Source organism: Hermetia illucens, chromosome 1 (assembly GCF_905115235.1).
Source record: "Hermetia illucens chromosome 1, iHerIll2.2.curated.20191125, whole genome shotgun sequence".
Taxonomy (NCBI): Eukaryota; Metazoa; Arthropoda; class Insecta; order Diptera; family Stratiomyidae; genus Hermetia; species Hermetia illucens.
This window is the reverse complement of record NC_051849.1, coordinates 34,757,115-34,824,654: the sequence shown is the minus strand read 5'-3', so window position 1 is coordinate 34,824,654 and position 67,540 is coordinate 34,757,115. Positions and strand designations below refer to the sequence as shown.

The following is a 67,540-nucleotide window of genomic DNA, read 5'->3' as shown; positions in this document are numbered from 1 at the left end:
TGGACTATCAGTGTGTCCCGAGGTGTACCAGACACTCACGCTTTGCTCTTCATCGGAAATTTTTCTGAAGCCTACAACCATGTATACTGCCAGCTAGGACATCAGAGCTTTTTACTGGTACACCACAGGGGTACTGCTCCTCATATCGTGTGCCACCCGGAGACCGCAGACGACTCCTGAGGAGGCCTGCATTAATATACTAGAAATAGCTTCCGCTTGTGTAATTAAGCAGAAGTCTCTGAAAATGGCTTCAGGAATATTTGCTGAAAGCGACTTTTTGTCCGTGTTTCACACTATTGAAGTATTATGGGCAAAAGCTTCGAAATGGTAGGTACTAGAATCAGTGTATGTCAAATTTTCAGTTTCGGAACGCTTCATTGCGAAAATTTGCGGAGTTACAATGGAAGACGCAGTTGCAACATCCCACCGATCAAGTGCATCCAAGACTGGAACGCCCTGGTATCTGTAGCTGGGTTCTAGGATCCGACGCTTTGGATATGGACACCCTGCAACCGCAGCAGAAGATTGGGTATCGACAATTTGAGAGACCAAATTATATCTGAAAACTGGATCTCCAGACTAAAGACTTCCTGAAATGCATTGCAGGTTCATCTGACGGATATGAATTGATTACAAAAACCTTAAAAATGGGAGCGCCTGGAGAGGATTTGTCCTAGCCTGCCTGATCACTGCACCCCCCTGATTCATCATTATTGTTACTAACGAATCTTATTTTCATTATTGACTTTATTCGTAGATAAGCTCCTTTGACTTCAGAAAATGAAGTAGAGCAGAAGTATTCTAATATTTGCGAACGAAAAGTGTAATATCTTTCAAGATATCGGACATGCCATTGAGTAGAGTAACTTGATAACCCACCCCAAAGGCGTTTTCACAGCTGGACTCGAAGAAGAACACAAAGAAGGATTTGGAAAGAAATGCTGTTCAGAGAAGAGGACATAGCGTCAGGAAGATCACGTTAGGAAAGTTAAAGCAATCTAGTAAACTATAGTTCGCCTTAAGAAAAAACCAAAAAAACACAATTGCTATAATGCAAGAATTGGCAACGGTTGGGCTATGTGGCCACCAACTGTTATTTGAACTATCGTTCTCCCTCGACGATTATCTACCTTGTCGTGGTGAAGGAACTCAGTAAGATCCTCCAGGAAACAAGTGACACCTGAAGCCAAGCAGTAATCAAAACCCCAAGCCAAGTTGTGACGTGCCGAGGGCTGAATGGTCACAGGGTTTAAGATGTGGCTGTAAACGGTGAACCCTGGGTACCAGGCGACCCCCAGTTTCAATCAGCCTTGTCTCGGTGAAAAGGGGCTTAGTCGAGATCGGCTTACTTTCCCGATAAAACTGAGGCCATGGCAGCCAATTATGAGAAAACAATAAAACAAAAACAAAAAACTACAATTAAATCTCGATCGTCACGACCCAATCGATGGAGAACCTGAGTCTAGACTCTGTCCTTAACGGATTAGCCGGAACAGTCCCCTTTTGGCAGCACTCCTGACCGCAGGCTCCAATCGGTGCCACCTACCGAGGATAAAGTCGTGCCCATGGGTGAGCACCTGTTCACGCACAGCAAACGGCCTTCGGGGAAACCGTTTTCGGGGATACCACCTGCTGGCAAGACGTCTTCACCCAATCCCCGTCAGGCAAATCACAACCCATGGGCTGTGCCAAGGTTGAGGGGAAAGGATCGTTCAGGGCACCTGCGGCTAAGGGGAAACCGAAGCAGCAGCGGTCCTCGGACGACCTCAACTCTTCGATACAAAAGGAAGCAAAGGGGGCTCAGCCGGCAACGGCTAGGCCTTCATTTGCAACCAAGGCTGTCGAAGCCGATGGAAAGGTCTTGTATGACGACTTGGCAGTACTGCTTCTCCTTCAATGATGTGTTAGAGGGTCCGCGACTAACCCTGAAAATGGTCTCTGAGCTCCCATCATTCAAAAAGTACTTCTTCTGGCTTCCAGAAGAAGAGCGGAATAGTGCTGGGGTTCTGGAACAACTTGGTGTGCAGAATAACCTCAACGCCTTCACCTGGATGCTGCTAGGCAGCAAAACAGGAGAGAGAGCCGATAGGCCGGGAACTTTTCTCACTATCGGCGTTCCGTTCAGTTCCCGAACCCAATGTTAAGAAGGTTCGGGAACAATCGGATTGCCGGCTCTACTACGGGCTGGGGATCGTCACGTTACAAGTGTCAGCTCCTAAAATTATTGAAGGGAACGTGCAGCTCTCGGCATCTTCATTTGAAGCGTAGATGAGGTGCCACATTTCCCAAATAAATTTGTAGTATTTTAAAGCGGGGACTGCACTTATCAGTCGTAGGAGACCGTGGGTTTTTGGTGTAGTAGTCAGGGGCCTAAGCTTCCAACATGCTGACCTGTTGTATGCTAATGGAAGTGATTGACCCTGCTCCTACATGGTAGTATCAAAAGACTTCCAGGCTAATTTCCTTAACGACCTATGTTATGGCGACACTACAGCGGCTAAACTAAGCACAAAAAGTCAACAGGGAGATAAAGAGATACTATGGTGCTCTTCATATTTCCCCACATGACACAAAAGAAGTTCCCAGTGGAACATTCATCACACTCACTGTCGTCGAAGTGGACGTAGCGCGTATCAGCCAGAGTTATCCAACCCCGAAACCGACGACGGTAAGCGCTGACAAGAACGTCAGTTACCGGCAACCTGCGAAGAACTGAAGTGCACAGAAGTACTGTTCAAGAAGCAGTACCAGAAGGCCATACATATTCTGAGCGAGATTGCGAATAATGAGGAAACCGGCTCTGTCGACGAGCGGGATGAAAATGCCTTCATCCGTAATCGACCTCAAAATGTGGTCGAACAGCAAAATAAAAGGAACAAAGTTAGCAAGCTTCTGCAAACAGGGGAGTGCCAATGCGAAACTGCGCCAAAGGGAAAAGCACTACGCATTTCATCGGGGCCGCCGGGCTGGGACTATGTGCAGAATATCGAGACCATAGAAGTCAAAATTTCATTGAGCAAGTTTTTTTGAAATTGGGAAATCCCTTCAGTGCAAGAAAGTGATTGATAATACTTGCATCATTTGAACGGAAACCATCGTGTTCCCTCTCTTCCGATGTCAATATCAACACTCCACATTCAGAAGACAACCCCTAAATGTACTGTTGATCGCAAATAGTTTAATTAATATCAGAGTCTACTTTGGTAATCAGACCATTCATTACCGTCAAAACATCATCTTTAGGAAGCCGCTCGCGACTGCATTCAACTGCTCATAGAAAGCTTCATTGGAAGTCTCCGTTGATGTGTAACATGTTTCTCGTTTTGGATCGGAATTTCGAAAATGTTATTCTGTCTTTACTTTGCAGATGCAGGAAGCATTAATGGAACATGGGATCCACACACACTTGTCAGAATATAACAGCAAGCACTGAGGAAGCTATCACTGCTGCTGCTGTAGTGGACAGAATGGCCTCGAAACCGAGAATCGTTAGGAAGTTCGACGTCTAGGCGCCACGATGACTAAGAACATTGCTTCGCCTGTTGCAGCTGTTTCACCAAACGAATGAAGTGAACTGATGAAATGATCCTCTTTATCATCCGCTACTACTGCAAAATAACGGCGATTACAGGTACAACTCCTTACCACCCCTTGTTGCACCAGAGATTTTTTGAGCGTTTCTGGCACCCTGCGCACGTTTGTGTGCAGCAGTCGCAGAGAAGTATCGCTTTATTACTCGCAGCGGCACAATGCCGGCCATCATCAGGGAGCGTGTTCGGCTTGAAGTCATCGCGGAAAATGATGATGACCAAGTGTGGACTTGCTTACCAACCTTCTACAATTCCGTAACATCCATTATTAGTGAAAGGATCAATACACACATCGAGACCAACAACATTTCGTTCGAGGAGCAGAAGGGGTGCTGACTCTGGTCAAGGGGTTGCAACAAGCAACTAATTATCGACTTGTTCGAGAGCGTCCCGCATACTTGGCTAATCAATGTCCTACATCTGTATCGCATTGACCCCAAACTAATAAAGAGTTAGGCGACAGTCATGTAAGGGCGGCATACCACTTGATCAGTGCATTCATCCGAGGGTGCCAATAACTCAGACCGTATCCATATAGGGACAGGTGCCTTTCAGGGGGATTCTTTGAGTCCCCTTTGACTTTGAATGGCATTGGACCCCCTTTCATGACTACTGAATGATGCTAGAAGGCATGGTTTTGTAATAAAATATGGCGAACGTGTTAAGTGTGATTTGACACACTTGACGTATTTAGATGACGTCAAGCATTCTGGTACTGACGACCACCTTAGAAATCTGTTGCGAATAGTAGACGCGTTCAGCCGTATTATTTGGATGGAACTTGGATTAGACAACTGTCGAATCCAAGCCATCCACAAAGGACATAACATTGGCGACAGACAGACTTCTACAAATGGCTAGGAATTCTGCACGGAACTCATGCTCGAGTTGATGATCTGAAGGATGATTTGCTATCCGAATTCCTGGGATGTCGAAAGCTGCTGCTGAAATCGCATCTCTTCGGGAAGAATAAAATAAGCGCATTGAATGTAGTCGCCATTCCTTCACTGGCTTACGCATTCGGAACATTGCCGCGGAGGAAGGTCGATTTAGAAAACGATGGATAGGAACAACTATGTCCAAATTCCGAATGCATCATCCCAACTCTGCCGTGGAGCGGGTGAACCTGCTTCGTGACATTGAAGGGGGGGGGGAGGGGGGAGTGGTTGACGTGGCACCACAACCTCACCGCCAAGTCGATTCATCACGCGCGACGAGTCCGTTGTATGCAACTGTTTGGAAGGCAGATTGCGGGCTGACTCCACTTAACTTGAAGGATCGATCTTTTAATCCTCTGAGTGGGGAAAGTCAGACCAAAAGCGGATCGATGAATGGTAGTCGAAGGCAATGCACGGTAAAGACGTGAATTGTCTTTGACAACCATTTGTCGATTTGAATTGTGCTGGGGAACCCTTTGCTGAGACGGAGGGATTTATGTGTGCCATTCAAGATGGCGAGTTCGTCACTCATCATGAAAGAACAGATAGAAAGAACGGGTGGAGAACGATGAGCGGTTCGGCGTTAGAGACGCTGGACTGTTTGATTTCTGGCTCCGCTATTATACCACCAGTGCACTACATCACCAGACTTAATGTAATGTATGTAAGGTGATCCATAAAAACCTTGAATACAAGCATAGGTTGATCACGAGAACATGTCCGGTTTACCGATATGAGCCGCAAGTACTACTTGATAGTTCTTCTTACAGCATGTGTTGGGACCGGAAAGTTCTGACTGATCGCCATACTTTACATAACAGGCCTGACGTACTGTCAGTTGACAAGACGGGCCGCTCCGCGTATATTATTGATGTTGCTATCCCCTATAACCGCAACATTGAATGAAAATACGTGGAGAAGAAGGTAAACTATGAGCCACTGGCTCGGAAAGTCAAAGAAATTTGGCATCTCGAGCGGGTGTTTGTAGTTCCCATTATATTGTCAGCTACAGGTATTGTACCTAAATCCCTCACGGCTTCCCTCGATGTCCTGGGACTTTCACACAGTCTGGTTCAAACCATGCAGAAATTGACCATTCTGCATACGTGCTCGATGTTGCGGGGAATTCTCAACGGATTTTCCCATTGCCCTACCACCGGCCACCACCACTAGCGCCCCTTTAGTTTTTAAGTAGGCACCATTACCATTTACTATTTAGCACCTGCGCTATTGAGACATGTCTCCTTCTTGACGTTTGATATATTTATCTCAGACGTGCATTTGCTAGTCCCTGCCTTTTGAACAGTGGTTATTGGTTATTGCCCACCCAGTATACCAATGTTGACCTTGGATCCACTGCTTGACGTTCCAACTTCTCCCTTCTTGGGTGTAATCACTTGGCTCTCAGTATTTCGGAGATGTGCTTCCGCCTGATTAACCAGTTTGTGTGCGGTACGGGGTCCCGCTTTATTGGCTGTAGTTCTTTTATTTTTATTACTGGTACTCATTTGATTCCCACGAGTACGGAGGTTAGGAGCTCCGTCGTGTCATAGCCCCCGTAGCATGGTAAGGTCTAATTTACTCACTGAGGCGACCAGGTATAAGTGAGGCTCCGTTCGAATACAGTCAGTCAGTCGACTGAAAACTATCCAATGGGCACGAGTCGCATGACAGCCTGAATTGAGGGAGGTGTTTTTCGATTCACCAGTCTAGATCCGTAGCTTTTGGTTAATAGTTGAGTCACCTCGTACAGGGTGTGGCTAACACCACTCTTTAACGGTCTTGGTAGACGAGAGGCTTGGCCTCTGAAAAGAGGAGAGAGAGCTCACCCTCAGAAAAAGAGAGGTTGGCCTCAGAGAGCTGTATTCTGCGTCAGTCTATCCTGCAGTACACTGCTTGACCCCAAAAACGTGACATAACCTATTACTAGAATAATATCATCGTCAGTTCTATACTGAGTTGTGATGCGGTGGTGTGATATTAAGTGATGTTATAACGTTAAATAATGTTGTGATTTTGTATCGGATCGCACACAGTGCTAGTAATGTAATATTACACTTTAAGGTGGAATTAATTCTGTGATACCGCATGCATTACCAACTCATTTCTAATGGTGTTCTAAGTTGAGCTTAAGGGAGGGGCAGAATATAGTCAAATGAGTTATCAAATGAAAGGTCGCGATTGGTACCATCGAAGCAGTTGTTTTGAGATGGTTTTCAAAGTAGAGCATCGGAGACGTTAGATATGGATGACCTAAATTAGGGAGCCATGTTCAAAAACAGGAAAGCAGACAAATATATCTTTATTTTTTCTAGTTATCCGAACGTCGCACTCTATCCCTAAATACACTATATATTGTTGCTTCTATATGTCCTTCCCTGCTTATTAAAATTGCCACCTTTAGAAAGGGTTTAATTGCATTGTTATCTTTTTGTCATAAACATTTGTGCAATTAAGCTTTCTTTGTGCCGATTGTTTTAATTGTTCCAGGACATTCCAAAGTGCATTAATTTCATTTTTAGATAGGATAGAATCATAGCAAGGAATGTTTCCTAAAACTTCTCCAAAACTCAAGTACAAATATCTGCAGAAAATCACAACCGCCCTTCTCATCGTCACCGTTGGCGTTGTCATAAAAACCCTCATTTAAGGGCCGTCAAGCCATCGACAAAGTCGCGTGCTAGATAGCAATCTAAACTAACTAACCCCCAACTTATGAGTCCTGGGAGCAACCGAAAAACTTACCCTCAAGGTGCATGTAACTTTTTCTTGGAGACCAGTTGAAAGTCGCGCGCCCTAGCAAACAGTCGGAAGCCGTTCCCACGTCCGGGAAATTGGAGGAAGGCGAATTTCGCCACAGAGCCCTAATATGCAAAGTGTACTCTATTCCAGAAAGTGAACCACCCCTCGGAGCGATTATTGAAAATTGCATCGAAATTCGTATGAGTTATAAAAGTTTAAGTGGAGCTGAAGGTGTCCTGGTTACAGTGTGGTAGCTTCGAGTGCTGTGGCGTGAAAACGGATCAAATCAGAAACATGTGTTTCCTGAAAATATTCGTGATTTTTGTAACGCTTCCTCTCGTTGACGTGGTTAGTGGACGTGACGCGCCTCCAATTGTGATTCCTGACCAGGGGACCGTTATGGGAATGTATATGAGGATGTTTCGCACACAAAGCATCTTGGCCTACTTGGGGATTCCTTTCGCACAGCCACCCATTAATGAGCGGCGTTTCTTTCCCCCGGTTGTGGACGTTTTACCTGCTTGGGATGGTGTTAGGAATGCAACCATTTTTCAGGCGGATTGCTGGCAGAATCCGCTGAAACCGTTGAAAAAACATGACGAACTGTTCAATAAACTTCTGAAGAACATAAGGAACATGAACAACGATTCCAGGAGATATGACGAGGACTGTTTGTACCTGAACATATTTATTCCGGATGGTAGGTTTCGTAGTGATTTGTTCAAGGATATTATTTAAGGACGATATTGGATTACAGTGTTTTATATCATTTTGAGTGAAATTGGTTTAAATTCTATTTTAAAATCTTCATCCTCCTTGCGATACAAAGGACTTCATTTGCCCAATTGGAGGTCTGTAGGGTACCCGTTCGATTTTCGGGTGAATGATCCCCAAACATTGGAGTTTTCTTCAAAATGCGCTCGCAATTCAGCCTGACATTTTCGGCAACAAATCCTCTCTGATTAGAATCCTTTTTCAGCTAAAATTCCCCCACACATGAAGTTTTACAACTTGCCATAGTCGAACCGACTTTTATTAACAAACTTTTCCCGAATCTATCATTCACGCGGGTACTCTTCCCTCTATGCAGGTTGCAAAATGGAAGTGTTCGTAGTAAACAACAACAAATGTCTGAAAACTTTTGTTACTTTTATTTATGGTCTTAAGGACTCGCTGGGAATTTTCAGTGTTTTGTCGAAAATCGAATAGACAGGTGGAAAACTTTTAGCACATTATCAATTGTACGCTCGGAATTTCGGAAGTTGGAGTAAATAACATTTGCATGTCTGTCGGTTTGTTGGTTTTTTTTAACCATTTTCCCGTGAGAGAGGAAATGCACAAATTGCAGGCATACTTTTACTGAAGTTTTCCGTGCCTTCATTATTCTGGAATGCGGAAAGTTGATTGTCGCTTAAAATGGGAATGTCTAGACTGTGGAAGCATGAAATGAAATCATAGTTTAAGTTTTCGATATGTTGAGGTAATGTAATGGCGAAAATTGGCTCAAACTCTATTTTTAGAATGCATTTAGAACTTACCGTTCCCATCAGGAGGCAGAAAGCGGTCAATATTTCTGGATAGCAACTTGAAATTATAGAGGTATCACGTTGCTGAGTACCATCTATAAGATATTCTCCGCTATCTTGCCAGGCCGGATAGCCTCATACGCCCAGAATATCACTGGCTCATACCAAAGAGGTTTCACTCCAGGCAAATCAGCAACAGATCAGACTTTCTCTCTGCGGCAAACGATGGAAAAACTGTTGGAATATGGACAACAGTGGCACCATATATTCATCGACTTTAAAGCCGCCTATGATAGCATGGCCAGGGTAAAACTGTACACGGCCATGAGAGAATTCGATATCCCGACGAAACTTATAAGACTTACTAGGCTGACCCTGACCAATGTGCGAGGTCAGATAAAAACAGCAGGATCACTCTCAAGACCATTGGACATCAATAAAGGTCTACGACAAGGGGATGCGCTATCATGCGTCCTCTTTAACATGGCCCTCGGAGGTACGATCCTCTTTAAGTCCACCCAACTACTGGCCTATGCTGATGATATCGACATCATGGGAAGAACCACCCGAGACGGACAAACTGCCTTCATCCGGATCGAACATGCGGCGCGAGATCTTGGGCTGCACATCAATGAAGGCAAGACAAAATATATGGTGGCAACGTCAGCACCGAAAACCAACCAATCAACAACATCGAACCGCACTGGTCAAACGGGAAGAATAAAGATAGGAGAATACAACTTTGAGACCATTGATAATTTCTCCTATTTAGGGTCGAAAATCACAACCGATGACAGCTATGATGATGAAATCCGCGCAACAGAGCCTATTTCAGCTTACAAAAACTGTTCCGCTCGAAACGTCTCACCGTAGGGTCAAAGCTTTTACTATACAAGACTATGATCTTGCCAGTCCTCATGTATTCCTCGGAGACTTGGGTTCTTAGCATGAAAAATTGCGAACTCTTGGCCGCGTTCGAGAGAAGAATCTTCCGAAGAATTTTTGGCCCTCTACATGAGGATGGACGATTCCATAGCCTACACAATGATAAAATCTATGAGCGATACCATGACCGTCCGGTTGTGGATAAAATCCGGTTCAATAGGGTGGGGGGGGGGTCACTTAATCCGTATGGATGAGGATGATCCCACCCACAAAGTCTGTAAGGGCAATATCTATGGCGGAAAAAGAGGACGAGGCAGACTCTGCCTAAGATGGAGCGATGGCGTAGGTCAGGACGCCAAACAGCTTTTAGGGATAACGAATTGGTGGACCTCGGTGCAAAACCAGGATGTCTGGAGTTCCTTATTAATGCAGGCCTAGACCGGTTACCGGTTGTTGCGCCGTTGATGATGATGATGAACTTGAAATTGATGAGATTGTCTGGAATGGAATCGGTCCTGGAAAAATGCCTCAATGTGGTTCTGAATATCCTTAAACCCTTTTTACGGGTACATAGAACAGGAACGAGGAGATGTAGGCTTCAGGCTCAACCGAAGAAATGTCACTATATCCCAAAGTATTCTTCTCGCCTCCTCTGATGCTTTAAAGCTTCACTTTGGCAAGCCGTTCAGAAGGTTATACGGAATTTGCGCAGAATTGGTCTCAACAAGGTTCACGTTATTTTCCTAGCGTTAACTCCGAATAAAATTCTGACCTAGAGGATGTGGTATGATCTGCTCTGATTGAAGCTTTCCATATAATCGTTTGTAAGGTCGATCGCAAGCGCACTCTACTTAGCTTCAAGAATCGATCTTTCAATCCTCTAAATGAAGTGAATTCGGACCAATGCGTGGAAATTAAATCTTTCTGGGATCTCTTTCTAGAGACGGGGTCATTTATCCAGGCGGCATTTATTATGAAAGACCGGGTGGAGGACGATTAGTGGAGAATCAAAGTTTCGTCTAGGGCAGAGACAACTCATCAGATGCTATTTCATCTCTGCCCTGGACATCATGATCGGAAGCATTTTCAGGTGCAAATTGACTACCGGTGCGGACGAAAGACTAGATTTCCTGGGACTCTTGCACAGTCTGGTTCAAACTAGGCAAAAAAGTGCGCCACTCTGGTAACGTGCTTGATATTGCGGACCACAACATACAAAGCCTCCTCTTTGGTTAAATAGCCTGGCCTGGAACTTAGCCTTAGTCTTCGGCACCACTCTGAAGAACTATTGTGTCCCCTAGATGACAATAGTATGCCAGATATTGCTATAGTATATCGGGCGGCCTTATAATTGGCAAAAATTCTAGAATTTTTCCTATTTTTAGGTATTTTAAGCGTGTAAAATTTTTAGAAATATGTGTTCGCTTCAGCGTTAGCTGCGTGATTGGTGGAAACAGAGTGGGCGTGTCAGGGATTCGTACCGCACGGAACCGCCATTCAGGCAGAGTTGGTTTGCATTTAGGCGCCTGTGTTTCTACTTCTCTCAGCTTACCTCGTTCTTATCTCGTTAACCAGCTCGTCCTGTATTTGTACAATTGCGGAGGAAACCTCCGACCTTAGCATTTCACTTTACTTTCCGGACTCACCTTTGTTCTCAGGTACTTCCCCTCTATCGTGAAATTTGGGCAGTGAAATATTAGACGCGAACATTGGATAGGCGGGCAACTGGATATAAGACAATCTGGTAAATCTTCCAGCCCAAAGCGATGCGGATACTACCTGCAGCAACCACGTGCCCTGAAAGGAATTGTGTAATGTGTTAGTTGGTGTTTCGGGCCAAGCTATTCTCTAATGTTGGGAATAAGCCCGTGCGTCCACCAATCGTTGGAAGGCTTGACCCATCTGCGTTGCAAGAAGTCATGCGACACGTTTTTGCGCTCTGTGTGCGTCTTCTTGCATATTACGTAGTGTAGCACACTTATTTCATTCACCAGAATGTTGAATGGGATTATACCCACAACCGATACTGCCTCATATGAAGTGGTTCTCCGTTACGTAATCTTTCTCATCCTTTTGGGTATTTTGCAGGAACAACTATAGCTTATCGACCAGGTTCCAAATATACAGGAACGCCTATGTTAGCCTGGCACAGCCACCAGAATTCATCGCGTTTTTTATCATCATCCTTATCGTTCTTATTGTATCCACCGTACAATCGACCCGCCGAAACCAATACTCCAACAGGCCATTGGGTAATAGTCTTTTGTAGATGACCCTCTCCATAATTTTTTAAATTGTATCCAACAGACATTCATGAACGACTATGTAGTGCTGGATCGTTGAGTGGCTTATTTGGCTTGGCAAGGAACACCAACTTTAGTTTTTCGCTGGACAGAAAATATTTTTACTTTTAGGTATGCCTCGAAGGTGTCAGCAAAAGGATTGGGCTTGTTTTCATTGCCAGCTTCAAACCTCCGTTAGGAATACCATCTAAACCTGGGGCTTTCTCGTCACCAATTCTACCACAGACTTATCGCAGCTCCTGGTCGGTAACTGGAGGTATGACGCATTAGTTAGTCTGGACAACGGTTTGCTTTTCGCTACTTTGGTGGACAGGGAATAGAGTATTTGGCGAGAAAGCTGAGTGGTGTGGTCTTCGCAGCGTTTTCATTACTACCTTGTAAGCCCCACACCAAGGCTTTATATTTGAATTTTCGCACAACAATTAGAAGCAGTTTCTTTTGGTTTTACGAATCGCTTCCTTTAAGCAGCAATCACATTATCATCATCAACGGCGCAACAACCGATATCCGGTTTAGGCCTGCCTTAATAAGGAACTCCAGACACCCCGGTTTTGCGCCGAGGTCCACCACATATTCCTAAAAGCTGTTTGGCGTCCTAACCTCGTCTTCTTTTTCCACCATAGATATTGTTCCTATAGATTTTCCGGGCTGGATCATCCTCATCCATACGGATTAAGTGACCCGCCCACGGCAAGCTGTTGAGCCGGATATTATCTACAACCAGGCGGTCATAGTATCGCTTATAGATTTCGTCGTTATGTAGGCTACGGAATCGTCCATCCTCATGTAGGGGGCCAAAAATCGTTGGAAGGATTCTTCTCTCGAACACGGCCCAGAGTTCGCAGTTTCTTCTCCTAAGAACCCGAGGAATACATGAGGACTGGCAAGATCACTGTCTTGTATAGTAAGAGCTTTGACCCTATTATGAGACGGCGGAATAGTTTTTATAAGCTGAAATAGGCTCTGTTGGCAGCTAACAACGTGCGCGGATTTCATTGTCATAGCTGTTATCGGTTGTAATTTTGGACCCCAGATAGGAGAAATTTTCAGCTTTCTCAAAGTTGTAGTCTCCTATTTTCATTGTTCCTTTGGTTTTGTGGCTGACGTTGACACCATGTACTTCGTCTTGCCTTCATTAATGTGCAGCCCAAGATCTCGTGCCAACCAGCGCCTGTTCAATCTGGATGATGGCAGTTTGTACATCTCGGGTCATTCATCCCATGATGTCGATATCGTCAGCGTAGGCTAGCAGTTGAGTGGACTTGAAGAGGATGGTGCTTCTCGCATTTACATCGGCATCGTGGATCACCTTCTCCAGGGTCAGGTTAAAGAGGACGCATGATAGGGCATCCCCTTGTCTTAGACCGTTGTTGATGTTGGATGATATTGGGAGTGATCCTGCTGCTTTTATCTGGCCTCGCAAATTGGTCAGGATCAGTCTAGTCAGTCTTATCAATTTCGTTGGGATATCGAATTTTCTCATGGCCGGGTAGAGTTTTATCCTGGCTATGCTGCCTGGAGTGGTATGGGCGACAAGAATAACTCCGTTCGCAAGCGTTCCTTAGCACCTCTCTGACTACATTCTCTGGAGAGCGTTCCTCGGTATCTGCATAAAGCTGTTGACGACTCCCATCCCACCTTCCACAAGGTGAAAAGAAAGAGAGAGAAAGGTATCATCGCCGTCGTCTACCACTCCATTGCAACACACAGGTAGGACGGAGAGTAAACCCCAGGAAGGAGACAAACAGGAATTATTCTTGCGATTAAAATAGCAGCCTATTCAGACATGTCAATCTCTGCACTTGGGCTAAGCGCTTACAATACCTCCATGCTGTTCGTCTTTGACCGACTTATCGGCGAAATTCTTGCTGAAGCCTTGTCCACTGAAGCTTTGATTTACTCGAAGAAATTAATTTTCGAATGAAGGATTAACCTAAGGCATTTAACCGTTAGTTTTGACTACACTTGCCTTGGGGATAGTACCCAGCAGTACGTATCGCTCCGCGAATTTACTTCAGATGAGCACTTTCCCGGTCGTGTCGAGCATATACAGTGGTCGGTATGCAAACGGCAGCTCAGCTGGAAGCTCTGCTTCTTCTTTACTGGTCAATCCAAGCCCGCTTAACTTGCAGCCGGAAGGAAAAATGCCCTCCTTCAGTTAAGGGTTGAATGCGCCGAGTACAGGGTTTGACCTATTTTGGAATACCAGTTTATATACTTCTGCCGGGATACCATCAGGACGTGGCGTCTTCTTGTTTTTCATAGTGAGAACTGTCTCTTCAAGATCTTTTTTTGGTGAAAAGTGGGTAGTTCTCAGCACCCTCCGTGCTGTTGTCATCGACCTGTGTGGGATATTTAAGGAGTAATGTCTCTGCATTGTGGTCCACGTGTTTGACATTAAGTAAGCAGGGTCTCCGTAGAACTCTGATTTCCTGGTTGACAATTTTATAACCAAGTCCCAATGAATCCCCATTAAATTCGTCGATACGCAGCAACGAATTTTGCTTTTATTTATCGCGCTGCAGAGTCTGCCCCGGGCGTTAAATGGCGGAGTGTATGACACTTCTTCCGTAAGTCAGGAATCTCTGCCTTCCACTAATACATAGAAGGCTTGTCAAGGCTGGCTGTGTTCCGGGGCACTGAAACTCTGCAGGAAGAATTTTTCGGTGATCGACTTCGCAACGTTCCACGCGTAGGGAGAGTACCGGACCGATGCACGCCGGCAAAAAACGTCAACCACTCCGAACACGATTAATTGGTAGTCACTTGCCGAGAAGTCTTTCAGGAACCGCTACCTGTTCTGCGATAATGTCATTGATTCGGACGCAAAGATTACATCCCGAAAATTTTCTCCGCAGCCTGGGTGCCGAAACATAGGGCTGAATCCGGTGTTTAAAACTACAAGCCCGTTTTTGTTACCATTTTAAACGAGTCATGTTCCATTCTAGCGGAGCGGAAACAAATCTCCTACTCCAGGTCCCTGAGGCCGACCTACGGGTAATTGATCCCGGAACTCACGAAGAGATTAACGCTCGGGGCAATGCGGTAGAATAATACTGGCTCCTGGGCCGATTCCCGAAGGGTCGGGTTCTGAATTCATGTCACCTTCGCAGAGCTAGCTTTACACCATCCCACGACGTTGGCTTTTTGGACGCTCAGCGTGCCCCGAGGTATACCGGATACTCATGGTACGCTTTTCAGTTTTTTTGTATTCATACCCTACATACTACCTAACCAATTATGATGCGTATTTCTCGGCAGCTTCTACCACATCGAGTTTTTGGCCTTGACAATTCACAGAGGTGATATCTATGCGGGTATTGATTTCTTCTGGACATTGACACTCGAAGGCCTCCTTAATTTTTTCTGTGAGGCAGTCAAAATCCAGAGAGTACATAGGCTCTACACTAGAAAATTGAGTGAGGACTCCGCTACCATTGTTTTTCCGAATGAAAGACACTTCTGCGCCACTATCGTCGAGCTCGATCTTATAGCGGGTCTCTCTGAGCACTTCCGCAAATGTTTTGCCCTCCATTGGATTAATAAGCAGAACCGACGATGTAGTCTTCAATCGTTTCCTCGTCTTTTCCTTTGGTGATCGACAATTCATATTTGCTTTCACTTTGGGCAGACGGTTTTCTTCTTTGTCGAACAGAGGAAAACTCTGTTCGCTTTGCAATGAACTATTTGCGATCTCAACAAGAATTGCGGTTCTTTCTGCTCTTCGTGCGTCTTGCGCTGCTGTCTATGTCCGCCAGCAGAAGAAAATGCAGTCCAGGAGTTCTTCTGATTCCATTAACCTCTTTTCCACGCCTTTGCTAATATTTATGTGGACAAGTGTTGCAGACTGCGTGTCCAATTTCCTGATTAGGTGTTCAACTCTGCTTCAACTCTGCTTATGTTGGGCAGTGTCAGCTATTTTTTCTTGGATACCAGTCAAAATGAGTATTTGGGTCAAATCAAGACAAAGATCACGAGGGGGCGCATTGTCTCTTAGAGTGTACGTCCAGCACTGTACCGTTATGCCTTAGTCACTTCAAGGCCCAGTGGATTGTCACGCCAAGGATTATTATTTTTTTTTTCGGTGAAGGAGGTCTGCAGGGTACTGAAGTTGCCGATCCCGCCCCGGCAGCCATATCGCTTTCAGCGACTTCCTTTTTATTTGGATGTACTGATTCCAGTGTCTCGTCGGGTTTTTAGCTCTGGCTGCCTTCTTCGCTGGGCACTGTGCTCTTCACGGAAGAAAAACTTTCTTAAGGTTACAACTTTAGACGCAGGTAACTGCCAGCTAAGGCATCAGAGCTACTTGTTAAGAAATCTCGAGAATACTATTCCCCCGTTAAAGATCGAAGACCACCGTTGGTCTGCATTAATATTCCAGAAACAACTTTCGCTTATGTAGCTAAGTGGAAGTCTCTGGAAAGGGTGAGTTTTTATGAACATTTGCTGAAAGCGATTTTTTGTCCGCGCTTCACCCTGTCTCAGTTTTATGATCAAAATATTGGAAATGACAAGTACTGGTGACAGTCTATCTCAAATTTGTAGTTACAAAGCGTCTCACCGTGGTAGTTTGCGTTACAATACCCAGTCAATCAAGTTTGCGAAAGACTGGACAGTCCTGATATCTGGAGTTGAATATTGGGTGCTTATGTGTGTTGCATACCCCGCAACTTCAGCAGAAGATTGGGTTCTCGCCCAAATTATTCTTGTAGGAATAATCTATCTATCGTCAATTCCAAAGACAAACTCATATCTGAAAACCTTAAAAATGGGAGAGCCTGAAGAGGATTTGTCCAAGAGCCTGATTACTGCACCCCCTGATTCATCATTATTGTTGCTAACGAATCTTGTTTTCGTTATTGACCTTATCCGTAGATACGCTCCTTTGACTTCAGAAAATGAAATCCTGAAGTGTCCTGAAGTATTCTTATATTTGCGAACGGAAAGTGCAATATCTTTCAGGAAGTCGGACATACCATTGAGTAGAGTAACTTGATAACCCACCCCAAAGGCGTTTTCCCAGCTGGACTTGAAGAAGAACACAAATAGGGATCTGGAAAGAAATGCTATTCAGGGAAGAGGGCATAGTGTAAAACAATACCGTTCCTCTAGTAAAATCCATCCAACTGATTCGACCAAATATTGATTTCTTAACAATCATTCCTCTAAATTCCGCAAATACCAATACTATAACCCTTTCGGCAGCTCCCCTTACAAGGAACATATTGCATTGCACTCACTTACCCTCGTTTTCAAGTCACCGATCCAATCGTAAATGCAGAATCCTTGTCAGTAAACAAACATAAAAAGTTCAATAGTCTGTCCCCAAGGCCTCGAAATTCGATAGAAGAAAGGACGAAAGGGCGTTCTGTCGTCGGCCTCAAGCCAACATATACAAAATTAAATGGAATTCATGCTAAACTCCATGCCACGCGGGACGAATTTCATTGTCAAGAAGTCTTCAGGACTCTCTCGGTAACGTGCATACAATGTAAGGCGAGTAGAAAGTGGAATTGAGCATATTCTTGTCGTGTCAACTGAATTGACGTGACGACTCCGGTTGATCCTTTTTTAACCGTTTCTCTATTATTTTCTGTGTGTGATTGTGTAGCTGGGTTGGAAGGAAGTGCATATACCTTACCATTGGATGCTATGTGGTTATATTCATTTTTGCATGCATTATCGATAATTTGAAGGAAAACTTAGTTAAATTTTTGGGTTATTGTGAAAGGACTCAAATCCCAGAGGCACATTCATTAAGGAAATACGGGTATTGGAATGAATTACTGAATGTTTTTGCATGAGACAGAAGCTTCGAAAATTGAGGCATTTTGAATTAATTTCAAACTTGTTTATCCAAATTGTTAGGACACATTACAGGTCTGAATAATATGCCAGAAAATAACAAAGAGCGCGCCTGTGTGGGGTTGAAAAATCAGGCGCATCCTTGATGCGGATAAGGGAATGCTCGGTCGAGGCGTTATAGACATGCACATGCACTCATCAGGAGCTATGAGTGCATGGACATGCTTATGCGCAGACCGGGTAGGTGGGAAGTAAAAGCTAATCCGTGGATAAAAATTGCCTTTGGGAAGGACACCCAGAAATCAAACCAAATATGGTGGACAAGAAAGGCATTTTTTTTACGGTGCAGGGCTTCGGAAACCCAGTACCGGCGGCTTTTGGGCGTGAACAAGCGGGCTCCCGGCCGTCGATATCCAGCAGCCGAAGTGCCACAGTAGTGGGGAACTTGGCTACTTTGGCATCTAATGTTACAAGTGATCTTAGTGGAGTGGAAATGAGATCACCGGATCCTTTTCGTAAAACCTCGAAACTTGGGAGGTCGCTACTGAGGGCAACATTACTCCTTGGCAGTCGAGAGTCGTGGGATTCCGAACGGAATTTGGAAAGTCCTCGGATTGACGTAATTAGCGGTGCTGTAAAAGACGATCGTGGAAGGCAGCAAACTGTAACAGCGTTTATTTCACTGGGGGAACGCATTAATGAACTCTGTTAGTTCATTAAAGAGAGGTTGAATATCCACCAAAATATCCCCAAACGTCATGTGACAAAATCACGTGGGAGACCCAGGTGACGCCTTCTCAGGAGAAGGCAGGTGGAAACACGAGCAAACGGAGTAGGGTTGGAATAAGTGAATCTCCTAGTGTTCAACAAGCTGTCAAGAAGAAGAAAAAGCCCTCTTGCCCGAAGAAAGCGGCGCCGGAGGAAGTTTCGGGTTGTTCGTCGATTACGGCCCCAACTGAAAAAAGGGTTAGAGCCTACACCTCGTAGACCCGAAGAATAGACAAAGATGAGTGGCAAAAAGTGGCAAAAGGAGAAACAGAAAATTCGTCTGGAAATAAGCATTATTTCCAAGAAGGCGATATGTCCTACGCTTATATCCTTTCGAAAGTTAAAGCCGATCCAGAATGGACAGACTTGGGCGGTACCGTGAGTCCGGGGGATCTGATGCTGGAGCTAAACAAATCTAGCAAAAAAAGAGTGGATAGTTTTCGCCGTCAGGTGGAAAAGTTCGAATGCAACACGAATGTCACATTATAAGAGGATATCTGTGCTGTGCTAAGGGAACAATTCAACCTTAGCGAAATAGAAGAAAGTGCCATCTAATGATAAAGAAGGAATACACACAGACCGCTATTATTAGCTTCCCGATGGAATCAGGGATTAATCTGATTACTGCGGGGAAGATAAGGATAGGTTGGGTCGTGTGCCGACTTAGGGTGCCAGTATCTATCAAGAGATGCTTCAGATGCCTCGATTTCGATCACTTTGCGGCAGCATGTACTAGTGAGCATGATAGGTCGAAAAGGTGCAGGAAGTGTGGAGAAGAAGGCCAAGGAATGTATGTTGTGCAAAGGGAAAAGGAGAGCGGACGACTGGCATAAAGGAGGGAGCCGAATCGTAAGGCTAAATCAGGTTGATACAAATCAACCTCAACCATTGCGAGACAGCTCAAGGCTTGCTCTCGCAAACCATTCGAGAGTCGAATGTGGACGTGGCGGTAATATATGAACCTTATCGAAGTTAGGTTGGTGTTACGTGGGTGTAACACTCATCGGGAAACGCGGCAATATGCGCATGTAGACGGCAAGCCATTCAAGAAACAACGGCATTTCCAGGAGCCGGCTTCGTAAGGGTAAAAGTCAACGCCGTCCATATTTACAGCTGTTATGCTCCTCCAAGTGCTACATTAGCTAGGGACGCTAGGGACCACAGGCCCAAAATTATTGCCGGGGAGTTCAACGTGTGTACATTTTGCTAGGGAAGTCGAGCAATGAACTCCAGTGGTCAAATCTTACTTGAAACCTTCGCGGAGCTAGACATCCTACTAACCAACGTTGGATGAGTGTCCACTTTTTGTGGCAGAGGGCTAGGCTCAATCGTCGATCTGATCTATTTGATAACGAGGTACTGGTTGGCGAGAGGGATGTTCTGGTGGATGAGTAAACACTACACCCCCAGTGGCCATCTTCCTCGACATCAGGAATGTGTGGGGGAGGGGGAGGACGACAGTCGAGTGAGTAACAGAAGCGGAAAAACCATAAGAGTTGGGTGGTCCATTGGAACTTTCGAGGAAGAGACTTTCCTGGCGGCTTTAGAAGGAGGTTACCACCCACCATCGGATAACTAAGGTATGCGACTCTACAATGCCGCGACGGAAGTTTCACCACAATAAGAAACCAAAATACAGGTGGAACCAAGAAATCGTGCTGTTAAGAGGATCGTGTCTGTGAGCGAGGAGGCTTTGCCAAAAAACCAGAGGGAAGCCAGAACATCGTCAGTCGGAGAAGGAATACTGTGATTTTCGAAGTCGCCTTAAGACGGTTGTACGGGAAAGTAAGCGGAATTGCTAGAAGCAGTTGTGCTTTGAGGCAAATACGAATCCATGCAGCGTTGCTTACAAACTTGTAAAGAATAAGATTCTTGGACAAAAATCACCCCAGGTGACGTGCCCGCAACTCTTGTTCAAAATCATCGCAATTCTTTTCCCACAATAAGAAGAAAGTGGACTTCAACCAACGATGCAACAGTACGTTCTCACAATCCCAGAGGTTACCGAAGAAGAACTACGGGAGATCCATGGACGATAATAAAGCTTCCGGATTGGAAGGAATTCCAAGCAAAGCCCTCAAGTTGGCAGCTCATAAGTGCATCTGAATCGTGCATGGTGGAAGAAATGTTTCCCACGCAGTGGAAAAGGCGGAGGTTAGTTCTGCTACTCCAAAAATTACACGGCGCATCCTCTTAATATCGCCCAATCTGTCTTTTAGATACTATGGGGAAGATGTTGGAAAGGGTAGTGTACAACAGGCTGCTTCCGCTCGTTGAGCTAACGGGTGGTCTATCGGGTTTCACAGAGCGCGGTCCACAGTTGATGGCATTGCAACAATCATAGACCTGGCTGGGGAGGTATGCACCGCTAGTAAGTGCTGCGCGGATGCCAAGAATGCCTTTAACTCAGCCAAATGGAGTTGGATTAAGGGCACCCTAGCTCAGCTGGGTGTTCTTGGTTACTTATCTCGGATAATCGAAAGTTACCTTTCGGAGAGACTTCTTTGGTAAGGAGGACGAGTCGAAAGAATATGTTGTGTCCCTCAAGGCTTCGTACCGGGGCCCCTGTCGTGGGACATAATGTACAACAGAGTGCCCGGCCTTCGCGTGTCAAAGGAGGGCAACATTGATAGATTTTGCACACGACCTGGTAGTGGTAGCAGTTGCGAAACACCACCTGGACGTGCAATTTTATGTATGCGAAATCATTCATGTCATCAAAGCCCGGCTCCAAATGGTGAAATTGGATCAGGCGGAAGAAAAGACGGAGGCGATCGTTATTACCAATCGCAGGAAAAACAACGCTGTCAAAATCCGCGTTGGTAATCTCGCGGCCGTTTCAAAATCGATTATTAGATACCTGGTGGTAATGATCGATGCCAAGTTGAGGCAAGCTCATCCCTAGCAAGGATGAGGGGTCAAAATCTAGTCGGTGGCCGCTTATCGCAGAGGAGAAGGAGGGCAAATCCGATTGAAGTGATTGGGGGCTTCCGAAAGGCCACTATGAAGAAGCTGTACAGGAGATGGCAGCAGTGGTAGGATAATTCCAAGAAAGGCCGCTGGATCCCTGCTCTTATCCCGTGTATTGAGAAATGGGCCGAGCGCAAACATGAATTACCACCTGTTCCGGATGCGCCACTACTCTTGAGGACCCAGAGCATGTTATGTTCCACTGTCTGAGACTCGTGGGTGAAAGAGGGAGGTTAAACGACGCCCTCAACGCAGTTATCGGACCACATAATTAAATTCGTCGAGAAGATGCTGAGGTCCGTAGCAAATTAATAATAATAATAATCGTTGGCGCAACAATCCATGTTGGATCAGGGCCTTGAAGTGTGTTAGAGCACTTCATTCAAGACCGTAACGGTACACTAGGAGGCAATGTGGTCAGCATTGCGCTCGACCGAGATTATTACCCTGATTTTGACTCAGGTACTCATTCACAGCTGAGTCGACTGGTATCCGACGTCAAATCACGATACAAATCCCACTGCCACCAGTGAGATTTGAACCGCGACCTTCCGTACGACAGCCTTGCGCTCTAACCACTCAGCTATCCGGACAACTAGCAAATTGGAGTGCGATAAATGCAACAGTAACTGCGGTACAGGAAAAGCTGCAGGAACTGAAACGAGCTCAGATGGGGGGTGGGGGGAGGTGGTTTTAGTGGGTGACAATCCCACACACTACTGCAACCTGGCGCAGCAGAGTCCTTTCAAGATTTCCACCTCCACCCAAAAAAAAACTGCGATTCTTCCTAGCACACTTATTCCCAGTATCTCGATAAGATTTCCCAGTAAGTCGATAGATTTCAGTGGCTATCACGGAATTTGCATACCAAGATACTTATGTACAATCAAATGCCGTATCAACCCTTACACGGAATTGTATTGGATTGTGGGGAAAGTCAAGAGAAAAGCCCAAGGAATCAGAAGCCAGGAGGAAATGCGTTTCATGCACAATGCAAATGCAATTGCCGGCCGCGACCGGTGATGAGATTATTTATAGTCGAGTTTAATAAGAAGGAGTTTCTCGTAATTGCCGGTCAGTTGTAAGCTGCACGTTTCCTGATGATTATCACCAACCCACACGCATAAAGCCTTCTCAGTTCACCTTACTGTTAGGCAAAAAAGATTTAGATGCATCGCGATTTAATCAGTGATAAGCATTTTTGAACGTGGCTAAGCTCGTATGAATAATGTGACATGGTTGAAGCCGATTTTTCTCCTGCATTTATTGTTATTGCTAATTGGAAATGCATATCTAATCTTTGGCGCGAGCGAGTTAGTAATGAGATGGATATTGATGAAGGATGAATAGTTCTTTTGAAATTCTAATAAAATAAAAAACTGAATGGCCCTGAGATGAAGGGTTATGTAATATTTGCAAAACGTCCACCGAAATTAGGAAATAATGGAGCCAAGTTTACAAGTCAGTCACTAGACGTTTATGTAACAAACGAAGGGCGAAATAATAACTCACTTTTATGCATTCATGAATAAAAACGAGGGAAGTCGAGTAGAAGTCACGCAAAGAGCTATATAGCTTAAGGAATTCTTGCCTTATTTTTCCTTTCAACAATTTTTCGGAAAATATTTCATGGTAACAGAAAGTTACGAAAGATATTTGGATTTTATCAATATTATCACCGTCAGCCACGTTAGGAGTCCCAGTATGTTATGGTGATACCATCAGTACAGGTTGAGGGAAGGTGCTGAGCGATATACAACATTTTGAGTATCTTGATAACTGATTGAAATGGTCTAAAAATTGAACTTAAACACTGACCCTTCAGTAAACTGGGGACTATGGTTAAAATTTGCCTATACTGACCATCTCTGGTAGGAGAACTTTTCTTTCTCGATATGTAACCTATCCAGTGCAAGTTTCGCCTTATCATCAACTTGCTCAAGAGTATCTATAATAGCTTGTAGCCCGATTAAGCCCTTTATTAAATATTGTCTCAGGCCAAGGGACAGTATATTTAATAGGCAGTACCCACACTAAATGGACCGGACTTGCGAATGTATCGAGGAAGGTTATCCGTACACATAAGAGGTCCTTAACATCTGCCAGTATCTACATGTGGTTTGGTACTTATGATGTATTTCAAGTAGCCGTTTTCTTATTCTCCTGTATCTTTTGTTCCGTATGGTAGCAGTCTAGATAAAATTCGCCTCTTTCTTTAAGACAATAGTTTTTGAAGAGGAACTTATTGTTGAAGACGCCTGGTATGAACGTCAGATTTGATAAAGAGTACCAGCTGAGCTCTTAGACCGTGGTGGCCCATTGTACTCGACTCCTCTGTCTAACGGAATATGCAGTTGGAGCACATCGCCACCAAAAATCGGATGTCTGATGCCCCCCTAGGCATTTACATAGAAAATGCTCCGTGGATTCCGCTTCCTCATTACAGGAGGGAAGCCTATCATCATGAATAATTCCTATTCTGAACATATGTCCAGCTAATGAATAACCTACCAGGATGCCTACAATATTCCTGCAAGTCTTCCTGCTTTTGGTCAGGATAAACTTTGCGGTATGTATGTTTGGTTGCGGTGTATTTAGCAGCATTTAGGCTCAGTCATTATGGGAAGCTTGTTCTCAGTTTTTGATGGCAACATTAGCCAATACCACTGACACCTCAATTGCTGGTTCATTTACTTCCTCACAAAAGAAGGAATAAAAAAAAGACAAATTTTATTTTTTAATGCCGAATAATGAATTTTTTATTCCTCACATACCGGTATTTCGAGAACCAGTTGCACTCTTCCTCAAAAACAAAAACTCACTGAGGAAGAGGAAAATTGGTCCTCGAAATACCGGTATATGAGGAATGAAAAACTCGTTATTCGGCGTTAGAAAAAAAAAATTGTCTTTTTTTTCATTATACCATCGGGCAAGGGGAGAAATATGTACGGTAACATAGTTGTAAAGGAAAGAGAAGGAGAAAAAGATGGCTTCGGCTCGAAAGGAGTACTCAGGACGCCTCCACCAATTACCCTACCTAAAGCTGCGCAGTGTATGACATAAAGTAGCCTTCAAGGAGCTCAGAGTTCAAAATGTTATCATACGGCTAGGTTTCAGAAATGCAGAGGATGTGGCACTGGAAATCCGGAGCAACCTTAACTTGATGTTTGTGTTGACAGAGCTATAGATTGTGAATAAAATAACGAAGTCAAATTTGATTTACTCTTCGACGTTACCTAGATATACAAATTTGACGCCTTCGATGTTTACCTATTAATATAAGTTGAAAGAGTGCGATAGTTCGGCTGAGTAGGAAGCCATTTGACAGTGAAGCAGGGACAAGAAGTTATGAGCCTAGTCGAAATATTTGAGGAGAGATTCTCCGAACAATGCGGCGTGAAAGATGCCTCCGATGGTGAGCAGACAAAACATCAACGAGAGATTATTACCTAGGCAGATTTTGCTTTGGGCTTCAGATTCCTCTGAGATTTCCAGGTGTACTTCTAATTAATTTTCGGTTTTTTTCGATACCTGTCATTTTGTTTAGTTGTTGTCGCGTGTCTAAACTGCGTTGACGTTTCCCTAAAAAGTTCCTCCAGCAAGTTTTTATTACGCGTCAAATATGTCGGGGCACGTACCGAATTTCGAGCAGATGCGCCATGCATTGGTTTTCATATTCAATCAAGGAAAAAAAAGTGCCCGAGAGCCACTGTGCACTTGTGGAAGGTTATGGCGACCGTACATTAACACTTCGAACATGTGAAACGTGGTTTCGACAATTCAAAAATGGAGATTTCGACCTGAACGATGTCACACGTTGGGAGTTCAACAGCAAGCAATTTCGAAACGTCTGCGAGCCATGGGAAAAATTCAGAAGTGTGGAAAGTGGGTGCCGCATAAACTGACCGAGAGACAAATGGAAAACCGAAAGGTGACGTGTGAAATGCTGCTTCAACGGTACAAAACAAAGTCTTTTCTCCATCGTATTTCTGCGACGAAAAGTGGATTGTCTTGGAGAACCCTAAACGGAACAAATCGTGGGTGAGTCCAGGTGAAGCATCGACATCGACGGCACGACCAAATCGTTACGGTCGGAAGGTCATGCTGTGTTTGTGGTGGGACCGGACCAGACCGGTGTGATCTACTTTGAACTGCTTAAACCTAGTAAAATTGTGAACGCCGTTCGGTACAAACAACAAATGAAAGATTTAAGCCGAGCGATTGCGGAGAACTAGAAAAGAACAGGGAGCAACCGCACCAGGCGCGGAAATTTTACCAACAAGTCAGCAGGATAAAGCCTTATACACCACAATGCTCATCCTGCCGAGACACAGAGGCAAATCTGATTTCCGACAGAATGGGCATACTAGAGCGATGGGTTGACTACTTTGATGAGCTACTGAACAACCAGAACATCGGCGAGTTGGAGGTCCCGCCAACTGAGGACGACGGACAAATACTGCCACCACCAAGTTTAGGAGAAACAGTCCGTGCAATTCATCGGCTAAAAAATCATAAGTCGCCAGGAGCCGATGGAATTACAGCTGAATTGGTTAAATATGGAGGCGACCAGTTACACTAAGTAGTTCATCAACTTGTCCTCAAGGTATGGGACAGCGAATCAATGCCTGACGATTGGCAACGAGGCATTATCTGTCTCATACATAAAAAGGGAGATATCACACAGTGCAGCAATTATAGAGGTATCACGTTGCTGAGTACCATCTATAAGATATTCTACACTATCTTGCTAGGCCGGATAGCCCCATACGCCCAGAATATCATTGGCCCATACCAAAGAGGCTTCACTCCAGGCAAATCAGCAACAGATCAGATTTTCTCTCTGCAGCAAGCGATAGAAAAACTGTTGGAATATGGACACCAGTTGCACCACCTATTCATCGACTTTAAAGCCGCCTATGATAGAATAGCCAGGGTAAAACTGTACACGGCCATGAGAGAATTCGGTATCCCGACGAAATTAATAAGACTGACTAGGCTGACCCTGACCAATGTGCGAGGCCAGATAAAAGCAGCAGGATCACTCTCAAGACCATTCAACATCAACAACGGTCTACGACAAGGGGATGCGCTATCATGCGTCCTCTTTAACCTGGCCCTGGAGAAAGTGATCCGTGATGCTGAGGTAAATGCAAGATGTACGATCCTCTTTAAGTCCACCCAACTACTGGCCTATGCTGACGATATCGACGTCATGGGAAGAACGACCCGAGACGTACAAACTGCCTTCATCAAGATCGAGCAGGCGGCTCGAGATCTTGGGCTGCATATCAATGAAGGCAAGACAAAATATATGGTGGCAACGTCAGCACCGAAGACGAATCAACCAACAACACCAAACCGCACTGGTCAAACAGGAAGAAGAATAAGGATAGGAGAATACAACTTTGAGACCGTTGACCGACGCCTATTTCAGCTTACAAAGGCTGTTCCGCTGGAAACGTCTCACCATAGGATCAAAGCTCTTACTGTACAAGACTATGATCTTGCCAGTCCTCATGTATTCATCGGAAACTTGGGTTCTTAGCAAGAAAAATTGCGAACTCTTGGCCGCGTTCGAGAGGAGAATCCTCCTAAGAATTTTTGGCCCCCTACATGAGGATGGACGATTCCGTAGCCTACACAATGACGAAATCTATGAGCGATACCATGACCGTCCGGTTGTGGATAAAATCCGGCTCAATAGGTTACGGTGGGCGGGTCACTTAATCCGTATGGATGAGGATGATCCCACCCGGAGAGTCTATAAGGGCAATATCTATGGTAGAAAAAGAAGGCGAGGCAGACCCTGCCTAAGATGGAGCGATGGCGTAGGTCAGGACGCCAGACAGCTTTCAGGGATATCGAATTGGTGGACCTCGGCGCAAAACCGGGATGTCTGGAGTTCCTTATTAAGGCAGGCCTAGACCGGATACCGGTTGTTGCGCCGTTGATGATGATGATGATGATTGCGGAGAACCGACCAGAATATCGAGAAAGACAGAAGAAGGTGATTTTGCTCCACGACAATGCACATCGCAAATGTCGAAAGTCTTTTGCGACAGGCTGGAAAAACTTAAGTGGGAGGTGCCTAGCCATGTGGATTACTCACCAGACCTGGCCCCATCGGAATACCACCTCTTTGCCTCATTGGGCCACGCACTTTCTGAGAAGCGCTTCGACTCCTACGAAAATTTGCGGAAATGGCTCACTGAGTGGTTCACCTCCAAAGATAAGTCAATTCTACTGGCGTGGTATTCACAAATTACTATCCAACTTTTGCATGCACGGGTTGTGATGGGGAGATTTACAGGTCAGGTAGCTCCACAAATTACATGACATGATTTGCCGTTCAGGATATGTTCCCTCAAGAGAACAGAAGGGGTTACTATATACATCTTTAGATGTGGCTGTTATATCTCCAGTAACGAAGGAAGAAGTACTGAAGATTTGCGGTAGGCTGGCAGACAACAAAGCGCCCGGTCTCGACTTCATACCAAACAAAGCCTACCTACATATCCGTAGAGTTGTTTGAAGCATGCTTGGTGGATGAGATCTTTCCCGTCCTGTGGAAAAAACAAAGGTTGGTGTTGTTGCCTAAAACTGGTAAGCCTCCCATTGAACCATCTTCATACAAGTCTATATGTCTATTGAATGATCTACAACAGATTGCTCCCGGCTGTAGAAAGTCTGTGATGCTTCTGAGGCCGACAATGCGGCTTCCGTACGGCCAGATCACTGGTCGATGCGATACACCGAACTTGGTGTAACTAGTTAGTTAGCTGCGCTAGTCGACAGCTACTTAATATATAGATGGCTCTGGTACGGAACAAACAACGGAACCAAAGTATACATTGTCTCCGCGGGTGTACCACAGGGCTCAGTGCTGGGACCGCTATTGTGGAACATCATGTATAATGATGTCCTCAATGCCCCAGTTGCTAGCGAGGTAACAATAGTGGGTTCCGCCGGTGACATAGCAGTGATTGCTGTTGCAAAAGATCTGGGGGATGTGGAATTGTATTCATCCGAAGCAATCATTGCTATAAGAAGTGGCTGAAATATGTAGGTCTTGCACTCGCGGAGAAAAAAACAGATGCATATCATCACTTCAATTAAATACCTTGGAGTGATAATAGATGCGAGGCTGAATTTCAAGCAGCACTTACAAAATGTTTGCATCAAGACGTCCAATGTTAGCATGGTCCTGGCAAGGATGATGCAAAATTTTGGAGGACTGCGATGCACTCGTAGACTGCTTATAGGTAGAGTGGTGAGTTCAATACTGTTTTACGCAACCTAAGTTTGTTCAACTGCATTACATGCCGCATGCGCGGTATATAGAAAAACCGCCCTAAGAGTGTGCTGTGGTTATAGAACTATCTCGGACGAAGAGGCCTATGCAGTAGCCGGCATGATGCTGATCGACATTTTGGCCGATGAGATGGCACGTATCTATGATGGACCCGATTCTTCCTTTGATCGGCAAATGAAAAACGCCGAAAGGGAAGAAGAATCTTTAAAAAGGGTCGATGTATCCACAGAATGATTCTCAGCATCAAGGTGTGGACGCAGAGAAGGCATGGTAAAACAAACTATAATCTCACGTAGTTTATCACGGGACATGGCAGTTACCGTTAATACCTCTACAGGTTTAAACTGGACAGCTCACAGAACTGTCCCAGCTGCGACGGTATACCGGAGGACACGGAGCATGTTTTCTTCCATTTTCCTAGATTCATTGAGGAAAGGCAGAGTCTAGAGGAGACATTGGAAGGAACATTAGCACCGGAAATTATAATTGGAAAAACGACATGATAGGGCGGCTTCAGTGCAGATTAAGAGAGGCAGAGAAGGCGAGAAAGGCGCGGTTGCTAATGCAATCGATGGGCGAAGGGAGAGGCTAGAGCCATGTAAACTCCGCGACGAAATACTTTGAGTGGTTTGGCGGGGAAGAGGACGATTTAGAGGGTGGTTTTACTGGGTAAAAATCCCACACGCTGGAATATGTGTACCAGTGTCTTTGGAAGATTTCCACCTCCGAAAAAAAGATAGAAAGACAGACAGACAGTAAAACGATTTTACACAAAACTTTAAAAACAAACATCAAATGAAAGTGGAGGGCATCAGACGAAATTAGTTGTCAAAGAATACCTACTTTACCGTAAAGTGGAGTCAACTAGCGCTTTTAGTGATTCAACTGAACACCAGAAAATAATTAACAACTTGTTCGCAACTAATGGATATCTAGGCGATTTGAGTGCACAATAATCGGTAACCTCTTGGGTCCTGCAAAAGGATTAAATCAAAGTTGCATATTTGTTCACTGGATTTGAGGGAATTCGGGAAAACAACACGACACTCTTTTTTGCCCGTTTTTTTTTTAAAGGGCCTTCATGTTTCGGTTCAAATCTTTTTTTCATTAGCTTCTTCTATGTTGGTATTACTCTACCAGTCATCGTCAAGCTTGTCGCCATGTCGTCGACCTGGTTATTTCTCGGAACTTCGTGGGAATTATTTTCAAAGGCTTTTCAGCAATTCATTTCTTCTAGAAGGACGAAGGCGCGGCTTACCATATCGCACTCCCCAATAATCTAAAAAAATTAAATTTACGTGCTCAGTTGCGAGTTGACCATCTACTTTGTATGTAGGTCATAGTAACTAACCTGATTTTCTTTCCCCAAAAATCTTCCTTGGAAATTTTTTATCACAATTATGCGCGGCTTTAGTACTAAATAGAAAGTAGCACGCAAGTAAGCAATTTGTATGCAGTACTTCATAGCGAAATTCTGACCAAAAAAAATAATCCCCAAACTTATCATCACTTCCACGGAGCTCGTATTACTTCAAGTGTGGAAATTTCCAAGTAAACAGTTTCGCTTACTTGAAACAACAAAAATTACTGGATTACGGCGAGTCCATATTTCATTTTGGATTGCAAATGGGTCCCCGACGCGCATTTATGACCCTCCACCCGTTTGCGTGACCTCCAGACCGAGCAAATTACTGCCGGCCTCATATCCTGGCTGCTTCCTGTTCGTATAGTCTCCAGGTGGTTCAACTTGCTTTTAATGGCGAAGTCAATGGCCAATGTGATGGCCGCTCGATTCATCACTGTTTACTCCGTCGTTTATCCTTAGTTCTCTTAGGACTGGGCTGTGTTGAAGGACATACATACGTGGATTTCAGCCGAATGATTAGTGGGTCCATTATTTTGCCGCGACTATTGGGTCATTCCCAAAGTATTCGTAACGCTTTCCAGTCGATTTGGAATTGGTGAAAACAGAATCATTGTTAGATCTAAATTATTATAAAAAAATTCAAGCATAAAACGGATAAAATACGCTCATATTCGTGACTATTTCCAGGCAATTCATCAAAAATATTTGAGAATTCACCGTCGAAAAGTGAGAAGTCGTAAGGCTCTGCGGAAACGCCAACTATTTGCCTTGACCTTTTGCTTTTATTCATTTTAATAAAAAAACAGGTTCTATTCAATTTTGGTAATGGACATCGTTATGCAGTTAGAAAACAACTTCAGTTCATGCTACAATTCTGAAGAAAGTCCTTTTCTTAGTGTTTTATCGTACAATAAAATTTATGTAGGTCTACCGCCCGGAAATTATCTACTTTCCAGTGGCCCAGTGAAAGGAGCCTATTGCGGGTGACCAAATGTCCTTACTTAATCCCTGTTCCTGCAGATAATGCGAATTGTATCGATTGACGTGAAAGACTAGGACTAGACTAGCGCACCCGTTCAAATGACTCTTTTTCGAGCAAGTGAAACATTTCATTATCCTAGGAATACCCAGGATTAGAATGCGAGAATCCGGAAAAAAGAATGGGGTTATTGCATAGTTGAGTGTTGGGATTGGATTGAACCCTGAGTTCTTATGGTGTTTGGCTCTGTAGTAGCAGGATCAATGGCAAAAATTGAAAACAGTCAATTTTTGGGCCCAAATTGTAAAGCTTGTCTTCTGCGATTAGTAGTATTTTCTTATCTATGTCAGTAGGGGACCGGTGCATATTTGCCTTTTTAGGCTGAGCTGCTGAATGCTATCAGCCAATGGAGAACTGCGTAATGAAATTGCTTCACGCGTTAATGCAACCTGGATGAAGTGGCTTTCCACAACTGGTGTTCTTTGTGAATGACGTATCAGCGAACGTCTCAAATCTAAAATTTACCGCAATGTCGTCCGTCCTGTGGTTCTCTATGGTTCTGAGTGTTGCCCGAATATAAAAGACAATGAACGGCGTCGTGCGGTAAGGGACACGTTTTGATCACATCTGAAATGAGGATATCTGCGATCGATATGGGGTTGAACCGATTATGAAAAAACCTGCAAGAGAGGCGATGGTAAGCGATCGTAACAACGGTGGGTTGATATGTTAGATGGGGATTAAAAGGCCTCGTGATTACATCCAGATCAGACATCTGATAAAATAAAATGGCGAAACCGATCACGACGAGCCGACCCCACTTGTGCACGGGACAAAAACTAAGGAAAAAGAAGAAGATGTGTGGAGCGATGAGTGCCTGACAATTCCGTGTCACATAGTTAAAAATTCTGTTGGCCTCTATTTTTTAGAAAGCGATTTAAATAAATTATTTGATGGAAAGCACTGCATTGATAATAGTCAACCTCGCACGGTTCACAACTTAACTTACAACAGATACAAACAAGTCGGGAAACGGGGGACGCTTCAGGAATGAAAGGTTTTGTGTATTTCTTATATAATGACATCTGAGTGTGCATTTGCCCCACATAATATGTGCATATATTATGTGATTTATAATCTTGAATTTGCAAGGAAACGACAACTTTGACCTGTAATAACTTTGTTAGTAATAGTGCGATTTTCATCAAACTTAGTTGAATCGTGCTCTATGTTATAGCCTACATTGCTGTAATCGTGGTAATAGGATACACTTAAGGAGGGCTTTGCAGCTAATTACAAAAAGTTATAGTAATATACTATTATTAATTATATTTGAAAGGATATCGGTACGGAAGGTATTTCGTAGCTTAGGTACCATATAGTTGCAGCCTCTTGATTTTTTTCAGATTTTTCGGTTGGGTAGTTTCTGAGAATCAGTCCGTTAAAAAGTTGGTTACTTTCGACCCTCCGAAACTCTCCACCTTTCCAACAAATGACAAAACTAAGGCCGGCTTCTGAAAGTACTAATTGAGACCTTTTATTTGATTCCCCACCTGACTATATTTGATGAAAACAATGTTACACCCCCTTTTACATGGATAGGGACCCCCCTAAAATTCAACCTAAAAGGATGTAACTCCCTGTATGCGTGAGCGTTCACAGTTCCCACCTTTCTACCAAATTTGGAGTCAATCGCTAGGACCGCCTCTGAGAAAAATGCGCGTGACGGACAGACAGACAGACAATAGACAGATTTTAATAAGGTTTTGTTTTACACAAAACCTTAAAAAGAAACGAAGCGGAGCCGGGAGACTAACTCGGAAACGAAATCGCCAAGAAACTCTGGTGATAACAGCAAAAGAGGGCATGTCCTACGCATACATTCTTCTAGGGAAAAAGCAGATCCTGCACTTAAGGAGCAAAGCGACAATGTGACGCGAATTAGGCAAACACAGAAAGGAAGACTGCTTTTCAAATTATCGAAGAAGAAGGATAACGACGACCTACACACAAACATCGAGGCTTTAATCGGCGAACAAGCCACCGTCCGCATTAGTCGGTCGATGGTTGGAGGACGAAATTTGCGAAGCCCTCAGAGACCAATTGAAACTAGAAGCCAGATAGCCCGATTGGCTAGTCAACATCCTACAGACCTATCTGTCTTTTGAATACAATAGGGAAGGTTCTCGAGCAAATAATATATAATCGGCTATACCAAATAATTGATAGCGGCGGTTATTTATCAGACAGGCAGTCTGGCTTCCAGAAGGCTCGACCACGGTTGATGCCGCCAAAGTGGTTTTTGAACTGGCCAGGAAAGCCTTTAACGAAGAAAAAAGGACAAACCTCGAGAACGACCTGGGCTCCTCGTTAATGGTAGAAAATCTCGTTTCGTCAGAACGCCGGTCCTGCGGGGAGAGTGTGGACAAAATATGGGAGGTTTTAGTCGGTAAAAGTATGTCATGCGCGTCCTTGATTCTAGATGCGTATCCATGATTGATTTCCCCCAGCCAAAACAAAACAAGTCGGAATACCGGAAGCTCGCGCTTCGGGTATAAAGGTTTTGTGTTCGTCTTATCTAAGAAATTTCAACGCACATCCGTATATAGTTACAAATCCAACATACTCCTTCATATTTTTCCAAATTACGGGACATACGTCCATATTACAGCCGTAGATATTACGCTCACCCTAAACAAACAAACTGCCTATTTCCGAATACTGTACACATATATGCACGTATATAAATTGATCGTACCCATCTTTCCGATTTACTTCTTATATCTATTTGAATTAGGCAATACCCGCAAAGTTCATTAGCACGCATATACTATATACCTATATACACACATGTCTGGTTGGAGTAATTGATATTCATATACAAATGACTAAAAACTAAAACAAAATAATTCTTTCCGCCCCCATCCATAAGAACTCATTTCGTTGTAGTATTGACGAATTGACATGTGATGATGACGTCATGCAGGTTGTAGAGTGCACGAAATTCACAAAAAATTGTAAAGTTTCACCCCCTATAACTTTGTTAATAATAGTCAGATTTTCTTCAAACTTGACCAAATTGTGCACCATGTTCTTCATTACACCTATGCTAAATTTTGTACTTCTGCGATGAACATAAGGGGGGTGCCGGGTAAATTTCTAAAATATGGAAATATACTATTATTAACTTTATTTGTGCAGATATCGGAACCGGATATATTTTGAGGCCCAGATTTCATAGAGATGCACTACTATGATTTTTTTCGGATTTTTCGGTTAGATAGGTTCTGAGAACGAGACCTGTTACACTTTTTGGGGGTCATATTTTGAACCCTCACTCCCCTATGTTTCACCCAATATCAAATATTGAACCAGTTTCGGAAAGTACTAATTGAGACCTTTCATTTGATACCCCACATGGCTAATTTTTGTGAAAAAAAAAATTTGCAGCCTCCTTTCACCTGTATGGGGAGCCCGCCTTAAACTTAACACAAAATGGCGCCAGTTGCTGCATGTAAAGGGAACGGCAGATCACATACTCTTACCAATTTTCGTGACAATCGGTCCAGCTGTTTCCGAATAAATCGGGTGTGACAGGCAGACAGACAGACAGACGGACAGACAGACAGACAGACAGACAGACAGACGGACAGACAGACATCGAATCGATTCTAATAAGGTTTTGTTTCACACAAAACCTTAAAAAGAACAGAAAGACATCGACCCGATTCTAATAAAGGTCTGTTTCACAAAAAACCTTAAAAATAAGGGATCACAGCTTTCTTGTGGCCGTAAAATTCCAGATCCGAATGTTGCGGTCAAAAGCGAAGATTCTCGACCAATTGTATCTTCTACAGGTGCTTCTCGTACCTCGAATGTAGGGTGAGGCACGGCTTTTGGGTTCCCGCTCTGCCTTGGCATCCTCAGCCCTCAATATTCGAAGATGCCCCTCGATTATGGTGGGTTTTGCTGGTTAGTGAGAAGAAGGGACAAGTGGATTCCTCGAGGTTCTGGAGGTTCTGGACGAATTCCAAATAGTGGGTATTGGATTGGAATTAGATTCTTTACATAGACCATGTATTCCCAAACTTTATGCATCTATATCAACTCCGAGAATTCTATTTCAAATCAATGATGAGATTGCATCTTGACTGTGTAGTCATTAAAATTCTAGAATGGATTTCACTTCGCACTTGGGGAAATTCCGCCGAAATAAACAATGAGGCAGAACACACGTGAGGTTGAGTCAGTGGCTACGGCCGTGGCGGTCTGCTTGATGTGCGGGCGGCAGTTTAGAGCATCGGCGAGGGAGTTTACCGTGCCGGCTATGCAGTGGGTAGTTCACATCCTCGCTGTTCCACCACATCACTCGCCCCCGGTTTAAACCACGCGGGATCAGCGGTGGAACCCGGGACGTGATTCCGCCAATGGTGTTACCGGGCGAACATGACACTACGCGGCTGCCTTTTTGGGGCGTCCCCGGCACGGTGAAAAATTTCAGTCTCGACAATGAGGCCCATTTGATCCCGCTCGGATGTCGAGCTTCCTCCCGTTGCTCCAGGACTTTAAAGAGGTCCTCATATGGTGGGAGCAGTGACTTCCGAGAAGCATCGATCCTAATGGGAACCTGCGAGCACGCCTCGAGGTCCCTGGGAGTTTCGACCTCCGACGTTGTATGTCAGGAAGACGAAGCGGAGCGCAATTCAAAACCGTATCTCTGATTAGACGTACCATGGTTGTGTCGCTTAATCCTGCTCTGATATCCAGTACAGGGTTGGGGGAGCCGCAGATTCCGCCGTAAATTCTTCTCGCTGTGTGAAGGCCGAGGCGGACGAAAGACAAGGACTGCAACCACGATTGATCGTAACGCTCCATTAAGGCCGCCTTTAGCGTCCGGTGTCAACGTTCCATCATCCCATTGGACTGCGGATGGTATGCAGTGGTTCTGAGACGTTTGAAACCCAGGAGTTTGCCTAACTCAGCGGTAGACTAAAATTGAATTCCATGGTCCGTGATTATTCCGGCTTGCAGACCGAAGCACGGGATCCATTCTCAAGAGGTAGGTGGAGAGGTATTTATTTACTTCTTTAACGGACAACAAACAGAGTAAACACCAATTACTTATTGTCCTCACCACTAGAAGATGCTACTCCGTATATAGATAGGCTCTGAGATGTTGACACCCTCAGATTTACGCAGTGATATAGTGGTATGCCAGCCTTCCATAACTGTCGCCGAAAACTTTATTGGTTTGGGATCAATGCGATACTGATGTATCGATAAGCCAAGTATGCGGGACGCTATCGAAAGCCTTGGCATAATCGATATAGCAACTAAAGAGATTTTTTTGGCCTCTATTTGCTTGTCCTGCAACAACCGGGTCGATAACGTGTTGCTCTTTTCAACCCCTTGACCCAACTCGGCAGCCCTTCTGCTCCTCAGACAGAATGTTGTTTGTCTCAAGCTACTCATTGATCCTTCCACTAAAAATGGACGTTATGAATTTGTAGAGGGTTGGTAAGCAAGTAATCGGTCTTGTGTCTGCAGGGTTTTGCACCGTGTCCGACCATGTATACTTGAACTTATGTACCAGAAGTTCTGCACCCGATCCAGACCTGGACCCCTCCAATTCTTCGAGCTGTTTATGGCTCGTCGATCTTCCTCTTCGGTGACATCTGCAAAATTCATGCCAGACATTGTCACATGGCGGGTGAGGATGATCCACTCAGCACGCTCAGCGCAAATACTGCATTTGTGTAAAAATGTTTGCATTTTGATGTGTCGACCTGGCCTGACCTGACCTGAAAGGAAACATTTAGACAATCTTGCAGTTAGACCAATACTCCAACTGGTTGCGAATTTGTCAACCTTCAGAGTATAGTAAATGATGCTCAAACAATCTTGAATCTTATTTTTTAATTTTCGAAACGTATTTCTTTAATAACTTACATTTTAGGACTTTGAAAATGACTCAAACCATATCTTTCCTATTTTCTTTTTCCAGCTCCTCCACCAATGGAAGGATTCGCAGTCATCGTTTGGTTTCATTCGGGCGATTTCTCATACGGAAGTGCTGCCGACTTGGATCCATTTCAGATGGTTTTCAAACAAAAAGTCATCGTAATTACTGTGGCGTACCGGCTCAACATTTTCGGATTTCTCACCAGTATGGATGGTGAAAGTTCTGGTAATTTCGGCTTAATGGATCAAGCAGCTGCCTTACTTTGGATAAAAAGGAATATTAAACTTTTCAATGGAAATGACAATTCAATCACGCTCATGGGGCATGGATCAGGAGCTATTAGTGTCGGCCTACACTTACTTTCCGGAGATTGGTCCGAAGGACTTTTCCATAAAGCCATCATGATGTCGGGGAGCCCATTATTTGAGACAACTGTCAAACGAGCTTCGTGGTATGCAACATCACTGAATACAATCGCGAACTCGTTTGGATGCTTCAAAAGACCGACTTCAAAGCTTTTGGAATGTCTAAGACACATAAATGCTCAAATTTTATCTGAAAATTTGCCGTTCATTGAATGGGGTCCGATAATAGACGACGGGTTGAGTAACACTACAATGCCTTTTGTACCTGATACGCCCCTCCAGCTCATCGAAAGAGGTCAGCTGCGAAAAGTGCCCTTGCTTATAGGGTATACAAATATGGAAGAGGTATTAGACGTTATATTAGGAGACATGATGGAGACAGGCATAAGCACCGAAATGTACGACACCCTTATCACAGACATTGTCCTGGCAGACTTACCCCAGTTAGAATCGAATGAATCATGTGGATCTAACATACCCATGGTTACTGACGCGATTGCATATACCTACAAGCCATATCCTCCTGTGACAGATAATATGATGCTGAGGAAAAAATTCGTAGAATTCGCAACGGAACGCAAATATGCTGCACCCACCCTTCAATTAGCCGATTTCGTGAGCAAGTCTTCCACATGTTACGTCTATAGGTTTGACACAAACCCACGATCAGCTATTGCCAAGGAAGGTTTCGAAGATTGGGTCGTAGTTCCTCACAACTACGATTTGATATTTGTCTGGGGTATACCATATTGGCCGATTTTGGACATGGCGGGCCAATGGGAGAGTACAGACAAAAGGATCTCGGAAATAATCATGACTCTCTGGGCGAACTTTGTGAAGTTTGGGATACCAACTAAGTTTGGTGTGTCCATAAGTTGGGATGAATTTACGACGGAAAAACAAAATTTGCTGCTGATTGACCGATCATTTAATATGAGCGACGAGAAATCGTTGCATTTTCAGGGGATTAAATTTTGGAATGATTATTTTCCGAGGGTTGTGGATCATGCAATGCATTGCTGCAATATGACGGATGGTAGTAGGCCAGTTTTTCACGTGGATAATAGCATGCTCACGTATGTGTTACTTTTGACAGTTACGGTAATCATGTACTCTCAAGCATCGTAGCAAAGTTATATTGAAAATATTCCTTATTTGTTATATAATGTTTGCTAGGTCAGGTAATGTTTATACAATTTTTGTAATCTTCCAATTGAATGTATCCGTACCACGTTGCATTAAATATCAGTAAAACTTGTGAATACCTTAATAAATATATTTAGAGTCAAGTAAAACTACACTTGCATTGTATAGCCTTCTTATCGAACTTTAGAGTATCTAATGGATAAAGCCATATTTGTTGTACAAATAGAAAATATTAAAGCGTAAACTTTTCTAAATATTAGTAATATTAAAATATTATATTTGGTGTAAAATGTAAAAACCTAAATGTCATGGGCTGAAGCGATACTGTGGAAAAGTACGGTATACATAGGATCTTTAGTATCTAACATATCAGCACGTGTTTCCTATTTAACTATCAATTAGGTATTACTGCGAAGAGATTCTAAGAGTATGACTCGCAATTTTACTTATTAGAATCAGAGACTTACTTAATAGCATCATTTACCATAGCGGTGCGATTTGTTATTAATACGGTGGTGCTGCCCTTCATCGTCATTAATATAATATCACACTACATCACCGAGTATAAAATCCAAACATCACTAAACAACGCTCATTAGTAGAGAGGCGATGGTGATATTACTCTTTCAATAGCAAATGCTTAGTACTGCTGGTAACGATGTAATATCAAATCACAAAATATTACCCAATATCACCGATTAATACATCGCACCATCCATAATACAGAAGTATACTACACAAATTTAACCGGTGGTTCCTTTGTTCTTTGCATGTAAAGAAAGGCTATAGTGCATATATTGGAATCTTTTGTTTTTTTTCTTCAATCTTTTGCATGATCAAGTTTATTCTATTATCTATCTGTCTATTAAAGTTTCGTGGTACCGTACATTTTACGCAGCGAATATGATAAACGCAGAACAATTGTCATTCCAGGGGTATAGAATATTTAATAATACTCGCTGCCGAGTGTAATACGTGATGAAGGAGATACAAAGTCATCGTCGTATGATATCACATTATGTACTAAGCAGATGTTTTGTGCGTCTACCGCAATCTATTGAGCCGCATTTTATCCCTGACCTGACGGTCATGGTATAGCTCATAGATTTCGTCGTTATGTAGGCTACGGAAGCCAGCAGAAAAACAAACATGCCAACGACTAATCCTCTCTTTCAAGTACTTCTTACTGGCCTCAATATGGATGACCTTTAGCTTCTTCAGAGAATTTCTTTTTATGGCCTCAATCGACTCATGGCGTATTCTCTGCCACGGGTTTCTAAGTTTTGGAAGCAGCTAGAAGTTATAGAGGAACAAATATGAGGAGCAAAGTGGTTGAGCGATGACTTTTATTTCGTGTATGGTCAAAAATTCGGCCCGAATCAGGCGGACATGCGGTGACACATTATCGTGATGAAGGGTTTTTCAATAAGAGATGTTGAACTTTTCCCGTAATAAACAAATGATTGCTAAACCGATACTACCTAGAAAAAGTAGCCAAATGTAACAGCCTGGGACAAGTCTGCTCAGAAAGCATTCACTTGAAATAAGGCGATTTCGATATCAATGAGAAAGAAGAAGCTATGCCAGCTTTACTGGATGAAAACTCGTGAGAAGCTGCTGTTGGGAGTTTTTAATTCGATAAAGGCTATTTGGGCAAGTCCATGACATTAGTATAATCTTGGTGCTTTATGGAGAGATGACATAATCTGTTAGATCCTTCCAGATCGGCCCTCCAACTAAGACAGTATTAGAATAGTCGTCAATAACTGGAAGTAAAAGAATCTATAACACATTGGCGGACTCAGCGTTCAGCTTCAAATTCCTCCGATATTTTACTTCCAAACTCATTTGAAAAACGTGATATTTTACCCAGACACGTACACCATATATCGCTCTGATAAAATCTATTAGCTTCTCCGAAATACCACTCCTACATTGACCACACCAGATATACTTACTGAGCATAAAGAGCAGGGGGAGTGGCGATCGAAACTCTACACACTGATCTACAACGATCTGAAAGGTATTAATCTGGTCGTTATAGGAAGACCTGCCTGACTTTAGTAAGGAATTCTAGATCCCGGTTTTGCGCCGAGATCCACTAATTGGATATCCCTAAAATCTGTCTGGCAAGGTGTACCCCGTCTTCTTTTTCTACCATAGCTATTGCCCTTAAATGACCCGCCCACTGCAATCTATTGAGCTGTATTTTATCCACACCCAGGCGGTCGTAGTATCGTTCATAAATTTTATCATAATAGAGGTTACTGAATCGCCCATCGTCATGTAAGGGGTCAAAAATTCTTCGAAGGATTCTTCTCTCGAATGCGGTCAAGAGTTCGGAATTTTTTTCTAAGAACCCAACATCTGCCCTATGAGTTGTGGCATAAGAATACACTTAAAGCCTTCCCTGTTTGTTGTAAGATGTGACTAAAAGGGATAGAAATCTGTGAGATAGCAACCTGCAAACTTTGAAACTTTATTGTTAGCAAATTGTCTTTTAGGAGCTTGTATTCTTTTCCTTTTTGACAAATTTAAGAGCTTTTGTTCTTCGAAATAGGCTTCTGACATGTTTTTCGTATTTAACAAAGTGCAATACACAATTTCAAAAAAGTACTCTTATCATAACTCCGAGATATTAGAAATTATACTGATTTCCGTCTGTAACTGTTTTCTTTCTGCACGAAACTCGTTCTTCTCACAATGACTGGCAACTGTCTTTTTGCTTATTATCATATTATTATTTTTCTATCTGACGTCTCTCATCACCTACTCTGTTCTTCACTCTTGTAGCGAGGTCTGAACTGAGCGGAGAGCGCCGGTGATGCCATCTGTCCGCTGGTATTCGCGGCATTTGAAATTTATTTCGAATGCCGCGAATTCTGCCGCGCCACAGTCTGATTGTGAGACTGACCTCACGGCTACCACAATCGAAAACGGAGTATAATTGGTTTCTGGAATGTGTGCACGTTCCTCGACAACGGTAGCGAGGATCCTCAGAATATCTATTCTCCCAATTTGAACAGGAAATCCAACGATATAAGCTGGACATTTTGGACCTAACCGAAGTAGGATGATGGGACTCTGCTTTTGTACTCTGGAAAGCCAAGTGTTATTGCTTCTGACTTTAACCTGAAGACGTGCTCTCTTGATCTGGAAGAAGATTTCTGACAGACTTATAACTGCAAGATTCCGGTCTAGGTTAATAAACACCGCAATTCTACAATGTTACGGACCAACAGAGACTTCCGATATAATGGTGAAGGATGCTTTCTATGAGTAATTACACGCAGTTCAGGGGGGCTTCCTTAAGGTGACATTGCAATCATGATGGGCGATTTGAATGCCAACGTAGTCTTTGGCAACCCCTTAATCGGGTATGTGTTGTAGAAAATCTGATCGTCGGCCACTTCTCGCAGGGTTTTAAAGGTGTGACCTTCATGTTGATCGGTCAGCAGGAATACTGAGTAGCCCGCTCGAGAATATCTACGAGCATTGGGCCGCGATCAAAAATGGACTTTTCTCGGATGCTACGTAGGTAGTCGGCCACATGTCCATTGAGCGTCATAAGATCTGACTGACTGCGGAATAACAGAAGCGGATTGGTGAATGGAAGTGGTTGAAGGCTCTACTGACTGCTGCGAGTGATGGCGGGCGTGACGTGCTCGAACTCCCATACTGAGTGAAATCCCGAGAAGTTCAGCATAGTGTATTTCTTGATAAGAAAGAATTTGCTATGGCGCTGGTCAGGGAAGCAGAAGATGCCACAAATTGCAATGATTTCTGGAAAGTATACCGCATCAGGGAAGAGCTTGGAAGGGGTCGCAATTCTTTCGATGGTCCTCTGAACGACGCTAACGGTATACTGATGATTAGGAAGATAGACTGAAAATGATAAACAATTGAAGGAGGTGTAAAGAACACTTCACCATGGTTTTTACCCATTTCACATCTGATTAGCCACTGTAAAATGCCGGTACGGACCATTCCTCCAAGCAGAAAAGAAATCATTTCGGTCGCCAATTCCCTCAAACGGAGTGAAGCGCTGGGGTTGGCGGCGTTTCCCCGCAAAATTACCTATCACTGTGCCTGCAGTTACTTCAGATCTGCTGCTTCCACTCGTAGGAAAATCTTGGCAATACGAAACCTTTCCCAGAGTGTGGAAGAAGGGGATGATCGTTAAGATTCTAAAGAACGAGACCTGTTTTGATTATATTTAAAATCATAACACGGCAAAGAACATCTCGAAAGCTTGATCAACAGAGTAGATCAAGCAGACTGGTTTCCGCTGTGGATCTCCTGCATTGAGAACATCAATACCATACGATTCGTTTTGGAACAGTTCGCAGAATTTATATCTTTGCTGCCCCTGCTCTTCACTGATTTTGAGAAAGCTAGTCTTAAGATAGTGTGAGCAAGAAGTTTATCTGTTTATCTGTTCTACGCAGGAGGGGCATTCCAGCGAAACTAATAGCTATTACAAGAGCAATATATGATGGATTTTAAGGTCTAAAGCGAAGTCCACCAGGGTTTCATTTTGCCACCAATATTATTTTTTCTTGTTATCGGTGACGTTCTTCAAGCTGCCTTGTCCGGAGGACGTGGAAGAATTCAATGGATGATGACATCTAGCCTCGAATACCTCGACCACGCATCTGTTTGCTCTCTCGCGGCAAGAGGAGTTGGACTGAAGATAAACACCAGCAAAACCAAGGTTTTCAATCTAACGGATTATTGCACTCTCCCGTGATTTCTGCCGAAGGGGACACCGAACTGGATGATACTAGACGTATTAACAGTGCGAGATCTGCTTCCGCTGTTCCATCTAAAATCAACTTCTCACCATCACTTTTAAAAACTTATAAGAATCGATTCAATGTCTGTCTGTCTGTCTATCACACCCGATTTATTCGGAAACGGCTAAACCGGCTGTCACAAAATTTGGTAAGAACGTGTGGTCTGTGAATCCCTTTACATATAGTAAGTGGCAAGTGCAAGGAGGGTGCAACATGTGAGATATCAAATGAAAGTACTTTTCGAAACTGTTTCCATATTTGATATCGGCTGAAATGTAGAGGAGTGAAAAAATATGACCTCCAAAAAGTGTAATAGGTATCGTTCTCATAACCTATCCAACCGAAAAATTTGAAAAAAATTTCACTGGTGTATCTAAACGAAATCTAGGCCTCAATATACATTCCGTTACAATACTTGTACAAATAAAGTTAATAATGGTATATTAGTATATTTTATAAATTTAACTGAAAACCAAACTTAAATTCAAGAAGTGCAAAATGCCAGTAGTTTAAGGGATAACATAAGGCATAACACTGGAAAGTTAGAAGGAAATCCAACCATTATTATAAAAGTTACAGAAGGTGAAACTTTTACATTTTATCTTAATTTCGTGCATTCTAAAACGTGCATGACGTCATCTAAGCATATCAGTTCGTCAATATCACAACAAAGTGAACGCAGGGAAGTATTTCATTTTAAATTTTGAATCATTTATATATCAATATCAATTACTCGATATAGACACGTGTATGTATGGATATGTCTCCGTTAATGAAGCTTTGAGATAGTGCCTAATTCAGGTATATATATTTATACTATAAACCATCGGTATTTAGTATATGTCATGTCATCGGAGTGCACTGGCCTGACGCTATCGTAAACGAAGAACTTGGTCGGCGCACAGGCCTGGAACTCGTACGTACTCTTATCGGAAGACTCTCTCTCATTTTAAGCTTTTATATATCGATTCCAAACCGGTCGAATCTGGTGTCCTTTTGAAAAGTTTCCTTATCGTTCTTTTCCAGCTTGCCAATTCAGATTTCACCAAGGTATTTTTTCTTCCTACCAGGGTGACTTTTTTGAAAATTACACCTAGGCTGTTGGGGGTCATCTGAACAAAGATGGTATAGAAAGCATCGTATTAGACTGCCATTTCACTTTGCGAATCAACGACTGGGCCGGGTTTTCATCAATCTTCTCTATTCTCAATGAAAAGTTTATTTTCTGTTTTGTGATGCTGGAAACACCGTCTCATTGATGGCCTTTCTCTAGGAAACCGGTCCCTGTCCATCGCATCTCTTGCAATGCTGTTACATCCGCCTTATATTGGAACAAAGTATCGGCTAGCTGCTCAGCAGCATTCGATCTGTACAGGGAGCGCTCGTTCCATGAGAAAATGTGCAAATCATTAATCCGTTGTCGTTGTTGGGTTCGTCATTTTGAAATCTATTCTGTCCGAGGCTCCTTCTGTGGCTTCGTAACATCCGTTTTCTGTGTAGGGTTGTCAACCCTACCCAACCCCCAACCTGGAGGACCAGTTGGTACATTTTGTCCCGTTTTTAGGTGCGGGAGACTCGCCTTCATACTTCTCCGTCTGCAGTTTATCATGAAGAAAGAACCCCCAGCGATCACCACGTGGAGGTGAAGATAGGGTTTGATAGTAAAGCTGTTGGTGTTGGTTAAGCAGGCGTTTCCCAGGTTTTATGCTCCATCGTGGGTACCAATTCACGTTTCGCCCTGGGATCTATACTACCCTTTGAACGCCTTATCAAATCAGTAGATCGTTTATTTGGGGGAAGTAATTTATGAAGATATTTGTTCAAAACAAAAAGATTATGAACTAGTATTTAAGATAGTATAAATATGCATAGATTATACTAAGTATTCCACATAAAATACAAAAGAAAAACAAATATTTGAAACAAAATCAAATATTCTGTAAATGTATACAACAAAATATCATATGGAGTTAATAGTTCATTTTCTTTTATTAGAAGTCCCTATAGTCACGTGTACATAACCCATTTTATTATAATAATACTTCTTAAACATCCCCCTGTTAGCATAAAAATAATTTCTAAAGTTTACTGTATGGATTGAAAATCTAAATAGGAGAAACTATACGAGAGTAGGTCTATCTAAGTTCAACAGAATTTATTGACTAGAATGATCACAAGTGTAAATGGAAAACTGTGCAAAAGTCATATAAAGGAAAATGCATAATTTATTACGTATTCTTTATTTTAATAAAACATTCACAACAAAAATATCTATTTCTTATTGCCGATATAAACGGTCTTGGAAATGAGCTGTTTTCAAGTCTACGTCCTGATATTATATATTTTTTTCGACCCGACATCCTATATATATTTTTCACCCACAACAGTCACAACAGTCACGGTCCTAGGAGTTTGTGACATCAAGGCAGCGCACCACGGCGTTAATTGGGCTCCCCGGAAAGGTCACTGATACCTACGTACTTGATAGGAAAGACTAGCGTGTGAGCAATCAAAGGAACGGAGATGCTAAGGCTGTTCATCACCTTCAGGACAATTTCAAACCAGCCACTGTCTGTTGTTATAGGAATAGCACCTATGGAACTGTCCCTTCGGACATCACCCTGTCGTGGTAGCCTGTAGTAGTTTACTACACCACTAAGAGTGTCCAACACGTGAATATTTCAGCTCCGAACTTTGACTCGAACTCACTTACGACTTTGAGCAATCCACCTACGACTTTAAACAATCAAATTTCGGTCAGAACACTGATTTTGGGGACCTCACCAGATTTATGTTCCCCCTCGAAGAAATCTTCGGGAGGGATGGTTTTCATTTCAGTGGGAGTCCTTCTTTTAGTGTCACGGGTCCCAAGTGAAGGAAGTACAGCGTTTCAAACATTGCGCGATAGCGAAAACCTGACTACAGCCGGCTGTAGGCACTGTTGCCTAATTGCTTTTCAGAAAACGTGATAGGAATGCACAATAGAAGGAAGCTTTTGTCGCAAAGGAGAGGGTACTCCAGGCTGAATTTTGGTTGTCAAAATCTTCTTCTCGCCCAGGAAGCCAAAAAGCATTGCGTAAGAAGGAAGAACTTCTTGGCGATGAGTATATGGGCGTTCCTGCACTACCAAGTGTGGAAATGCGGACACGATTTTAGAGTTAATTTGAGACTGACGAGTACTAGACGAAGTCTCACTGTCAGACCATCAACACTTAGCAATCAATCTGACTATTGTAAGTGAACTAACTGTAATACAAAGACAGAGCTTTAAGAAAACGGATTGAATAAAGTTCAATGAACTTCTTGTCAACGCATAATATATATATATAGATTACGATAGAAGATCACTTGGTAACTTTGAATCGCATGCCTTTCAAGTGCTCTGAAGAGGCAACTATTATCGGAGGCAAAGGTTTGAAGAAGAATTTCACGAGAAGAAGAAGACGACTTTTTTGGCCTCTACATGTGGATGAACGATTGCGTAGCCTACATAACGACGAAGTCTATGAAAGTTACCATAACTACCTGGCTGTGAATAAAATCTGGCTCAACAGGTTGCGGTGGGCGGGTCACCTAATCGGCATGGATGAGAATGATCCAGCTTGGAAAGTCTATAAGGGCAATATCTATGGTAGAAAAAGAAGACGAGTCAGACCTTGCCTGAGATGGAGCGATGGCGTAGGTTAGGATGCCAGACAGCTTTTAAGGATATCGAATTGGTGGACCTCGGCACAAAACCGAGATGTCTGGAGTTCCTTACTAAAACAGGCCTACACCGGATACCGGTTGTTGCGCCGTTGATGATGATGAAAAGTTTTAAAATAGTTCTCTGGTGGAACCGAAAACTGCAATCTCTCAGGAAATTAACCAGACTGCGTGTAAAAGTAATAACAAGTCGGGAAACCGGAAGCTGGACGCTTCAGGTACGAAAGGTTTTGTGTATTTCTTAGTACGTAGCACGTAATATAAGTATATGTCCGCTTTCGGGTGATATTGACATTGATAGTCTTCAATTTTCAAAGAAGCAACAATTTCGATGTATTATAAATTTGTTAGTAATAGTGCGATTTCCATCAAACTTGGTACGATCATGCTCTACATTATAGCCTACATCACGGTCGAATTTCGCGCTGCTAGGATGAATTTAAGGGGGGTTTCCAGCCAATTACAAAAAATTATAGTAATATACTATTATTAACTGTCTTTGAACAGATATCGGTATGAAAGGTATTTCGTAGCCAAGGCACCATATAGTGGCAGCCTCCTGATTTTTTTCAGATTTTTCGGTTTGGTAGTTTCTGAGAATGACCCCCTTAAAGAAATGATCACTTTCAACCCCCCGCACTCCCCACATTTCCAAGAAATGTCAAAACTAAGACCGGCTTCGAAAAGTACTAATCGAGACCTTTTATTTGATATCCCACATGACTATATTTGATGAAAAAAAATTTTACACCCCCCTTTTGCATGTATGGGGACCCCCCCCTTAAATTCAACGTAAAAGGATGTAACTCACTGTATGTGTGAGCGTTCACAGTGCCCACCTTTCTACCAAATTTGGTGTCAATCGCTATAACCGTTTCCGAGAAAAATGCGTGTGACGGACAGACAGACAGACAGACAGACAGACAGACGGACAGACAGACAGACAGACAGACGGTAAACCGATTTTAATAAGGTTTTGTGTTTACCCAAAACCTTAAAAATGAAGATCAGTTAAACTTCAGGAATGCAGCGGGAATATAAGAGACTCTCAAGGAGTTTGAAAGAAAGCTTCTTCACAGCGTACGTACGTGAGGAGCTGAAAGTTGAACTATAGAGTTGAGTCTGGAGGTACACCATCTGGAAGATCAGGCAACAGAATTGGGATGGAAAGAATTAACGACTTCTGCAAGGAATGAAAGTAATGCGAGAGCACCAGTTCCCACTGAAAAAGCAATAGTTGCTTTATTTTCTTTTGAGGACTTAAAGTATCATGAATCTTATTCAGTGTTGCAAAGTCGACTTCTAAGAAATATTTTTCCGTGCTCTGAGTCCCTTGTGGAATGAGGTTAAGGAAATTGTCAAATCAAAGTCTGGGGTTATTTAAATGCGAAGAGCCTCAGACAAATCAAATTAACATCATTCTAGCTGAAATGTCTTAACAAATTTGTTGAACACATTAAGGTCGGAACCATTCCTTGCTTTCCAAGATAAAGGATGCAACTCTGAAAGGTGAATACGTAGGAGAATAGTACGTATCAGAAAATGTTGTGATGCTGGAGAGAGCACATTCTTGACAATACTTTAATTAAATGGAGTCATGCTGTACCAAGCAGAGACTGCTGTGTGCTGATGTAGGTACTCATCGTTTTTTGGCGACAGAAGTAACAAGGTAGGTAGGTGTTCTACCACCGCTTCTGCACTGAGATTTTATTTAGAGAGGAGAAGCTGGGAATATTGTTTTTATATGGATTTATCCTTGTGATTGGTCAAGTTGATGAGTTTCGATCTGAAGCCTGTGGATGCATTTTTTTTTCGTAAACTCTTCTTTCAGATCTTTTCCGAGACATGTTCCCCATTCATATCCCAGTCATTTGGTGGATTGGATCCTTGGTTTATTTCAGTAAAGTTTTGAACTGGCATTTCCTCTTACTGAAGACGACGTCCAAACCATGTTTCCCCAACTTTCGCTTCCATGAAAGGGAATTTTCTTTTAAATTCCACAGATATTCTCATTTTTGGTTATTGATCCGGAGTAATCTTCTTGAGCGCTTGTTACAAAGAGTTCTCCTTCGTTTGTAGGTCAGAAAGGATGAACATTCGGCGTCCCAAATCGTTCTATTAAAGCGTCTTCGTGCTGACTATCTTGGCTCTAAATCCTGGTGAAAACTCGTTTGGAATTTGTCAATTTCCTGTAGATCACTAAGTCGAATGTCTCCTGTTTTCTGTTCAATAGCTAGTATAAAACTGGCAGTTGCCCATCCTTTTCCATTTCCATGGTGAATTTGATATTCGGACGTAGTCTATTGAGGGAGTTTAGAGATTTGGTGAGAGATGGTGCCGATGTCGTACACATACTCCCGCCAAAATCTTCGCCACAGATCGCTCGTAGTCAACGCTATCCGGATTATAGCTGCTTTAGTGATTCCTTCTTTTGATAAACTCGAAAATTTAGAGGAGCAACCCCACCAGGCACAGAACTTTCACCAACAACTCAGCAGGATGAATCCTTATACACTTCGATGCCCATACTGCTGGCTGAAGGTTTATACTATGCTCAAGGTGTGGGAAAGCGAATCAATGTCTGACGATTGACAACGAGGCATTAGCTGTCCTATACAAAAAAGGGACATATCACGACGTGCATCATTTTTAGAGGTGTCACGTAACTGAGTAAAAAAAAGGATAAAATTGTACACGGCTATGAGGGAATTCAGAATTCTAACGATATTGATCAGACTGACTAGGATGACCCTGACCAATGTGCGAGGCCTGATAGAAGCAGCAGGATCACTCTCGAGACAATTCGGCATCAACAACGGTCTCAGACAAGAAGACGCCCTACCGTGCACTCTTTTTAACTGATGCTGAGGAAAGTGCGAGAGGCACCATTCTCTTCAAGTCCGTCCAACTATTGTGCCTTGCTGACAATATCGGCATGAGAGCAACCCGAGTGTCCGGTGCAATCAGCCTGAGATTTTGGGCTGCACATCAATGAAGGCAACGCAATGCTCGCAACGCCAGAATTAAAAACGGAAGAACCAACAACTTTAAGACTGTTGATAACTTCTTCTACCTAGGGTCGAAAATCACAATCGATAACGGCTATGATGTTGAAATCCGAGAGAGAGCCTATTCCAGTTTTCAAAAAATGTTCCGCTCCAAACGTCTCACCATAAGGCCAAAGCTTTTACAGTATAAGATAATGATCATGCCAATCATCATATATTCCAGAGAGACCTGCATACTAACCAATAAAAACAGCTAATTCTAAGCTGTATTCGAGAAAAGAATCATCTGAAGAATTTGTGGCTTGCCACATGAGGACGGGCTATTCCGTAGCTTATATAAAGACTAAATCTTTGAGCGAGACCACCAACGTCTAGTTTTGGATAAAATCCTACTCAATAGGTTGCGGTGGGTGGGTTACTCAAACCATATGGGGCAATACATAAGGACAATATCCACGGTAAAGAAAAAAGGCGTGGCAGACCCTGCCTCACATGGACTGATAGCGAAGGCCAGGACATCACACATCTTTTAGGAATATCGAATTGGTGAACCTTGGTGCAAAACAGGGAGGAGTTCCTTACTAAGGCAGACCTAGACCTGATACTGCTTGTTGGGCTGTTGATGATGATGATTAATAATGATAATAATAATTGGCTCGACATTCCATAATCGTTGGGGCAACAATCCATATTCGATCAGGGCCTTGAAGTGTGGTAGAGCACTTCATTCAAGACCCCAACGGTATACTACAGTACGTTCTCAGCAGAAGTTGTGGCGCAGCAGGATTAACAACTTTGATTAGCCTGATTTAACTCACACACTCTAACCACTGAGCCATCCGAACACATATAATTCTCGCTCCTAAGAGTGAAGCAGTTTTTCGCCTTGTAAATTCTGACCAGCTTCATTGTTTTACACTACCTTTCCACTGTGAACTTGGTTGCTAATGTGGCCAATCTTCTACTAGAGCAGTTACTTCTTTAACCAGGATTCGTTTTCCTCGTGTTTGCCAATAAACCGAATAACTCGGAAGAACTGTTCTTCCATGTTTTGAGGTTCTGGCATTTATCATTTGATGAAATTTCCATGGAAATGTTTTCCTTCATTTTCTTCCCTGATTTATGAGTCTTGAAAATCCATTTGATCATTGAAAATACAGGGTTTGAGACCTTCAGTCTATTGGTTCCTAAAATTGGTATGTATTACCTGATAAATCTGCCCACCTGTTTCAATAGTTGTGGTAAAGGATCGGTCAATTGTCCTGCCGATCCTTCATCCTGTTCTATAAGCTCTCTTTGTCTAATATTGTTAGTGCATTCCCTTAGTCCGTATTAATATGGTAAACAGACTTTTCTCGGAGCTCCTTGACTACTTTTCTCTCCTTTGTATCGTTGGTGTTCCTGGTCTTGCCAATGTTATTTTCCTTGGTGGTATCCGTTATTGCAGTCCGGAGGAATTCCTCCATTTCACCGTAATTGATCGACTTCATATGATCCCTAAACAGTTTGAATGGTCCGCGTATATTTAGGAAATTGGTAGGTAATTCCTGAGGTAGAGACCCAGATGATTATGACATTACATGTAGTTCATTAGTCGGAAAAATTATATATAACCACGTGTTACATACTAAGTTACTACAACAGGATCCCGATAAACATTTCGGAGGTATATTCTGCCCTTATAAAGGAGCAGTTGGGCTTATGTATCCTAAATAAATTTCAAAGGGTTGGGGTCAACGCAGAGCATCGGCAAATGGATATAGATAGTTTTGTAGGACGAGGGCGATTTATCATTGCCAAAAGTTTTGGGAACCTTAAGGTCCCTTTCAGCTGTACTTGAACTTAGTTTTATTGGTCACAACACGTGTGTACATCACCAGAAAATTTAACTATGCTTGACATTGACCCGTTCATTCATAAACAAGTCAGGACAACCTACAGTTCCGATGCAGACGACCAGTTATATTAACCTCCCTTATGAAAATTCAAAACTTAATTTTCTAGAGAACTCCTTTACTCTTCGCCACGACTTCTACCTGTCGTCACATGACAAAAAAAAATTCATGTAAGAATAAAAGGACCCTTCATATTTGAACAAATACCAAACAACGAAGCAGTAGTCACTCCATATCGTGACGGGAAAACTTGAATTTTATTGGTCGATTAGGAACCAAGTCGCGATGAGTTGTCCTTAATGGTATTTCATATTTCCCTTGCAGAATAAATATTACCTTCCAAGTATGCATCGTAAGTACAAGTATTAATTCTCTTGATTTACTTAAAGGACACCGATCCACGCTCCGACATTCTTAATGAATTTCGTACCAACTTTGCCACGAGGTAATGAATATGAAAAGATTCCTTATATGATTGTAATAATGTGGATTCTGATTACGGGTTGGGCTATTTGCGAAAGAATAAGTTAATGTTTGAGGTTTCATTGTTATTGTCAAGGTCGCGACTGTTATTAACCAGCGGAATTGAATGCAAGGTTTTTCCCAGAAAGGAGCCTGGCAAGCGCGAATCATATTTGCAAAAACGGAGACTAATTATGGAAACGTGTCAACCGAAAAGCATTAATCATCTTCAAGTAAATCGTGCGCAGCAAAGGTTGTGTTGGATATATTTTTGCCAAGGGTTGTATTAAGAATGTGGAAAACTATGTTAACCATGGTTTTAATGAACATTGTTCAGAATTTAGCTTTCTGCACTGGTAGGTTTTATGTTTGTACTTTCATATTTAGGAAAATTCCACAGATTTCAAGTACAAGTATTTCGATTTTGGACAAAATAGCGAAAGCGGATTTGGCATTCATAATATCTCAAACGACATTATACTCAGTGCCCAATTCCGCAGAATTCCACGTTACCAAGATATGCAAATAACATCCTAAATTAATTAATACAAATAGGAAGAATGCAATAATCAGTTAGTTTAAGAACCTTGGTTTTGTTGGGGCTTATTTTCAGTCCGACTTTGTTTACCTCAATTGTTCATTAGGGCGAGGTCCTTGACTAGGTGTGAGGGTAAGCAAGTGTCATCAACATAGTTAAGATGCTTCTCAAAAGACAAGTCAGCATGAAGACCGTTATCGATAACGAGTGGGAAAAGTATTGTTATCTTGCCTCGCTTGAGGGCTGTTCTCTATTCTCCGTTCTTTTAGCCCCATCTATCAAACATTGGTATTTTTTGGTATTTCTGAAGAAGTGGTCGAATACGCGAGCCGGTAACTTCGTCAAAAATGATGGAAAGAGTGTTGAGTGTGCAGACTGGGATTCTTCCTGATTACATAAGAGAGGTCATGGGATCAATGTAGCATCTGTTGTGGAGATCAGCTACCTATGTGGCACAGAAAATCTGCGCTCAAAATGGGAGCGTTGGACTGAGATTACAGTGCCTGTATTGGCAAGGTAGTGGCGCCGGTCCAAGGGGTTATAAATTGTCAGGAGACATGATGCTGCATTTCGGGTAGCCATTGTCAGAGCTCCTAGCAAGTCTTGTCTTTTGAAAAAGTGCGGGCGCTGGTACATTTCATTGGTTTGTTGGCGGTGCCAGCACGCTCCGGTACTTGTCAAGGGTCCTGACAACCAAGTCCAAATTTCCTAACACAAAGAACTTTGGTGACAGGTCCCGCGACAGGCCGACCAAGAAAATGCATACGATGTCGTTACAAACAAGATGATCGGATTGAGTCACAAGCCTCGAAGCAATGCTAGGGCGTCTACCTCAGTCGACTCGACAGGACGGGCCCCAGTTCTGTCGAGAAATGGGCAAGGGTTCTTGACGCATGGACGGCGTCAGGACGTAAGCAAGTTAGTCCGAACAAAACGAACAAAACAAATACGTGTCTGGACGCTAAATGTTGGTACCGTAACTGGAAAAACGAGGAACTCGCAAGAACCCTTCGAAAAAGGCGCATTGATATTTGCGCTCTGCAAGAAATCTAATGGTCTGGCGTCAAAAGCTGCGACATTGAACGCGAACGCGTTCTCTATTTCGGTAGCTCACACACTCAACACGGGGTTGACACTGCCATCTCAGAGGGTTTCCGTGATGCCATTAAAGTAGTCGAACGAGTTTATGATCGACTGATGAAGCTCACCATTATATCAGCTGATAGCACTATTCATTTCTTCACCGCGTACTCACCACAAACACCGCGAAATCGTTGAAATGTTACGATCCGAAAAGTAAAGTTCGAAGTATGGCGGATATATCAAAACCGCTTCGTGTCTCTGATGGTGTTCATCAAGGAAGCGCCCTCTAGCCACTCCTCTTTATTCTCTTGCCACACGGGACATCCAAAGTCCAGCGCCCTACACAATGCTTTATGCAAATGATGTTTCCTTGTTTCGAATAGCAAGAATGATCTCGAGCAACTTGTCCACAAGTGGAATGATCGCCTGATGCAATACTGTCTCAGATTGAATCTGAACAATACTGAATTTTTGCCGACCGATCCCCATGAAACAGGCGCAACCACTGTCAGCGCAGTGACCTTCACAGAACTGAGCGATTTAAATAGCTCGGGTCAACGGATAACTGCGCTATGAAATTGCTTCACGCATTAACGCAACCTGGATGAAGTGGCGTTCCACAACTGGTGTTTTTTGTGATCGACGTATCAACGATCGTCTCAAATCTAAAATTTACCGCAATATCGTCCGTCCTGTTGCCCTCTATGATTTTGAGTATTGGCCAACTATAAAAGACAATGAACGGCGTCTTGCGGTAATAGAGACGAAGATGTTGCGTTGGACTAGTGGCGTGACACGTATGGTGACGCAATTCGTGCTAACGAGAATTCACTTGCTAGGATTGGTCTGAACATCAATGTCGATGGTAGGCGATCAAAAGGCAGGCCCGGCTTAAACCCGCAACTGATTACTTGGTACACTGACAGATCCCTCACAGCAGAGGGAGCGGGTGCCGGTGTCATTGGTCCAAGGAAAATATACTTTGAGTCAATGGGCAGGTACACTAGCATATTCCAGGCGGAAATTTACGCCATAGACAAATGTGCCTCCTTTAATCTGCAAAGGAACTACAGGGGGCAGAACATAGCTATTCTCACCGATAGCCAAGCAGCGATCAAGGCACTTAGGTTCAACCAAATAAATTCAAAACTGGTATGGGAATGCCTTGACAGACTGAATACACTCGGCTCGTCCAACGAGGTCTGGATACTCTGGGTTCCAGGCCATGATGGGTTGGAAGGCAACGAGGCAGCGGACGAACTAGCCAAGAAGGGAGCAGAGACGTCTTTGCACGGGCCAGAACCCTTCTGTGGAATCGGAAACGGTTTCATGGCTATGAATCTAAGAAACGAAGAGAAATGGTTGAGGGAACTATATTGGGCGGGCCTACCAGGGATGGAGCAGTCCAGAGTGCTTATTGGGGGATACGAACCCATGCGCACAAAGGATTGCTTAAACCTCACCAAAAAGAACCTCCGAATCATAGTGGGAATTCTCACTGGTCATTGTCGGCTGAACTATCACCTAGGGAAGCTAGGGATATCTACGGACACTGCCTGCAGGTTCTGTGAGGAGAAGGACGAAACCTCTATACACGTCCTGGGACAGTGCCCGGCACTTGTGAAAAGTAGGTCGAGACATCTGGGAGAACACTTAATACCAGATGCAAAGCTGAAAGATCTGGAAGTAGGGAACATACTAAAGTTCCTAACGGTTACAGGCCTGCTTGAGATACTATGATCAACAGGTACACTATAACCAGAAAAAGGGGCACAATAGTTCTTCAAGGACGCGGTGCGACTTTCGCTTAACAGAATAATAATAAAAGGCAGGCCGAAACAATCGTGGCTTGATACTCTGGATGGGGATTTGAAAGCCGCGAGATTGCTTCAAGATCAGGTATTCGATAGAGTCAAATAGCGAAACCGATAACGATGAGCCGACCCCGCTTGTGAACGGAAAAAAGCTGAAGAGAAAGAAAGAATTTATCATGTCACGAGACACCTCGCCATAGACGGGTGATTCTTTTGGTTTTTGTATTCGTTGGCGGCAAAGTCGTCCAGAGACCCTGAATCAAAATATGCATCGGAAACAAACTCAACTGTCTCTTGCAGTCCGACGAGCCCAGTTAGAGCGAATTTTGCTTCGAGCTAGTGGATTCATGCTGCCGGGTTTCTACGCCAGAACTGTGGCACCTGTGCTAGCACAGCATTGAAGGACCTGTTTCCATTCGGCACGCAAAGCGAAGCAACTTTCATGGAGAACCGACACACGAGAGAAACTAGGGCTGAACTGATTGGAAGAAAATAGAGGTGGGGAAGAGCCCTGCGCCGTCTCCAGCAGCGTTTTTTTTTTTAATTTTGCAAATAGATTTTATAAATGATATACTAAGGCACTATTCTGACACAATTCGTATAGTGGAGGTTTTGTTCGAAGCTACGAGCACACTTGGCTGCTTCCCGCTTGAGCGCTGATGCTGCCAACAATTTTTTTTATAGAAGTCAACCGATTCCTGAGCATGCACCTCTCAAATTGCTCGTGCTGCGGCAATGTTGACATCCCTGGAGAGAGCAACGTTGAGCGGAGTTATGCGGAGGAGGAGATAGACGTTTTCCATTGGATTATAACATTCCGATTGCGATTGCCTGATGAATTTTTTGCAGTGCGAAGTAGATAATCATCGAAGTATATAATCTTAACACCAACGATGTCCTTTTCGCTCCACGATGGCTGTGAACCTATACCGTTTGTTTTTTTCTTCATTTCGGACAAGATCATAACGTGTTCCGCTGTGGGTCCATCGCAACATCGTCGTCTCTATTGCAGCGAGGCGGCATCCATTGTGTTTGGTATTCCGCCAACACTTAGAACCATAAAGGATGACAGGGCGACTGATACGCGGTAGGCACTTTTTTTTACTATCAAAGATGCGTTGATTGGTGAAGTAGTTTCATAGTGTAGTAATAAGAGTAATAAGAGACAATAGTTATAACATTACAATAATAAAATCAACTTTTATTAAATTACTTCACCTTAGACAGTCGTAAGCCCGTTTGAGAGAGGAAGAGTGAATGGCCGTGTAATGCAGGGATTAAGTAGAGTTAACTTCACTCGGACCGATAGCATTTGCTATATCATTGTCAATTGGAGGTTTAGAAATCACTCAAATTTTGCCGTAAAAGGCTATGAGTACTAAAGAGGGTAGAAATTTGTGGAATAGCAACCGGAATAGTGTGAATCTTATTTATTCTTTAGAAACGGCTATCATCCCCCGGAATCAGACTAATCTTTCGGCTAGGAATTTTTGCTTTTGGGGGGAGGAGTTTGGAATTTACGAACACTTTTCGTGGAATGCTCGCTTCAGAAAAAATTTCGGCAATATAGGCGGTATTCTGGGGTTAAGCGAGGTAAGATCATGGAGCTTTGGAGAGCACTCCTCTATCTATTGTGGTATTATGTTATTTCACTCTGGGAAGCCTGATGGAACTAAGCGTGACTCCAAAATCAAATCAATGCTTACTGTATCCGCTAGGTGCGTCCTCAAATCAGACAGAATATTATTTGCGATACTCAGATTCAGAATATGTATTGCTATTTACCCTTTGGTGCACTTAGGTCCAACCAGGTGAACTCTAAACTGGTATGGGAATGCCTTGACAGACTGAATACACTCGGCTCGTCCAACAAGGTCTGGATACTTTGAGTTCCAGGCCATGCTGGGTTGGAAGGTGACGAAGCAGCGGATGAACTAGCCAAGAAGGGAGCAGGGACGCTTTTACACGGGTCAGAACCCTTCTGTGGAATCGGAAACGGTTTCATGGCTATGAATCTAAGAAATGAAGAGAAACGGTTGAGGGAACTATATTGGACGGGCCTACCAGGGATGGAGCAGTCCAGGGTGCTTATTGGGGGATACGAACCCATGCGTACAAAGGATTGCTTAAACCTCCGAATCATAGAGGGAATTCTCACTGGTCATTGTCGGCTGAACTATCACCTAGGGAAGCTAGGGATATCTACGGACAGTGCCTGCAGGTTTTGTAAGGAGGAGGACGAAACCTCTATACACGTCCTGGGACAGTGCCCGGCACTTGTGAAAAGTAGGTCGAGACATCTGGGAGAACACTTAATACCAGATGCAAAGCTGAAAGATCTGGAAGTAGGGAACATACTAAAGTTCCTAACGGTTACAGGCCTGCTTGAGATACTATGATCAATAGGTACACTATAACCAGAAAAGGGGCACAATAGTTCTTCAAGGACGCGGTGCGACTTTCCCTTAACAGAATAACAATAATAATAACTGACGAACTGACACACTTGATGTACCTAGATGACATCAAGCTGTATGCTGGTACTGACAACCATCTTAGAAGTCTGTTGCGAATAATAGACATATTCAGCCGTGATATTCGGATGGAGTTTAGATTAGACAAGTGTCGAATCCAAGCCATCCGCAAAGGTCATCACGAGCCGCATGCCGGACATAGCATTGGTGACATCCACATCGAAGCTATGACCGAGACAGACTTCTATAAGTACCTAGGAATTCTGCAAGGAATCCATGCTCGAGTTGGTGATCTGAAGGAAGCTCTGCTGCCGGAATTCCTGCGACGTGTGAAGCTGGTGCTGAAATCATATCTCTCGGGGAAGAATAAAATGAGCGCGTTGAATGTATTCGCTATCCCTTCACTGGCTTATACATTCGGAATATTGCCGTGGACGAAGACCGATCTGGAAAACGTCCAGCAGTGGATACGGACAACTATGTCCAAATTCCGAATGCATCACCCAAAGTCTGCCATGGAGCGGATGAACCTGCCTCGTGACATCAGAGGTAGGGGCGTAGTTGACGTGGCGACACAACATCATCGCCAAGTTGACTCGCTGCGCGCTTATTTTTATTTTTACAGCAAAGAGCAGGCGAGTTCCTTGCATGCGGCTGTCTGTAAGGCAGACTGTGGGCTGACTCCACTTAACTTGAAGAATCGATCTTTTAATCCTCTGAGTGGGGTGAAGTCGGACCAAGAGCGGATCGATGAATGGAAGTCGAAGGCAATGCACGGTAAACACGTAAATTGTCTTTGGCAGCCATTTGTCGATTTGCATTTGTCGAACAGGTGGCTGTGTGCTGGGGAGCTCTTGGCTGAGACGGAGGGGTTCATGTGTGCCATTCAGGATGACGTGGTCGCCACCCGAGCTTATAAAAAGCTCATCATGAAAGAACGGGGGGAGAACGAGCAGTGCAGAATGTGTGGTTCGGCGTTAGAGACGTTGGACCATCTCATTTCTGGCTGTACTGTTATGGCACCGGTGCAATATATCACCAGGCATAATGCTGTATGTAAGGTTATCCATCAAAACCTTGCATATAAGCATGGGCTGATCACGGGAACATGTCCGGTTTACCGATAAGAGCCGCAAGCAGTACTTGGTAGTTCTGCTTACAGCATGTATTGAGACCGGCAAGTTCTGACTGATCGCCACACCGCACACAACAAGCCAACAAGACGGGTCGCTCCGAGTATATTATTGATGTTGCTATCCCCCATAATAGCAACATTGAACGGAAATACTTGGAGAAGAAGGTGAACTATGAGCCATTTCCTCGGGAAATCAAAGAAATTTGGCGTCTCGAGCGGGTGGTTGTAGTTCCCATAATATTGTCAGCTGCAGGTATTGTACCTAAATCCCTCACGGTTTCCCTTGATATCCTGGGACTTTCGCACAGTCTGGTTCAAACCATGCAGAAGTACACCATTCTGCATACGTACTCGATGTTGCGGGGAGTACTCGACGGATTCTCCCACTAACCCTCCACTGGCCACCACCACCAGTGCCCCTTTAGTTTTTAAGTAGGTAGGATCGTCCGAGTCTAAATGCTTGGCACTTAGTGCTAGTATTAGGTAAAATCCGGCATCTGCCGAGATTGTGATAACTCGGAAATAATACCGTTTGGTGGGATATAGCGCTACAACCATAACTATACGCGATCGCTCGCAGTTACCTGAAATCTGCTTCGGCTTCATCCAGGACTTCCCGAAATGCTCGCACTCCCCCTCTACCATTCTGCCCTAAATGCTCTTGGGATAACCCAGTTATCGACCATTCTAGGAGAGTTGACTCCACTGCATGGTACAGTCACCAATGACACTATCACCCCTCCTTAATGTCTCATCTAGCCACTGCTACTTCCGCCTTCCAATCACATCGTGTATGAGTGCCAGACTTGTGCGCGAATCCAAATTCCTCGTTTTTTATAGTGTCAGGCCATCGTACTCCGATCATAGGTCGCATACAGATATTAACGAAGGCTTGTAACTTTTCACTAACAGTAGTGGTCATTTTGAATATGCCAATACCATATGGCATCTCGGAAGAATCTCAACTTGATTTTGGTGTTGATGTAATTGCCTTTGCAGATTTTTAGCAAGTGAAAGCGGATCTAATGTCGTTAATGTGTCAGGCAACATCCAGTTCGGAGCGACCATCGTCTGAAACCGTGCTTCCTGGATATACAAATAGATCGACGCCTCCGATGCTCTGTGCATTGATGCAAACAAGAAGAGTTTGATGACCTATCAGACTGAGGACCTTGGTTTTGTTGGTGTTTATTTTCAGTCTAACTCTAATTATATTTGTCTCTCTCTTTATAATTCCAGAAACATTTAGCCATGGTAATATCGGTGCCAAAATGCAACCCTACCTAGGGCTTGGTTTAAGACCTCAAATTCCTGCGAGATTTTAGCTTTATATGTCGCTCTGATAATAGCTATTAGTTTCTCCTTTCTCACGCAATGCCGGAATGGCCCTTCTACGTGGAAAACTCCAGATACACTTCGTGTTCCCACTGTCGAAAGCTTTCTCGAAATTGATGAAGAGTGGGTGAAGCGAAGGTCTAAACTGCGCGCACTGTTCCAAAATGATCCGTATGATGTAGTCAATGCAGGAGGATTTGGAGCTGAAACCAGCTTACTCTCTGTCGATCAAGTTTCAAGATATTCACAATGCGTTGCAGGATTATTTTAGCTATGACCTTTGCAACGGCAAGAAGCACGCAGATAGTCCCTCAATTGTCACACGCTCTTTTTGGAATCTTAACGATCATTCCCTTCTTCGGCTCTCTGGGATTTGGATTCCGAAAATTTCCACACGAGTAACTGCAGGTATTGCGATAAATAATTCTGCGGCGGCCTTTACTCCGTTTGAGAAATGGTCCGACCGTCATTCGCAAGAGTAAAGTCGGCCGTTAATGTCCTGTACAGGACCATCGAAAGGTTTATGGCCCGCCATATGCAAGTTCTTCCGTGACCCGGTATACACTTCTGAAATCATTGCGATCTGTGGCATTTTCTGTTTCCCTGACCAGCGCAACAACAAAGTCCTTTTTGTTACGGCGCACACTACATTAAACTTCTCGGGACTTCGCTCGTATCGGAGTTCGATTACGTCACGCCCATCATCACTATCAGTGGTTATTAGATCCATCAATCCCTGCCGTTTAGTGATCCGCTTCCACGATTCAGCCGTCAACTAGATCTTATGACCACTTCTGGACGTGATCAACGACCTGCATAGTACCCGAGAAAAGAGCAGTTCTTCGGGTTACTCAGTGTATCTGCCGATCGTTCAGCAAGATAACCGCACCTCAACTAGGAGAGAACTGCTTCTTGAGAATTAGGGTTATCAGAATCAGGTTTCAGTCGAGCGCCCTTGTTGAAACCCATACTGCCCCTTCATAGTGAGATCTCCGAAGCAATATGGAAGGCAACCTTTGGCATACTTTTGCGGAATTTTAGACATAGAGCGAAGAGTTTGGACGGCTGGTACGTACGTCTTTGCACTTATCTGGAAGGATATCTTCAGATAAATTTTTGTTGGAAATTAATGGCAGGGGAAGCGAAATGTGCTGTCTCTATTTTTTTAAAGCAAGATAACGCGGATCACATCCTCCATTAACATCAAGGCTTTCGATGACGACGCCTTTCAGAAGAGGAATTGAGTAGGCATAAGATGAAAGAGTATCAAATTTATCTATATCGATACTTTATTATTATTTATTATTTTGTTAAGGGAAAGTCGCACCGCGTCCTTGAAGAACTATTGTGCCCCTTTTACTGGTTATAGTGTACCTGTTGATCATAGTATCTCAAGCAGGCCAGTAACCGTTAGGAACTTTAGTATGTTCCCCACTTCCAGATCTTTCAGCTTTGCATCTGGTATTAAGTGTTCTCCCAGATGTATCGACCTGCTTTGCACAAGTGCTGGACACTGTCCCAGGACGTGCATAGAGGTTTCGTCCTCCTCCTCACAGAACCTGCAGGCAGTGTCCGTAGATATCCCTAGCTTCCCTAGGTGGTAGTTCAGCCGACAATGACCAGTGAGAATTCCCACTATGATTCGGAGGTTCTTTTTGGTGAGGTTTAAGCAATCCTTTGTGCGCATGGGTTCGTATCCCCCAATAAGCACCCTGGACTGCTCCATCCCTGGTAGGCCCGCCCAATATAGTTCCCTCAGCCGTTTTTCTTCGTTTCTTAGATTCATAGCCATGAAACCGTTTCCGATTCCACAGAAGGGTTCTGGCCCGTATAAAGGCATCCCTGCTCCCTTCTTGGCTAGTTCATCCGCTGCCTCATTGCCTTCCAGCCCAGCATGGCCTGGAACCCAAAGTATCCAGACCTTGTTGGACGAGCCGAGTGTATTCAGTCTCTCAAGGCATTCCCATACCAGTTTAGAGTTCACCTGGTTGGACCTAAGTGCCTTGATCGCTGCTTGGCTATCGGTGAGAATAGCTATGTTCTGCCCCCTGTAGTTCCTTTGCAGATTAAAGGAGGCACATTTGTCTATGGCGTAAATTTCCGCCTGGAATATGCTAGTGTACCTGCCCATTGGCTCAAAGTACATTTTCCTTGGACCAATGACACCGGCACCCGCTCCCTCTGCTGTGAGGGATCCGTCAGTGTACCAAGTAATCAGTTGCTGGTTTAAACCGTATGTCACAGCCACGCTTTCCCAGTTTGTCTTGTTACTCCAACGTGTTTCAAACTTCTTATCGAAGTGAAACCTCGTTGTCATGTTGTCCCTCGGTATCAGTAATTCGGGATACCGCCTAGAAAGGATATCAATCTTCCTTCGATTTAGGCAGCTCCCCGCCTCACTCATGCTACCGGCCATCCTGAATATTGATCTCCTTGCCTGCATCTGTATGTGCAGATGGAGAGGGGTTAATCCCAGAAGGACCTCCAGGGATGCCGTTGGGCATGTCCTCATTGCCCCACTGATACACACGCAAGCCAGCCTTTGGAGCTTATGTAATTCCCTGGCTTGTGTGCTGAGTTGGGTTCTTTCTGCCCAGATTACCGCTCCATAGGTAATCATTGGTCTTACTATTGCAGTATATATCCAAAGTAGTATCTTCGGGCTACAACCCCATTTTTTTCCTGCTATGGATCTGCAAGTCATCAGAGCCCTCGTGGCTTTCCGACAAGTGTTTCCGACATGTGTCTTCCAGAGTAATTTTTGGTCTAGCGTGATTCCCAAGTATTTGACCTCTGTTTCTCGTTTCACCTCCATATCATGTAATGTTATGGCTTTCAGGTGATCCAGCTTACGCCTCCTAGTGAATGGTACTATGGTGGTTTTGGTTGGGTTGATCCGCAGTCCCACCTTCCTGCACCAGGCACTAGTAACCCTTAATCCAGTTTGGATTCTATCACATAGGGTATCTTCATATTTGCCCCTACAGATTAGAACAATGTCGTCCGCGTAGCCCTGGACTTGTATTCCAGTATTAGTTAACACGTCCAGGAGTTCATCCACTACCATACTCCACATCAGCGGCGATAGTACTCCGCCCTGTGGACAGCCTTGAGTGGTGTTCATGATAATAGAATTTGTACCTGTTTGTACCTCTATTTGTCTGCTTTCTAGCATTTTGCCCATCCAGAGTGCCAGGGTGTTTCCCACTCCTTTGCGGCTCAGGGCATCCTGTATCTCTGTGTGCGATGTGTTGTCGAATGCTCCTTCGATATCCAAGAACGCGCACAGTGCAATTTCTTTTGTTTCAATGGCGTAGTCACCCCTTGGGTGTAGTCACCTGGCTTTCAGTAATTCGGAGACGTGCCTCCACCTGATTAACCAGTTTTGGTGCGGTACGGGGCCCCGCTTTTTTGGTTTTTGTTTTTTTTTCCAATTTAGTACTCATTTGATTCCCACGAGTATGGGGGTTAAGAGGTCCGCCGTGCCATAGCCCCCCGTAGCACGGTAAGATCTAACTTACTCACTGAGGCGACCAGGTATCAGTGAGGCTCCGTTCGAATACAGTCAGTTACCCCCGACTGCAAACTATCCAATGGGCACGGTTCGCATGACACCCTGGATTGGGGGAGGTGTTTTTCGACTCCCCAGTCTAGATCCGTAGCGTTTTGTTAATAGTAGGGTCACCTCGTACAGGGTGTGGCTATCACCACTCACTAACGGTCTTGGTAGACGAGAGGCTTGGCCCCTGAAAAGGCACACACCGTCCCAGAGGAGAGACAACTCATCCTTAGACAAAGATAGGTTGGCCTCAGGGAGCTATGTTCCGCATCAGTCTATCCTGCAGTACACTGCTTGACCCCCTCGATACTTTCATTCAGTACGGATCATTGGTTCGTCCAATTAGGTTGTGCTACTTTGAGATGTGTTGCAAATTAATGAAATTGAACCTCAAGTGTCGGAATAGTGGAAACATTATCCCAGGTCAGAGAGTAAAATTTAACTATGAAGTTTCGTGAATAGGGTTAAGGAAATAAAAACGCATGTTACCATTTATATCTTATTTAATTATATATATGTACATTATTCTTTACTGATAATCTCATGTTTATTCAAAAGATTCCTGAATATAAACATACTCGTATGGCACATCACCATCAAAGTAGTTACTATCAACACTTCTGGCAACTCGAACGGGATATCCTGGTCTTTGTGGTCTAGGGAACGTTGGTCCAGTTGAGGATCCAGGTCGCATTCCACCATGTCGTCCAACCGAAAATGACGCTGAAGTTAACTCCATGGAAGCTAAAGCGGCAATAATTAGGACTACCAATATTTTCGAGTTCATTTTTGCAGATTTGTTGAGTTTGGTTTTCTGCCTATTGTTCTCCAAGTGATGTTGAGTTGTTTGTGGGCTTCAACTTCGCGCAAACCAACATTTTATACATCAATTAAAAGTAGCTGGGAAAACCCATTAGCTTTCAATGACTTACAGAATTGCACAAGTAGATTACAAGGTCATATGTCAAAAACAATGAAAATCTCGACCACTAGGAAAAGGTACTTATATTTCCCAATTGCTGGAGTCCCCGTTTTCAGTTCGCCTATCTTCAACGGTGTATGTGCTTCCCCAAACTTTTATGAGCGTGTTACGTATTACTCTAGTCATTATCGTTTAAGGGGGTCATCCCGTGTGAAGGTCGTTTTTTTCGCTTTTTTTAGAAATAGCATAGTTCGTTATTGAAATATAGAGCATTTTATACACCCATCTCCAAAAAAATGTGTTTTTCTGCTGTCACGCTAGATCATCTTATAGAAAAAATGTAAACGGCATTGTAACGTGCAGACTTAACCACTGTCCGGAAACTAGGATTATTAAATAATATTCAAAAAGCCCAGATATGATATCAAAATCATACTTGGGGATTTTAACAGCCAAGTAGGGAAGGGGCCCGTATTCTACTGCGTATTATTCAATTAGCAGGGTCGCACGATATGGTTGTTGGAAGTACCCGGTTGGCGCGGAAAACGGTCCACAAGCATACATGGGCTTCTCGGAACGGGACCACTTTCAATCAAATTGACCACGTGTTGATCAAACGCCGCTAACTCTCAGCCTTGATGAATGTCAGAACATATAGGGGGGCCAATATAGACTTGGACTATCTCGTTGGCATGGTGCTCCGAGCTCGAACAGCAACACCACCCAGAAACCCCTCTGACAATCAGGTGAGAGTTAACACTGAAGCCATCCAAAACACAGCCCTCCGCGACACCTATAAGAGGGAAATGGATGCCGCAATAACCGCAGTCGACAGAGGACCTGGAGATGAAGCATCAACAAATGATCTTGACAACCTGAAGAACGTTATCATAAATACGGCCACAAAGATACTTGGCCCCAGCCGCAAAATAGTCAGAACGGCTGGCTTGACGATGAATGTAAGCTAGCAACGGAACGGAAGCATGCTGCATACCGAGTAATGTTGCATTCTCAAAGGACGCGGTCACGCGCCGAGACTTATCACGAACTCCGGCGAGCGGAGGAGCGACTTCACAGACGGAAAAAGGATGCTTGGGAGAACCAACAGGTCTGTGAACTAGAAAGTACAGGGAGCAACCGCACGAGGCGCGGGAGTTTTACCAACAAGGCATCACGATGAAGCCTTACACACCTCGAAGTTCATCCTGCCGAGACAAATAGGGAAATGTGATTTCCGACGGGCATATTGGAGCGATGGGTTCAGTACTTTGAATACTGCTCAACAACCAGAACATCGGCGAGTTGGAAGTGCCGCCAACTGACGACGACGGACAAATACTGCTACCATCAAGTATAGAAGAAACAGCTCGCGTAATTCATCGGCTAAAAAATCAGCCGAATTGGTTAAATATGGAGGCGACCAATTACACCAAGTGGTTCATCAACTTGGGCTCAAAGTGTGGGACAGTGAATCAATGCTTGATGACTGGCAAAGAGGCATTATCTGTCTCATACATAAAAAGGGAGATATCACATAGTGCAGCAATTATAGAGGCATCACGTTGCTGGGTACCATCTATATTTTCCGTTATCTTGCTAGGCGGGATTCCATTCAAATCAGCAACAGATCATATTTTCTCTCTGCGGCAAGCGATCTGTTCATCGACTTTAAAGCCGCCTATGATAGGATAGCCAGGGTAAAACTGTACACGGCCAGAGAGAGAATTCGGTATCCCGACGAAAATAATAAGACTGACTAGGCTGGCCCTGACCAATGTGCGAGGCCAGATAAAAGCAGCAGGATCACTTTCAAGACCATTTGACATCAACAACGGTCTACGACATGGGGATGCCCTATTATGCATCCTCTTTAACTTGGCCCTCTAGAAAGTGATCCATGATGCTGAGGTATGATAAATGTGAGGGGTGTGAGCCTCTTTAAGTTCACCCAACTATTGGCCTATGCTGACGATATCGACATCATGGGAAGAACGGCCCGAGGCGTACAAACTGCCTTCATCCAGATCGAGCAGGCGGCTTGAGGGGCGAGATCTTGGGCTGCACATCAATAAATTCAAGACAAATATATGGTGGCAACGTCAGCACCAAAAACCACCGAACCGACAACATCAAACCGCACTGGTCAAACGGGAA

The 67,540-nt window shown here is 43.7% G+C and overlaps 1 protein-coding gene across 1 annotated transcript; it reads left to right on the top strand.

Moving 5' to 3' along the window:
* Positions 1-7,564: 7,564 nt before the first annotated feature.
* LOC119647076 (pyrethroid hydrolase Ces2a) lies at positions 7,565-38,917 on the top strand. Its single transcript, XM_038047833.1, has 2 exons — positions 7,565-7,970; positions 37,192-38,917. Exons 1-2 carry the CDS (start codon positions 7,565-7,567, stop codon positions 38,640-38,642), a joined length of 1,857 nt encoding a protein of 618 aa, XP_037903761.1. The 3' UTR covers positions 38,643-38,917.
* Positions 38,918-67,540: the final 28,623 nt, after the last annotated feature.

Bases quoted from the DNA above. Each gene is read 5' to 3' on its own strand.
- LOC119647076 (XM_038047833.1), top strand. From the start codon at position 7,565: ATGTGTTTCCTGAAAATATTCGTGATTTTTGTAACGCTTCCTCTCGTT. The intron at 7,971-37,191 runs GTAGGTTTCGTA...TTCTTTTTCCAG, and splicing joins GAACATATTTATTCCGGATG to CTCCTCCACCAATGGAAGGA.